The 55,081-nt window shown below is 41.8% G+C and overlaps 1 protein-coding gene across 7 annotated transcripts; it reads right to left on the reverse strand.

Moving 5' to 3' along the window:
- Window positions 1–1,860: 1,860 nt before the first annotated feature.
- On the reverse strand, window positions 1,861–52,521 carry C13H9orf153 (chromosome 13 C9orf153 homolog). Of its 7 annotated transcripts, XR_008504680.1 has the most exons (6): window positions 52,379–52,473; window positions 37,040–37,209; window positions 36,763–36,909; window positions 29,850–29,928; window positions 22,326–22,417; window positions 19,940–20,808 (listed from the first exon to the last, which is right to left on the reverse strand). XR_008504680.1 is itself a non-coding variant. In XM_054502463.1 (5 exons), exons 3-5 carry the CDS (start codon window positions 22,389–22,391, stop codon window positions 14,133–14,135), a joined length of 795 nt encoding a protein of 264 aa, XP_054358438.1. In that variant the 5' UTR covers window positions 22,392–22,417; window positions 29,850–29,928; window positions 52,379–52,519; the 3' UTR covers window positions 12,886–14,132. The 7 variants fall into 7 exon arrangements, 6 of the variants coding, with proteins under 6 accessions (XP_054358439.1, XP_054358438.1, XP_054358437.1 ...); XM_054502463.1 differs by lacking the exons at window positions 36,763–36,909; window positions 37,040–37,209 and adding an exon at window positions 12,886–14,371 and having other exon boundaries at window positions 20,319–20,808; window positions 52,379–52,519; XM_054502468.1 differs by lacking the exon at window positions 36,763–36,909 and having other exon boundaries at window positions 52,379–52,488.
- Window positions 52,522–55,081: the final 2,560 nt, after the last annotated feature.

Below are 55,081 nucleotides of genomic sequence, written 5' to 3' on the forward strand. Positions count from 1 at the left end.
ATTTAGGTTTAATTTTATTACCATTCTGGAAACAGATACAAATTAGAGGAAAATTAGAAACAAAATTGGCACAACAGTTTCTCAATTTCATGATGCATTAAATTTGGGGGCAATTTATCACAAGTGGAAAAAGTTTAGGTAGTGGCAATGATCACATAACCAAATGAGAGCTCTTGAAGAAATATTATTTTATCTTTAAGGCCTAGTACAAAGAAAACCCATCTATTCACCACCCTTAATAGAATTCAGTACACGAATCATTATATCTGTCACTAGGTCCAGATACTATCTGTGGGCACTTCAATAGCTGCAGAAATTTTACCTTCTCTGGCAAATTTCTGGGAAAATGAATATGAAGAGAGAAAATGTGTTACATCATGGAGGGAAAAACTGTAGTTCCACATGAATACTCCTGTTCACTCAGTAAATATCTATGATGATTCATTCCACAAATAATCATTGAGTATATGTTTCAAGGAGTGTCCTTGGCACTGGAGATACGATGACAAACAGAATGACAAGATTTCTATTGGGAAAGACAGACCAACTGATATTATATAGTGAACAAGAAAAAAATTATAGGGCTGGGCGCAGTGGCTCACGCCTGTAATCCCAGCACTTTGGGAGGCCGAGGCAGGTGGATCACAAGGTCAGGAGTTTGAGACTAGCCTGACCAACACGGGGAAACCCCGTCTATACTAAAAATACAAAAATTAGCCAGGTGTGGTGGTGCACACCTGTAATCCCAGCTATTTGGGAGGCTGAGGCAGGAAAATAGCTTGAACCCAGGAGGCAGAGGTTGCAGTGAGCCGAGATCGCGCCACTGCACTCCAGCCTGGGCAACAGAGGGAGACTCCATCTCAAAAAAAAAAAAAAAGACAGAAATGATATACCATCTGTATAATCATATATGATACTTGTATGATTACACAATCATATGTGTATAAAGTGGAGATTTAAAATAAGATGGTATTTTAGAGAGTAATTGAGTGGCCTCTTGAGACTAGCTGGCCAGGGAGTCTTCTGAGATGGGGCATTCGAATCTGAGAGGTAGAGACCACCAGAAACAGAAAGAAACAAATGCATTTCTGCAGTCGGGCACCTGCTGACTCCTGGATTCCATTAGGACAGAGTAAGCGCTTGTTCTCTGCCAACCTAGAATTCAGCCCTGTGGCTGCAGCGAAAAGAATCCCAGAAGAGGGACTCATGCTGAAGGCATTCTGGCTCCAGAGGCTTCCTCATTAAAATAATAATAATAAATTTTAAAATCCCAGGAGAGATTCAGGAATAAAAATGGAGAAAGTAAGACTTTAAAGTAAAATTATTAGAAATCCCCAGGAAGTAAAGAAGGAAAAAGAAACCAGAAAAAAAAGTCCTATCAGTTAATTAAGCCTTAGAGTGACAAAGAGATCTAGAGCTTCCAAAGATATGGAAATTTCTTGGCTTTGAATTGTTGAGGGAGAAGAATCATGAACAGTCTAAAGCAATTGCCCAGCGTCTCAAGTAGAAGGGCATGAAGAGGAGCTGGCAAGAATGTCTCCAGATGATGACATGTTTGCAGGGCTTTTTCTGGGCCACTCATGAGGCCACACAGAGGCCAACGAGCCACCCTGGCCCTGTCCTTATGGAGGGGCCCTGCACAGGATTTTGGGATTAGGATGGAAGGACAATGTCTTTTCAGGTTCTCCCTGTGCGGTTTTGGTCGTCCTTCTACCTTCTGAGTTCCAGCCCCAGGCCTGTGGCATCCCTGTTTCACATTGAGGGGTTGCTGTGGGCTCCTCCAGGCATGAGCTCCATGGAGGATCCTCAGGTACCCAGATGGGAAACCTGGAACAGGAACCCTCCATGGTAAGCCCCCTGCCTGTTTTGTTTTCCCCAGCAGCCAGCCCTCAAGCCCTCTGCAGCAGTGGTCCACCTCTCCTGATTCTGATCCAGATTGTGAACTTAGCAACAACTGGAACCTGGATCCCAATTCTGCCTGAAATCAAGAGAATAATATGTTCTGTACGTTGGTGCATGACTCTTCACCTAACCCAACACAATGAGAGTAAAATGTAAAATAAACAAAACATAAAAAGTAAAGAATCTGAGCTGTGAAGGGAGAGAAGGAAGCAGCCATATGGGAAAGGTCCCAAGCTTAGCAAGTTACAAGGAAGCTGGTGTGGCTGGATGGTGATGGTTGAGGGCACTGGGCATGGGGTGAAGCTAGTGGGTGTGGAGAGACTAGAAAACTAGGGTTTTGTGAACTTCTACTAAATACCGCATTGTTAAACAGGATTTGAGGAGTTTTGTTTGTTTGTTTTTTGTTTTTTGAGATGGAGTCTTGCCCTTGTTGCCCAGGCTGGAGTGCAATGGCATGATCTTGGTTCACTGCAACCTCCGCCTCCCGGGTTCAAGCAATTCTTCTGCCCCAGCCTCCCAAGTAGCTGAGATTACAGACATGTGCCACCATGCTGGGCTAATTTTTGTATTTTTAGTGGAGATGGGGTTTCACCATGTTGGCCAGGCTGGTCTTGAACACCTGACCTCGTGATCCCCCCCGCCCCAGCCTCCCAAAGTGCTGGGATTACAGGTGTGAGCCACCGCACCTGGCCAGAAGTTTTAAATGTACCCCTGTGTGGCAGATAGTGCTGGGTACCTCCCCTGTAACCATCCATTCCCATTTCTTCCCTTTCTCAAGAGCTCCAATTTAGTTTGGAGTTGCATAGTACCCAATTAAAAACACCTAATTCCAGGCCAGGCACGGTGGCTCATGGCTGTAATCCTAGCACTTTGGGAGGCCGAGGCAGGCGGATCACTTGTCAGGAGTTCAAGACAAGCCTGGCCAACATGGCAAAACCCCATCTCTACTAAAAATACAAAAATTAGCCAGGCGTGGTGGCACGTGCCTGTAGTCCCAGCTACATGGGAGGCTGAGGCAAGAGAATCGTTTCAACCCAGGACACAGAGGTTGCAGTGAGCCAAGATGGCGCCACTGCACTCTAGCCTGGGCAACGGGGCAAGACTCTGTCTCAAACAAACAAACAAAAACCCCTAATTCCAGAGTCCCTTACAGCTGGGGGTGGTCACACTACATGGTTCTGGATAGGATATGTATCCAGAATGCTGATGAGAAGGTCCTCCCTTCCGGAATAAAACAGGGAACTTCGAGAAGATGGCTTTTCAGGCTTTTTCATTCTTCCTGCCTGGCGCACTGATGCAATGTCTGTGGAGATAGCAGCCACCTTATAACTATGCCAATGAAAACCACAAATAAGAAAATGAGATGGGAGAAAGACAGGAGTCTGGGAGACTGGTGGTATTCTGAGCCCACTGCGCTGCACAGCCCTGCTGACCTCTGCACATTTTGCTGGACACAATAAACTAATGTGTGTTCTAGGTGCTGGCATCCATGCATTCTCATACTTGTAACCAAGCACCATGCTAAACCATACAGCACAGAATAGGAAAAAATAACTGTTTAAGGAACTGGGGAAAATATTGGTTAAAATAATCCAGGGATAATAGTAACCCAGAAGAAGGCAAAGGTAGTCTTATCTTTCTGAAATTTGGCCTCAAGGAGTATAGAAACCAAAACCAAGAGGAACTTTCTCAATGCAACTACTCGTACAACTATTAATTTTACTACTAATAATAAAGATAATAATACACACTAGCAGCAAAGCCAGCTCACATTTTTAAAGTGCTTACCATGTACCAGGGACTCTCCTAAGCGGTCCACATGTCTTAAATTATTGAATCCTAAGAGCAACCTTCACAATTATTATCTTTATTTCACAAATGAAGACATTGAGATAGAGAGAGCTTAAGTGATTTGTGAGGATCAAAGAGCCAAAATTTCAACCTAGGATGCCTGACTACAAGGCCTGCTGTGTGAACCAAATTTTATGAAATTCTCTTAATATGCGATATAATATCTCTTCATCTTTGGTAAAAATTCTGCTCAAATCTTCTATTTTAAAAAATTGGTTGATTATCATCTTAATATCAATTATCTATTTGCTTTTTACAGTTAAAACAGTAACAATGCTGCCAGGTGTGGTAGCTCATGCCTGTAATCCCAGCACTTTGGGAGGCTGAGGTTGGTGGATCATTTGAGGTCAGGAGTTCGAGACTAGCTTGGCCAGCATGGTGAAATCCCGTCACTACTAAAAATACAAAAATTAGCTGGGCATGGTGGCGGGTGCCTGTAATCCCAGCTACTCGGGGGGCTGAGGTAGGAGAATCACTTGAACCCGGGAGGTGGATGTTGCAGTGAGCAGAGATCCTGCCACTGCACTCCAACCTGGGCAACAGACTGAAAGACTGAGACTTCGTTTCAAACAAAACAAAACGAAACAAAACACAACCCAAAAAACAGTAACATTGCTGAACAGTCCAAAGAAACAAAGTGGAAGGAAGCAATGGCATGGCATCTTCAAAGAGCAGACAGAAAATAACTTCTAACCTAGAATTCCGGATCCAAGGAAAATATCCTTCACACATGAAAGTGATATACGAACTTTTTTTTTTTTTTTGAGAGGGAGTCTCACTCTGTTGGCCAGGCTGGAGTATGGTGGCACAACCTCTGCCTCCCAGGTTCAAGCAATTCTCTTGCCTCAGCCTCCTGAGTAGCTGGGACTACAGGCACGTGCCACCATGCCTGGCTAATTTTTTGCTGTTTTAGTAGAGATGGACTTTCACCGTGTTAGCCAGGATGGTCTTGATCTCCTGACTTTGTGATCCGCCTGCCTTGGCCACCCAAAGTGCTGGGATTACAGGTGTGAGCCACCGCACCCGGCCCAAACATTTTTGAATGAACAAAAAATTGAAAAATTCATTGCCAGGCTACCCACTCCAAAGGAAATATTAAAGATTGTCCTCCAGGCAGAGGGAAAATTAAGCCAGATAAAAACTTACTTAGAGATGTAGAAAGAAATTAAGAACAAAGCCAGGCGTGGTGGCTCACGCGTATAATCCTAGCATTTTGGGAGGCTGAGGTGGGCGGATCACCTGAGGTCAGGAGTTTGAAACTAGCCTGGCCAACATGGCGAAACCCCATCTCCACTAAAAATACAAAAAATTAGCCAGGCATGGTGGTGGGCGCCTGTAATCCCAGCTACTTGGGAGGCTGAAGCAGGAGAATTGCTTGAACCCAGGAGACAGATGTGGCAGTGAGCTGAGATCTCGCCACTGCAGTCCAGCCTGGGTGACAGAGAGAGACTCCATCAAAGAGAAGAAAGAAAGAAAGAAAAAGAAAGAAAGAAAGAAAGAATATGTAGGTAAATCTAAATGAATAGTAACTATATAAAACCTTAAAAACAGTGTAAATAATATCTTGTGGGGATACTTCTTCTTATATATTAGAAAATACGTATTCAGATACATACAGTCAGTATAGTTGCTTGTAGGGATATATAATATTATTACATATTAGCAAATATATATTATACATATAGTCATTAAGCTTAGACATTGGCAAGAGGTACTTTTCCCTGGGCCCTGAACTCTGGCCTTATTTCAGCCATGCCCTATCTTATAGGATGAGGAATCCAGGGGGCCCAGGGAACATGCCCACCTGGAGCCTTTATCACCCCATCTAGAGCACAGGTAGGTATCTGAGACCTCAGAATTTCCCACTCAAAATGATCTGATTATTCTTCCCGGCTTGTGTGGGCCCTTTCCCTGGCTCCTTCCTTCCAAGGGCAAACCACACTGCCAGTACCTAGCACCTAGGAGTGGACACGTGGAGGCTGTTTGTAGCCAGTGTCTGCAGAGTTGGGTTGTCCATACGCACATGCATGAGGCCCTCACAGTGTTAGAGCTGGAAGTGGGAAGAGAAGAAGGATGACTGAGCATCAGGTACCAGAGGCTATCTCTCTCATGCCATACCATTTTAGCACAGAACTACAGACAGCTCTAAATTAGAATTTAGAATTTGAATTTGGCCCTTCAAGTTGTCATGAAGGATTATTGGTAAATGTAGAAAATAGCACCCATTTTATTCAATAGTTTGTTAGCTTGGTTTATTCTTTAAACTATCTAGATATATGTTGTGTAGGTCTCCATCTGTACTCTTTGTCCGAGCCCCAAAATTGGTTAAGGGGCAGGTCTCTCTACATAGAATTAAAATATACAAAAACAGCCAGGCATAGTGGCTCACGCCTGTAATCCCAGCACTTTGGAAGGCTGAGGCGGATGGATCATGAGGTCAGGAGTTTGAGACCAGCCCGGCCAATATGGTGAAACTCCATCTCTACTAAAAATACAAAAATTAGCCAGGTGTGGTGGCACGCGCCTGTAGTCCTAGCTACTTGGGAGGCTGAGGCAGAAGAACAGCTTGAACCTGGGAGACGGAAGTTGCAGTGAGCCGAGATCGTGCCACGGCACTCCAGCATGAGCGACAGAGTGAGACTCCATCTCAAAAAAAAAAAAGATATATATATATATGTATATATGCGCGCGCGCACACACACACACACACACACACACACACACACACACACACAATAGTCCGTAATTTGGAATGGTGATAAATGGAGTTAAAGGGTCCTAAGGCAGTAGCATGTCTGAGATGAGGTAAAAGCACTAGTATACATTGTTTTTTTCTAAGTTAAAGATGTTTGAGGTTGGGCACGGTGGCTCACGCCTGTAATACCAACACACTGGGAGGCCGGTGGGGAGGATCACCTGAGGTCAGGAGTTCAAGACCAGCCTGACCAACATGGAGAAACCCTGTCTCTACTAAAAATACAAAATTAGCCGGACCTAGTGGCACATGCCTGTAATCCTAGCTACTTAGGAGGCTGAGACAGGAGATTCGCTTGAACCTGGGAGGTGGAGGTTGCAGTGAGCCAAGATTGCGCCATCACACTCCAACCTGGGCATCAACAGCGAAAAAAAAAAAAAGATGTTTGTTGTAATATCTAAGGTATCCACTAAAATAATAGGCCGATAATGTATAATTAACAAGCATTGAAGAGGGAAAATAAATTAAAAAGTAAACAAATCCAAAAACAGGCAAGAAAAATTGAGATAGTTAAGGCGAGAAAAACAGAAAGCAAGTAATAAGATGTTTAAATTGTGTATATAAATAACTAAATTAAGTGCAAATGGAATAAATGCCTCAGTTAAAAGCCAAAAATTGGCCAGGAGTGGTGGCTCACACCTGTAATCTCAGCATTTTGGAAGGCTGAGGGAGCAGGATTGCTTAAGGCCAGGAGTTTGAGACCAGCCTGGGCAACATAGTGAAACCTTATCTCTATGAAAAATTAAAAAAAATTAGCTGGGCACAGTGGCATGCACCTGTAGTCCCAGCTACTCAGGAAGTTGAGGCAGGAGGATCACTTGAGCCCAGGAGTTCAAGGCTGAGTGAGCTATGGTTGCGCCACTGCACTCCAGCCTGGGTGACAGAGTAGGACTCCATGTCTATCTTAAAAAAAAAAAAAAAAGCCACAGGTTCTAAGTCTGGATTAAAAAATCTCCAACAGGCTGGGCATGGTGGCTCATGCCTATAATCTCAGCACTTTGGGAGGCTGAGGGGGGTGCATAATGAGGTCAGGTGTTCGAGACCAGCCTGACCAACATGGTGAAACCCTGTCTCTACTAAAAATATAAAAATTAGCTGGGTGTGGTGGTGTGCTCCTGTGATCCCAGCTACTCAGGAGGCTGAGGCAGGAGAATCGCTTGAACCCGGGAGGAGGAGGTTGCAGTGAGCCAAGATCATGTCACTGCAATCCAGCCTGGGTGACAGAGTGAGACTCCATCTCAAAAAAAAAAAAAAAAAGGAGAAAAAAGAAAAGAAAAACAACAACATGCTGTTTACCAGAGACATTACCTAAATATAAGAATACAAAAAAGTTCAATGTAAAAGAATAGAAAAGGTACAGCATATAAACATTAACTAAGAGAAAGTTGATATGCCCGTATTAATATAAACAAAGTCAATGTTAAGAAGCATCATTAGAGGTAAAGATTATTTATTAATCATAAAAGTTTTCATTCATCCAGAAGCTATAACATTTCCAGAGTCTTATAAATGACACAATAAAATTAATAGAAGTGAAAGTAAAAGTAGAGACTCCTTGAATGAGAATGGGGGCTTTTTAACACACTCCTTGTCTGATAACTGATAAACAAAAATCAGTAGACCTGTTGAAGATTTGAACAACGTGATTAACAAATTTGACATAATTGATATAGATAAAAAAGCTATACTTATCTGGGCATGGTGACTCATGCCTGTAATCCCAGCACTTTGGAAGGCCGAGGCGGGCGGATCACCTGAGGTCAGGAGTTTGAGACCAGCCTGGCCAACATGGTGAAACCCCGTCTCTACTAAAAGTACAAAATTAGCCAGATGTGGTGGCACATGCCTGTAATCCCACCTACTCGGGTGGCTGAGGCAGGAGAATTACTTGAACCCGGGTGGTGGAGGTTGCAGTGAGCCGTGATAGTGTCATTGCACTCCAGCCTGGGCGACAAGAGTGAAACTCTCAAAACAAACAAACAAATAAACACCTATAATCAGTAATTGTGACATATACATTCTATTCAAGTACACTTGAAATTTTACCAAAATTAACTATATGTCAGACCATAAAGCATACTTCATCGTGTGGAAATTATACAAAATATGTTCCCTGACCACAGTGGAATTAAATTAGAAATCAATAACAAAAGGATTCAATAGAGCAAAAGCATTAAGGTAAGGATATGTATCACAGACAGTAGCAAGGGGCCCAGGGCACCAGGCCCAGGCTTTGACTGTTCTCTCCCTGTAAGGACTCTATTAGACACACGTTTCTTCTCCAGGAACAAAACATGGATGAATCTTACAAAAGAATCCATACTGTATGATTCCATTTGTATAAAAATAGGTAAAACTAATCTATGGTAAATATTGATTATCTTTGGAAGGGAGGGATGGAGTAATGATTAAGAGAGGGCCAGAGAGGGGCGTACTGGCAGCATTCTGATTCATGCCCGGGGTAGTGATTCCATAGGAGCGTTCAGCTTGTTATAATTCATCAAGCTTGTGATTTGCTGTATAACATTATACTTCAAAAAAGTTTTTTAAAAACAAAGCAAACACCTACAAGTTCACAATACTTTTTTTTTTCTTTTTTTGAGGCGAAGTCTCACTCTGTTGCTCAGGCTGGAGTGCAGTGATGCGATCTTAGCTCACTGCTAACTCTGCCTCCTGGGTTCAAGTGATTGGTCCTGCCTCAGCCTCTCGAGTAGCTGGGATTAATAGACAGCACACCACCACATCTGGCTAATTTTTTATTTTTATTTTTAGTTTTATTTTAGTAGAGACGGGGTTTCTGCCATGTGGGCCGGGCTGGTATTGAACTCCTGCCCTCAAGCAATCTACCTGCCTTGGCCTCCCAAAGTGCTGGGATTACAGGTGTGAGCCACCATGCCCAGCCACAGTGTTATTTTAAAAGAGAGAAAGAAAGAAATACTTATTTGGCAACCTTTTGAAGTAACTAGAACATCAACTCCTTAATTTAAAAATTGACAACTAACAGGAAAAACATAAGCAGTTAACCTGCTTTCTTGTAGATTGTATTTCAGTGTAAGTAAATAACTCTAGTTGATGAGGAAAAGTTTTTCTTTACAAATAATTTCCAACTAATAAATGTGGAATTAATGGCAGAATTAGATAACCACCACCGAGTAACCACTAATGAAATAATTCAGGCAAAGGTCATAGTATGAGTTATCTATTGCTGTGTAACAGATTACTTCAGAATGTTGCAGCTTAAAACAACAAACATTTATCATCTCACAGTTTCTGTGGGTTAGGAATCAGGGCATGGCTTAACATGGTGTCCTGGTTCAGTCTTTCAACACTACAACCAAATGTCAACGAGGGCTGCGGTCATCTCAAGACTTGAGTTGGGGAGAATTCACCTGTAAGATTACTCATGGGGTTGTTGGCAGATTTCAAGTTCTTGCTGGCTGTTAGCCAGAAACGGCAGGTACTTGCCACATGGGCTTCTCCATAGGGCATCTCCCAAGATGGCAGCTGGCTTCTCTAAGAGCTAGCAGTGAAGAAGAGAGGAAGAGAAGATGCCCAAGGTGGAATCCACAGTTTTTTGGTAGCTTATTATTGAAGTGACATCGCATCACCTCTGCTGCACTCTATTCCAGAAGTATTAAGTCCAGACTAGAGTCAAGATAAGGAGATTACACAGAAAGTCAATACCAGAAGGGGGCGATCACAGGGAAGCTCTTAGAGGCTGCTATAAAAGTTGATCATACAAATTGGATTGTTCTTGTCATACCGAACTAAATGAGAGTTGAGGGGTCAGGAGAAAAAGCACCAAGACACATAACATTGCTCCAAGAATGTCATTCTCTGCAAGCCTGGTGCTGAAACGACCTGCTCTAACCTAAAACCAGTTGTATCTCATGGCTACTGGAACAACCTGCTTAGACTCTAAGACTAGTTTTAACCACCATGGTCACTCACCAATTACAGCTTCCCAGTTCCCCAGAACTTTGCTAGTGCCAGTGAACTTTCTTTCAGAACAATATGTAACATTTCTTCTTTTTATAAAACCTGCAACCTTCTCTTTGTTCTTTGGACATACTGAAGACCACCTGGTGTGTGTGTGTATGACTCAAATTGCAATTCTTGCTTCCCAAATAAAATGTTTTAAATTTAGATATGTGTTTCTATATTTTATTTGACTTCAACATTGCCTACCATCATCATCAAAGGACGGAAGCTATTAGATGAAAAGTTGATGGGGACTTTATAAAACAGAGGCATCAGACTGTCATCACCTGAATCCTTTACTCAATCTTAAACTCACTAAAAGAACAATAGACATTATTTGCCTTGTACTGTGAAGCAATCTGAAGTACATAGCACCACCTAATGAGGTACTTTTTCCAAAAAGAGGTGAGCTCAAAACCAATCAAGTCTTTAACAGACATCCATTTTATATGAACTAAATCTATCAATTTATTTCTAAATAAATATATATGATAGAAGAACAAGTTAAAGGACACCATGAGGATACAAATCTAGAAGGTGGGACCTTCTACATGTCAATGGACCTATTTCTTCAGTAAGTCAATTGCATGAAAAAAATGAGGAACTGCTCTAGACTAAAACAGTCTTAAAAGACTTAACAATCAAATGCAATCTTTAGACCTTGCTTGGATACTGATTCAAACAAACCAATTAGAAGAAGATAATTTTATAATAAGGTGACTTTGAATATAGATACAAAGATGGTACTAAGGAATTATTATCTTTTAGTAAATAATGCATTGTAGTTATGAAAGAAAATGTCCATATTTTTCTGAGATGCAAACAAAAGTAACAACTGAGACATGGGGTCTAAGATTTGCTTTAAAGTACTTCGGCAGACACAACAAACACAACAAAAGGAACAGATAAAACAGATGTGGTAAAATCTTAATAACTGTTGAATCTAGATTATGGCTATATGCAAATTCATTGTAGAATCCTATTCATTTTTATGAGTGTTTAAACATTTTCATAAAAACAAGAAAAGATAGCAGGAGTGGATGGTTTTATACCTGAGTTCTAGATAGACTTCAATATTTCTAATATTGTTTAAATATCTGTGATCTTAAAAAAGATGAAAAACTCCCCAATTCATTTTATAAAGCTAGCATAACTTTTAATAAACTGTTTTTTGTTTTGTTTTGTTTTGTTTAAGAGACAGGGTCTCACTTTGTTGCCTAGATCGAAGTACAGTGGCATGATCATAGCTCATTGTAGCCTCAATCTTCTGGGCTCAAGAAATTCTCCTGCCTCAGCCTCTCAAGTAGCTGGGACTATACAGGTGCACACCACCATCCCCAACTAATTTTTTTAACTTTTTTTTCTTTTTTTTTGAGATGGAGTCTTTGCTCTGTTACCAGGCTGGAGTGCAGTGGCACGATCTCTGCTCACTGCAACCTCCACCTTCCAGGTTCAAGCAATCCTCCTGTCTCAGCCCCCCAAGTAGCTGGGACTACAGGCACACACCACCATGCCCGGCTAATTTTTTTTTTGTATTTTAGTAGAGATGGGGTTTCACCACGTTGGCCAGGCTGGTCTCGATCTCCTGACCTTGTGATCCACCCGCCTTGGCCTCCCAAAGCGCTGGGATTACAGGCGTGAGCCACCACACCCAGCCATAACATTATTTTTTTAGAGGCAGGGTCTCACCACATTGCTCAGGCTGTTCTTGAACTCCTGGTCTCAAGTGATCCTCTTGCCTTTGCCTCCTCAATAGCTGGGATTACAGGAGTGAATCACTGTGCTTGGCTCTAAAACCTTTTTTTTTTTTGAAATATAATATGCATGGAGAAAAATTAATAGTTGTGTGTAGCTTGAATAACTTTTGCATACTGAACACATCTGTGCAAAAAGATTAAAAACCAGAACACTGTGTGCACCCCAGATACCCACCCCATGCTCATTTTAGACAGTATCTTCTGCTGAAGATAGTCACTGTGCTGAAGCCAGCATAATTTTTTTTTTTTTTTTAGCTGGAGTCTCACTCTATTGCCAAGGCTGGAGTGCAATGTTATGATCTGGGCTCACTGCAACCTCTGCCTCTAGGGTTCAAGCGTTTCTCCTGCCTCAGCTTTCTGAGTAGCTGGGATTACAAGCAGATGCCACCACACCCAGCTAATTTTTGTATTTTTAGTAGAGATGGGGTTTCCCCATGTTGGTCAGGCTGGTCTCGAACTCCTGACCTCAAGTGATCTGCCTGCCTTGGCCTCCCAAAGTGCAGGGATTACATGTGTGAGCCACAGCATAAATTTAATACCAAAATCTGGTTTTAAAAAATAGTGCAAAAAGTGGAGACTACAGAATAATTTCATTTATATGGAGACAACTTTTTAAAATAGCATATTAGGAAACAGAATCCGGAAATATATTTTAATATCTACACAATCATACACACATATATTGTTAACAATTTGCTTGCCATTATTTCTTGCATTCCCTCTGGGTTCTTACTAAAATACATACTTTATTAGTAGTTTTTTTTAAGCACGGAATTATGGATAGTAAACATTTTTAGGCTCATGTATTTTTTAACATATTTATTTTACCCCTACTCCTCAGAGAGAGTTTGGCTGCTTATGGAATTACAGACAGCTATTTTCCTTCAGCATTGTAAGTATATGGCACTATTGTCCTCTGACCTCTATTGTTAATGAGCATTCTATTGTCAATTTGTCATTTCTTTGTATGTAATCCATCTCTCTTTCACAGATTATATTTTCCTTTACTGCTTAGTGGTCCATAGTTTTGCTACAGTATTTCTGAGTATAGATTTATTTTCAATATCTTGCTAATCAGTCTGAGAATTTTCATTTCAAGGTCTCATGTGTTTCTTGAGACTTTTCTGTCATTTTATTTTCACATATCACTTAATTTCCATTCTCCTATTTTTTTTCTGCTAATTCCATTGTATACATTTCCAAACTTCTCACTCTACCCTCCAATACTCTTCTTTTTCTGTCTTACAGTGCTATGATCTATAAGCTTTTCAATGCTGTCTTCCAACTTGTTAGCCCTCTCTCTTCAGATATATCCAGGCTACCACTGGGATAATTATCAAGGGTTATTATTATAATTTTCAATGACTATATCTTTCATTTCCAAGATTTCCAATTTGTTCTTTTTCAAATCTTTCTGTTCTTATTTCATGGATGCTGTTTCCTTCTTCGTCACTGGACAGTTAATACACTATATTTAAATCCTCATATTGATCTCTATATGCTCAAATGTTAATTTATTTGTTGAATTTACCAAATACTTTTATGATGATGAACTTCCTTGTGTGCTTAAAATTCCTTAAAAAGCTATGCTTGCTTGAGCGTTCTTCGGTTACACCTTTTCTTTTCATATGACCTATATTTGCTTTAGCCCTGGTCCAAATGGGTTGCATGGTCCAAATGGGTTGCACCATGCAAACCACTTCTCACGTTAGCAGATTAAATCGGGCCTTTTGCTCCGTATTAACAGCTTAATTTTACAATATACCTTCATGTGTGTTGTACACACTCACTTCAGATGTTCTATTGGGTACTTGGCTTCTTTACTTTTTGTGTATTAAATCAATGCTCTCAAAAGCAAAAATCTATGTCCAAAATATTTTAATACACTACATATTCCATTTAAGACAATAACTTCCTTCATTTTGATAATCAGTTTGAGGATAAATGACCAAAGACTTGCGAACTATAGGGGGGAAAATAATATCAGGCATGTCCTGGCTCTCTACAAATCTCTTCTCAGTGTTGTATTTTATGTCTCTGAATGAAATTGCAGTAGTGCGCCTCCACTTCGCAAGCCCCTTAAAATATCTCCATTCCAGATCCCTTAGATTCATGAATTGTTTTCCTGAAAAGAGTAATATTTTCAAAGAATCACATGGTGTTGTTACTCAGCCTTTCATTACTCAGAGATGCTTCATGGACAGGGTAAACCTTTGATGAACTCGAGTACCCTCTTTCTGGCAGAAAGCCATTTCTAAAGGTTTATTTTTAATTTTTATTTATTTATTTATTTTGAGACGGAGTTTTGCTCTTGTTGCCCAGGCTGGAGTGCAATGGCGCGATATCGGCTCACCGCAACCTCCGCCTCCCGGGTTCAAACGATTCTCCTGCCTCAGCATCCTGAGTAGCTGGGATGACAGGTGCCCGCCACCACACCCGGCTACTTTTTTTGTATTTTTAGTAGAGACGGGGTTTCACCATGTTGGCCAGGCTAGTCTCAAACTCCTGACTTCAGGTGATCCACCCGCCTCAGACTCCCAAAATACTGGGATTACAGGAGTGATCCACTGTATCCGGCCTAAAGCTTTATAAACTTAAGGGAGAACCTGTGATGTCAATTTCATGTAAAGCCTGCTCCTAAACAGCAATTGAGTGGGTCTGGCTAACTGGGCTTGAGTGGACTCTGCAGGGCCCCGGCAGGTGGAGGGAGTATCTCATTCTGTGCTTGGATCCTAACAGAATGTGCAAATGGAGAGCTCTGCAGAGCACCGAAAGCAGCAAGGAGGAGAAAAGGATCCTAAAACAGGGAGGAAGATGGGTTAGAAGTGCACAGATTGTTAGTGTCATTTCTTCCAAGATGCTAATGTAAGCCCTAAGTATAAAAGGGCAGTGGCTGAGCTAGAATCTGGCCATTCTCCATACTCATTCAGAAACCACAAGCTTGAGGTGTCATTAGCAGTTACAATTCCTTCAAGTAGCCAATGAGCCAAGGAGAAAGAATCAAGCGAAGACACAGCACATGTTCTCCCCACCAGCAGCAATTCCCCTTTCCCTTCCCTTCCACCCTTTTCATGGATAAATACATTGTAACGCTGAAAACAACAACAAATGGAGGCTGAAGGCAGGGGTTGGAGTGTAAAACCAGGAGCCAATGGGCCACGGGAACAAGTATAAGGAGAATTATGGTCACAGCAGACAAGCAGGATGACTGGTCTATTTCTGGTGGGTGACCTTACTGTCCCACATGTGGTGACATTTGAGCATGCCACCTATAGCCCAAAGACTGAGCCGGCACCACTCCACTCCAATCAGTCCTCCATCCCTGTACTGTGAGGGCCTGGGCCTGCCTGGTGGGAAGTCTTTATATAGACTTTGTACATGTCTGAAGTAGAAGACAGGTGCCAGAGACTCTTCGTTGGGCTCATACCTCCCCAAGTAGAACAGATACTGCCATGGTGTTCAGCAGTCCGTTCATAAGGCCAGTTGCCAAGTTTCAGGGAGTTTGACAAGATCTTTGGAGGCCTGGCATAGCAAGAAGTGGTGGCAAAAGGAAGGAAGGGAATCTTTAACAAGAGAAGGTCTTAGAGCTGATGATTTTGATGACTAAAGAGCCTCATGTCCCAAACTCCTGACCTCAGGTGACCCACCTGCCTCGGCCTCCCAAAGTGACCAGCCTGGCCAACATGGAGAAACCCCATCCTACTGAAAATACAAAAAATTAGCCGGGCTTGGTGGTGGGCGCCTGCCATCGCAACTACTCCGGAGGCTGATGCAGGAGAATCACTTGAACCTGGAAGGCGGAGGTTGCAGTGAGCCGAGATCGTGCTGCTGCACTCCAGCCTGGGTGACAGAGCAAGACTCTGTGAAAAAAAAATAATAATAAAAAAAAAAGCTTCATGTCATGATCTCTGACAGACACTTTAGGTTGGCTTACTCCACACGCATTGCAATCCTCTTCTGCCTTCCTCTGCTATAGAGGGGGGAGCTAAGAACTCTTATTCACCAGCCTTCCCTACGGAAGGGGTGATGATTGGACACAATTCTGGCCAAGAAGATGTAGAAAGAAATCATTTAAGGAGAGGTGTTCTGGAAAATCGTTGCTTCCCTATTAAAAAAGGACAGAAGTATCAATGTGGCTCTTCATCCTATCCCACCTTTTCCTGCCTGGAATGTGGCCACAGCCTCCGAGGGTGAAGGAGATGTCTTTTGGACAGGAAAACAAAAGCTACACACAAAAAAATGGCAGAGCCTGGGTCCTCGGAGACATTTGAAAGCATTGCTCCACAGAGAGTGGAATCACGGTCACCAGAGACAGAGTAGGGAGTGGGAGGGGAGGATGGAGAGAGATAAGTCAATGGGTTCAGAGTTATAATTAGAAGCCCTGCACAGTGGCATGCACCTGTAGTCCCAGCTACTGGGGATGCTGAAGGAGGAAGTTTCCTTGAGCTCGGGAGTTTGAGGCCAACCTGGGCAACATAGCAAGATACCATCTCAAAAAAAATGTAAAATGGGCCAGGAGCGGTGGCTCATGCCTGTAATCCCAGCACTTTGGGAGGCCAAGGCAGGCAGATCGCTTGAGCTCAGAAGTTCAAGACCAGCCTGGGCAATATGATGAAACCCCATCTCTACAAAAAATACAAAAAGTAGCCAGTTGTGGTGGCATGCACCTGAGGTCCCAGCTACTTGAGAGGCTGAGATAGGAGGATTGCTTGAGCCCAGAAGGTTGAGGCTGCAGTGAGCTGAGATTGTGCCACTGCACTCCAACCTGGGTGACAGAGTGTCTCAAAAAAAAAAAAAAAATTAAAATTAAAGTAAATAAATAATTGAGAACAAAGTTACAGTTAGATAAGAGGAATAAATTCTGGTGTTCTATTGCACAGTAAGGTGAGGATAGTTAACAATAAGATATGGTATCTTACAAAATAGCTAGAAGGAAGGCTTTTAAAAGTCATCACCACAAAGAAATGGTAAGTGCATGAGGTCAGGATAAATACACAGATTCGATCACTATATAACATATGTATCTATTGAAACATATATTGTACTCCATATATATGTACAATGACAATGTGTTCATTAAATAAATAGATTAAAGAGCATTGGGAGGCTGAGGCAGGCGGATCACGAGGTCAGGAGATTGAGACTATTCCTGGCTAACATGGTAAAACCCCGTCTCTACTAAAAATACAAAAAAAAAAAAAAAATTAGCTGGGCTTGGTGGTGGGCACCTGTAGTCCCAGCTACATGGGAGAGGCTGAGGCAGGAGAATTGCTTGAACCTGGGAGGCGGAGGTAGCAGTGAGCCAAGATCGCGCCACTGCACTCCAGCCTGGGCAACAGAGAGAGACTCGGTCTCAAAAACAAACAAACAAACAAACAAAAAAAACATTGTTCCGGCCCTTGTCTGCGTACCCCTAGACTTCTTCTAATTATGTAAGAAAAATAACCACTGCTTGGTTTTCTGTTATTTTTGGTTCCTAAGCTATATGATTCTATGGGATTTAGCCTGAACAAGAGGAGCTCGTAGGATAGAAGAGCAAAACGGCGACGCCCACTCTCTTTTCCTCCCCCGTGCTTGGTGCTAGTAGGAATACGTTCTTTAATATACTTTGGAATACCAGGATCCTAAAGTTCTTCTGGACTGAGTAGGAGAGTAGAAGATGAATTGTTGCAATATCAATTACCCCTAAGGGATTACTGGATACCCTTCATTTAGATTCCTGCCTGACTTCATGCATCTTTCTTTCTTTCTTTTCTTTCTTTCTTTCTTCTTTCTTTCTTTCTTTCCTTTCTTTCTTTCTTTCTTTCTTTCTTTCTTTCTTTCTTTCTTTCTTTCTTTCTTTCTTTCTTTCTTTCTTTCTTTCTTTCTTTCTTTCTTTCTTTCTTTCTTTCTCTTTCTTTTCTTTCTTTCTTTCTTTTCCTTCCTTCCTTCCTTCTTTCCTTTCTTTCTCTCTCTCTCTTTCTCTCTTTCTTTCTTTTTTGAGATGGAGTCTCACTCTGTCGCCCAGGCTGGAGTTTAGTGGCACGATCTTGGCTCACCGCAACCTCCGCCTCCCGGGTTCAAGCGATTCTCCTGCCTCAGCCTCCCAAGTAGCTGGGATTACAGGTGCCCGCCACAACACCCAGCTAATTTTTTTGTATTTTTAGTAGAGATGGGGTTTCACCATGTTGTCCAGACAGGGTTTCACCATGTTGTCCAGGCTGGTCTTGAACTCCTGACCTCAGGTGATCCACCCGCCTCGGCCTCCCAAAGTGCTGAGATTATAGGTGTGAGCCACCATGCCCAGCCAGCATATTTCTTGAATAGACATGACATGTACCAGAAATTTACCTCTGGGATCTCAGGAAATGAAGATACGGAGGCAGAGAAGAGACTCCAACACAGATTGTGAGACCACATCAGAGACCTCCAGAAGTTAGGTAACTAGCAGGTAATTCATGCATTAGGAAGAAAGAAAAACTTGGCCCCTATGCATAGCAAAGTCATAAATTTTCAAGACCTTATCAAACATCCAAAACCCTTCTTCAATAGGTTTTTGACTAGTTCTTCTTACTGAGTCTCAACACTTTTCATGATTTTTCCTCTCTGGTCCCAGACTTTACTTGTGTACTTTGCGAATTAGCTAGGCCAGTCCTATCATTGCTTTAATTGCACTGCTACCTAGGCTCCAGAGCCCACAAAGTAAGACTCTATGAAAGGATTTTGAAGCCTGCATTTGGCTCTGTTAAGATGTCAATGTAGGGAGATACAGCAAAAACTCTTCCAATTCTTTGGACCAAATATACTATTTGGTCAATAATAATCAATCTATTCCTTTAAATTTGCTCCTTCTGCCTCTCCCATTACTTTTTTTTTTCTTCTTTCAGACAGAGTTTTGCTCTGTTCCCCAGGCTGGAGTGCAGTGGGCACAATCTTGACTCACTGCAACCTCTGCCTCCTGGGTTCAAGCTATCCTCTCACCTCAGCCTCCCGAGTAGCTGGGACTACCGGTGCATGCTACCACACCTGGCTAATTTTTAAAATTTTTTTGTAGAGCTGGGGTTTTGCCATATTGCCCCGTCCCACTACTTTTAATATAAAAATGGTGATGTCAAAATATTTGCTGTGAAAACGGTCTTATCCTGAATCAAGAAACTGCTTCAGAGGGTTATCACAAATTGATGTAATCTATTAACAAAATGACAAAATATTACCTCTCTCAAATTATATAAGATGGAGACTTAAAGTGTAAGACACTCCCTTCTCATTAAAATTCAGCATCATAAGCTTCATGGGTTTTTTTTTTGTTGTTGTTTGTTTGTTTTTTGAGACAGAGTTTTGTGCTCGTTGCCCAGGCTGGAGCACAATGGTATGATCTCGGCTCACTGCAATCTCCACCTCCTGGGTTCAAGCAATTCTCCTGCCTCAGCCTCCCAAGTAGCTGGGATTATAGGTTCCCGCCGCCACACCCAGCTAATTTTTTGTATTTTTAGTAGAGGCCGGGTTTCACCATGTTGGCCAGGCTGGTCCCGAACTCCTGACCTCAGGTGATCTGCCCACCTCAGTCTCCCAAAGTGCTGGGATTACAGGTGTTAGCCACCATGCCTGGCCCAACAATATATCTTTTTAAGAGTGAATCTGAGACTTGATCCTGGAATTCTGGATTCTCTGTTCTGCATTTTAATTTATTTTTATTTTTACTTACTCATTTTTTAGAGACAGGGTCTTGCTCTGTTGCCGAGGCTGAAATGCAGTGGTGTGATCATAGTTCACTGCCACCTCGAGCACATGTGCTCAAGTGATCCTCCCACCTAAACCTCTCGGGTAGCCGAGATTACAGGCACATGCCACCAAGCTCAGCTAATTTTTATTTATTTATTTATTTATTTATTTTTTGAGATGGGGTCTTTCTATGTTTTCCAGGCTTGTTCTGCATTTTATTGACACTGTATAAAGCAAACATATTAATAGCAGCCATGAACCTCAGAACTACAAAATTGCTGTAGGTCAGTATTGGACTATTTCTGCTCTAGTAAATTTGCAATGAGATTTCCATTCCTTTTCTCCCACATGGCCTCATCTGTTTAAATTACCTGGGTCAAGTAAGAAGTATCTACGAAGTTTATCTTCAGAAATGAACTTTTCCGGGGTGGCACTGGAAATGCCTAAGCTGCGTAAGATTTTGTCGCTTGGAACCTTCTTTTGTACGGTAACTTGGGCCAAGACATTCGAGTGATCGGTGAGAATTTCATAAGGAAAAGTGTGCTTGGGAGGGGAGATCCCACACTGTGACAGCCTCTGCTGGGACCTGGAAAGCCTCTCCACGGGAGAGAGTGAGCTTGCCAGTAAGCTGCGGTGGAGGAGCTCAGTCATGGATGCTTGCTTCTCTTTTTTAACCACTGTGCACCTGATAACAGGTTGGAGATCTCTTCTCACATCAGTGCCCCTGGTGAACGACATGACATTCAGGTTTTTAGCAAGTACTTCCTGTGCTTCGTTAAGTGAAATACGATGCATTTTTAGAAGATTTGATTTCTTGCTCTCCTTATTAAAATTCTCAATACATGCATATAATTCTGGAAGCTGTGGACAAAAAAAAAAAAAGTGGTAAGTCACGAGACTGACAAAAATGTAATATTCTGGCAGACCCATAAACCCTAGAAAAAATAACAAATAACCATAGGACAATAAATAACCATAAAGACAAAGGCATTTTTATCTTTGGAAGATATCTTTGCCCAACTAAACCAAGTCAATTGTGGCAACGTGGAATAGAGAACAGAGAGGTCAAATCTCCGATTCACCCCCCTAAGGATGTATTATTTAGACACGTCTTATAAATGCTTGTTATAAAATTAGGCAGTTAAAATTGAACTAAGAAGTCTTGAAAATCTTTCCAACTCTGAAATTCTATGAGTGACCACGGAGAGAAATAGCCATGGGAGACTGGCCTTTGCTTGTTTTGAACAATGCTATTATGTCTTTGAAGGAAGAAAGGGAGCCAGATCACTTAGATATCAAAGCTTCATCCTGGTGTCCAAAGAGCCCATAATGTTCAGGAATCCAGTGCTGAGGAGGCGATAATAGTCATTGCTCACGGGGATATTTGACTGAGCAAATGATGACTTATACTGAGTATCTGGGAATAGTTATTGGCAGAAAAAAACAGTAAGAGATCCCTGAGAGGACCTGTCCCCATCTAAAATCCTATACTTCCTACAAATCCTATCACTTCTAAGAGGTTTCTTAGGCCATTACACTGGAAGGCCAAAGAGGCCATAGTCCTCAGGTTAGGGCCAAAATTTAGGTCGTTCAGCCCAGTGCAGAGTTTTCTTTCAATTCTAGTCAATTTTATTGCAAGGGCAACAAATAGAAAGTGAGCTAACGCGTGGGAAAGTAGAAGGGATTTTGGACGTCTTCCAGAATGTCAAGAGTCTGCAGCTACAGAGGCTACACAAGTGGTCCAGACCCTGGAACCAGTATGAGCTCTGCTACAAGGTGGTGCAGGAATATATGGATGCATTCTCAGTTATGCCAACTTCAAGTAAGAGGTGACAAGGGCCCGTGGACCAGGAGGATTGCTTTTAATATTTTATAATAGTCTGTTTTGTTAGTTTACCCCAAATTGTGTATCTGTCTTATAACTGTTTTAGAAATTGGTACATAGGTGGAGATTTTATATATAAATTGTGTTAGCACTGATAGTCTTTTTTTCCAGTGTTTTTTTGGGGAGTTAAATAGTGTGATGTTTGGACTGATATCATGAAATCTGTAGCCTGGAAATTGGGCTGGATTGTTCTCTGGTTAATATAACTTTTCCTAAAGAAAAAAAAAAAAGAAAGTGTGCTAACATTGGTGAATGGCTCTTTATAACGAATTATATAACCACACTATCATGAAAACAGCTCAGCACTTCTGCCCACCTGCCCTGGGAAGAGCTACACTTCTCTGTGACTAAGAATGTTAAGTCATTAAAGTGACATTCTGGAGTTTCCCATGGCTCCCAAGTGTGTCACTGTCTGTTCAATAGTTTGAATGTTTATGATTCTTGAATGTAAAGCTCCCCGTGTAAAGCTCTTTGTACAATGTTAAGTACATACTGAACATTGAGGAAGGGCGGCTTCTCTATTGTCCTCAGCTGGACTGGTGTCTCCAATGAGAAACATCGTGCTGGGATTTTATTCTCTAATTCCTAAAAAAAGCAATATGAGAAAAGACAAAAATCAAAGATTAAAAATCAGATAGAATACAAAGGGGGAGGTGAGACTTCTCAAATCTTAAGAAATTTGTGAGTGGGACATTTTGAAAATTTTATACCTGTATTAGTCCATTCTTGAATTGCTCTAAAGAACTATCTGAAACTGGGTAATTTATAAGAAAATAGGTTTAATTGGCTCATGGTTCTGCACGCAGTCCAGGAAGCATGGTTGGGGAAGCCTCGGGAAACTTACAATTATTAGGGGAAGGCAAAGGAGAAGCAGGGCACGTCTTACATGGCCAGGACAGGAGAAAGAAAGAGCAAAGGGGGAAGTGCTACACACTTTTAAACAACCGGGTCTCATGAGAACTCACAATAATGAGAACAGCAAGGGGGAAATCCTCCCCGGTGATCCAGTCACCTCCCACCAGGCCCCACCTCCAACACTGGGGATAACAATTTGATGTGAGATTTGGGTGGGGACACAAATCCAAAGCATATCAATACAATTTAAATTTTTCATTTGCTTTTTCGTAGTTTAGATCTGCCAAATTTGTCACGCTTCAACTGAGCATTTTGCTGAAATACCCAAATTCTTCTACAACATGTGTATTTAGTTTTAATACTAGTGTAACAAATCCTATATGGATGGTTTTATTTTTTATTTTATGTATTTATTTTTTGAGATGGAGTTTCACTCTTGTTGCCCATGCTGGAGTGCAATGGCACGATCTCAGCTCACTGCAACCTCTGCATCCCGGGTTCAAGCAATTCTCCTGCCTTAGCCTCCCAAGTAGCTGGGATTACAGGCATGTGCCACCACGCCTGGCTGATTTTGTATTTTTAGTAGAGACAGGGTTTCACCATGTTGGCCAGGCTGGTCTTGAACTCCTGACCTCAGGTGATCCACCTGCCTCGGCCTCCCAAAGTGCAGGGATTACAGGTGTGGGCCACCACGCCCAGTTGGATGGTTTTATTTTCTTGTCTTACATATTCTGATCAACTTTCAGTTCATCTAAAGAAAAACTCACCCACCTCCTTACACTCAAAAAGTGTTTTTTATTCAGGAGGAAAAGGCTCATAGGTAATGATAATAATAAAAACAATAAACATTTTGAAAATAATTTGCTGTGTCAGATACACTATAAGGCATTTTGCAGATGGAATTGTGTTTAATTTTTCTGCAAGAGGTTAAAAATGGCCGTGGAATCTCCACAATTCATCTCATTGATAAGTGGCAGTTAAGTTCTCTCCCACATTTGACTGGGCTGGCCTATGCTTGGCTTTGATCAATAGCTTGTGGCATTGTGTCAGTGACAGAGTGTGAGTGCCAGAACCCAGACCTTAAGAGGCTTTGTGGCTTTCCCACACATTCCCACACATTCTTGGGAGCCTGAGCCGCCATGTAAAGAGAGATCTGGCTGCCTATGTGGAGAGACCATGCAGACTCCGCAGCCAGTATTGACCACTAGACATGTAGATAAAGCCATCTCGGTTCACCCAGCCCCAGACGAGCCTCCAGATGACTACAGCAGCATAAGCAACCTCAGCCAATCCCAGATGGAGAAGAACTACCTTCCAGCTGAGCAAGGCAACTCTAAAATTTTGACAGAGAGTAAATTATTATTGTTTCAAACCACTAAGCTTTGCATGAACTGTTATATAGCAATAAATACAGATAAACCCCATAAAACTTCACATTCTTGGCTTAATTTATTCCAGTGAAACCCTTATTGGTAGGTAAGAGAATGTATGGATGGAAAATATATTTCTAGGTACAGGGTACCACTGTATCATGACGGGCAGCTGTGGTCACTGGGATGAGAGTCTGAGATAAACCAAAAACACTCACTTGGTACTTGGGATGAAGTGAAAACAGTTATGTTTCTCCTCCTTCCTGAGCAAAGTAGAAAAACCCAGAATGGATACACATACACACACAAACACACACACACATACACACATGGATATATATATACACATGTATGGATATGCATATATACATATATATAAAATCTCAAATACATTTTTGTCACTATTTGTCACTACTGAGGTCACTATATTGATATAAAGGACTAGAAAAGCAATACAGTGCAGCATGCCTGCCACAGACCTGTTTATCTCTAGGCAATTAAAATGAGACTTGATTGTGCTTTCCTCCTGCAAAGGAAGGAAATTTATTCTGCAAAGGAAAATCTTTCTCTAATGTGCTTTACCTAAAACCTGTCAATGTCTTCCAGTCAACCATTGCTATTGTCTTTCAGGCAGCTTCAGAGTTGTCCACCATAGGAAGGCTGCCTTCTCCCATCACCAAGGGTTAATACATATTCTCCTCCCTTCCCTCAGAGGAGGGAAAGATGTAACCTCTCGCCTCTCTCTCCTCTTCTCTCTCTCTCCCTGCCACCTCCTAATTTTAATCAGCAGTGCCAATATCCAACTTCAATGGCCAATCTTGCAACTCTCAATAAATGGAGTCAAAGCAACAGCTAAGAAATATGTCCTCGTGTTATTACAATAGTATTGATGATGACAAGGAATGGAGCACAAATAAGTTTAGATTCTTGCTCATTCTCTTTGCTAAACTACTGTTGGGTGCATTTCCCTCTCACTGAAGTGTCAGGATTCCGAATGCTGAACAGATCACTAGCCAAAAATGCTTTTATACACTTAAAGGTTGACTTGACTAGCAAACTTTTAACCTCAGTCTTTGCTTGATCCAAGTCAATGCCTAAATCTAGATCAGCCCTTTGGCCCAATCTCTCATGGAGAGTGTTCCTGGTGAAGTCATGGAAATATGGCCAATGGCCTGTTTACAGATTTGTGTGAGTAAAGTGAAGCTTTTACAGGGGACCGTGGCACTTCTCTTCATCGTTACTCCCACAGATTCCTACAGTAAATTTTCCTTGTACTGTGAAGAGCAAGGGCGTCTCACAGAAACTCCCGGGGGTGGTATCCTCTTCTCCATTTGCACTCACCCCCAACTTTTCACCCTTTCCTCCAAATCAGAAGGAAAAAAGTTCTCTCTGCTCATCTAATGTTAGTTTTTTCTCTCTCCCACCCAGGGTGATATATTTTATCCTCCTCATAATTCTTTTTCTTTTTTTTTTTTTTTGAGATGGAGTCTCACTCTGTCACCCAGGCTGGAGTACAGTGGCACAGTCTCAGCTCACTGCAACCCCCAGTTCCCAGGTTCAAGCCATTCTCTTGCCTCAGCCTCCCAAGCAGCTGGGACTACAGGCAAGCACCACCACACCCGGCTAATTTTTTTATTTTTAGTAGAGACAGGGTTTTGCCATGTTGCCCAGGCTGGTCTCAAACTCCTGACCTCAAGTGATCCGCCCACCTCAGCCTCCCAAAGTGCTGGGATTACAAGCTTGCACCATTGCGCCAGGCCCCTCCTCATAACTCTTGTGGAATATTTCCCCTCAGTTATCCTCCCTTCCCTTCCAACAACAACTCCTCTTTTCTTCCTTCTTGCTTCCTATCATTCTCTTATCTTCAGTCTCATGTTCCCCAATGGCTCCTTCCTTTCTTTGCAAATATGTAAAATTTTTTCCACTTGGGGTAATAATGCAACTTCTCTTGATTGGGATCCTACCACTAACCCTGGACCCTTGTCTCTTCTTTACCTCTGAACTTACTATATTTATATTTTCATCATGTAATCTTCAGTATAATGACATTTAGCTTCCACCTGGCTGATGAACTAAAATTGAATTCTTAAAAACAATAGTGACTTCTTAATTATCAATTCTAGTGTAGTTTTTACAGTCCTCACTTTTCTTTTTTCTTTTTTGAGACAGAGTCTGGTTCTGTCACCCAGGATGGAGTGCAGTGGCGCAGTCTCGGCTCACTGCAACCTCCGTCTCCTGGGTTCAAGCAATTCTCCTGCCTCAGCCTCCTGAGTAGCTGGGATTACAGGGATGTGCCACCATGTCTGGATAATTTTTGTATTTTTGGTAGAGACAGGATTTTGCCATGTTGGCCAGGCTGGTCTCAAACTCCTGACCTCAGGTGATCCACCTGCCCTGGCCTCCTAAAGTGCTGGGATTACAGGCGTGAGCCACTGTGCCCGTCCAATTTATAAATTTCTTGACCAGACTTACAGAGACTATTCACAATCTGCTTCTGACACTTTTCTATCATTTAAAAATATCATATTTCGGCCGGGTGTGGTGACTCGCGCCTGTAATCCTAGCACTTTGGGGGGCTGAGGCGGGTAGATTACAAGGTCAAGAGATCAAGACCATCCTGGCCAACTTGGTGAAACCCCATCTTTACTAAAAATATAAAAATTAGCTGGGCGTGGTGGTGCATCTCTGTAGTCCCAGCTACTCGGGAGGCTGAGGCGGGAGAACCGCTTGAACCCGGGAGGCAGAAGTTGCAGTGAGCTGAGATCAAGCCACTGCACTCCAGCCTGGCGAAAGAGTGAGACTCTGTCTCAAAAAAAAAATAATAATAATAACCATATTTCAATGCTACCGCAATGCCATAAATGTTCTCTATATACTTTAGCCAGCTGGGCTCATTTTTTTCTGAAACAATCTGCGCTTCTGTGCATTCTTTCTTTGAGCCTGTGCTCACTCTGATTTCCCATTTAGTCAGACAGAGTGTCCTTCCTTCTCTTTTATGACAATCTAAATAAAAACATAGTAGAACTGAAGCTGAAATGGAGAGAATCACAATGTTGAATAGCTATTGTGTCATATAAAAGGGAAACATAAATAACAGGAAATGAAATAAAGGCTAAAAATTATTTAAAGAGAACCCAATTATGGTGAATCGATTTTCTGACAAAGTTGCCATAATAATTCAATGGAGGAAAATAGTCTTTTCAATAAATGGTGCTGGGACAATTAAATATCCACACATAGAAGAATGATGTTAGACCCCTACCTCTATCCTTACACAAAATGAACCTAAAATGGATTACAGAACTAAGTATGAGAGCTGAAACTATAAAACTCCTAGAATAAAACATAAGGGTAAATTTTTGTGACTCTGGGTTAAACAATGGTTTCTTGGGTATAACACGAAAGCATAAGCTACAGAAGAAGAGAATAAATAAGTTGGACTTCATCACAATTAAAAACTTTTGTGCTTTAGTGAAAATAGTGAAAAGACCAATCACAGAATGAGAGAAAATATTTACAAATCATACGTCTGACAAGGAACTTGTATACAGATGTACAAAGAACACTTAGAAATCAACAATTAAAAGACAACCCAGCTGAAATATGGGCAACGGGACTTCTAGTGTGGATTCTCCTCTGGCATGCAAGCAGCTTGGAAGTACCAGCAACTGTTCTTAGATCTGGCAGAGAAGTAAGGTCACAGGGCAAATTGCTGACCTAAAATTGAAGAAACAGACAGGCAAATATAGGGAATTGCAGCTTACTGAAGTAGGAAGCTCCTCGAGAACAGGGCAGAAACCTCCAGAAGAGCCAGTACAGGAATCATGTTCGGCTTTCAACAAAAGATTATAAGGCAAAAAATAGAGTCTGAAGAGACAGGGCAAGCATCAGAACTAGATTCAGATGTGGCAGGGATGCTGGAATTACCAGACTGTGAATGTAAAACAACCATGATTAATGTACTAAGGACTCTCATGGGAAACGTAGACAGCATGCAAGAATAGACAGGTAATATAAGCAGAAGATGAGAATTCTAAGAAAGAATCAAAAAGAAATGCTAAAGGTCAGAAACACTGTCAGAGAAATGCAGAATGTCATTAATGGGCTCATTAGTAGACTGGCTATGGCTGAGGACAGAATGTCTGAGCTTGAGGATATCTCAACAGAACATTCCAAACCTGAAAAGTCAAGAGAAAAAAGTCTGGGTGCGGTGGCTCATGCCTGTAATACCAGCACTTTGGGAGGCCGAGGCGGGTGGATCACGAGGTCAGGAGTTCAAGACCAGCCTGACCAACATGGTGAAACCCCAGCTCTACTAAAAATACAAAAATTAGCCAGGCGTGGTGGCATGTGCTACTCGGGAGGCTGAGGCAGGAGAATTGCTTGAACCCGGGAGGCGGAGGTTGCACTGAGCCAAGATCGCGCCACTGCACTCTAGCCTGGGTGACAGAGCAAGACTCCATCTCAAAAAAAAAAAAAAAAAAAGAGAGAGAGAGAGAAAAACACTGGAAAATAAATGGTAACAGAATATCCAAGAATTGTGGGACAATTACAAAAGGTATAACATATACATAATGAGAATACCAGCAGAAGAAAGAAACAGAAGCAATATTTGAAGCAATAATGATTTAAAATTTCCCCAAATTAATGTTGTACACCAAGCCACAGATCCAAGAAGCTCAGAGATCATCAAATAGGTTAAATGCATAAACCCCCCCAAAACAAAAAACTTCACATAGGTATATCATATTCATACTGCAGAAAACCAAAGATAAAGAAAAGAAATCTTGAAAGAAGCCACAGGAAGATTAAAAGTAATTATTTGCTATACATAGCAAAGATAAGAATTACCTCTTCCTTCTCCTCAAAAAGCATGCAAAGAAGCAGAGAATGGAATGAAATGGTTAAAGTGTTGAGAGAAAAAAACCCACCAACCTAGAATTCTGTATTCTGTGAAATTATCCTTCAAAAGCAAAAGAGAGAGAGGGCCAGGAGTGGTGTCTCACGCCTGTAATCCCAGCATTTTGAGAGGCTGAGGTGGGCGGATCACGAGGTCAGGAGTTCGAGACCAGCCTGGTCAACATGGTGAAACCGTGTCTCAACTAAAAATACAAAAAGTTAGCCAGCTTAGTGGCGTGCATCTGTAATCCCAGCTACTCAGGTGGCTGAGGCAGGAGAATCGCTTGAACCCAGGAGGCGGAGGTTGCAGTGAGCTGATATCACGCCATTGCACTCCAGCCTGGGTGACAGGGCGAGACTCCATCTCAAAAAAAAAAAAAAAAGAAAAAAGAAAAATGGAGGTACTTTTTCAGGCAAACAAACATTTAGGGAATGTGTTGCCAGTAGACCTGTCTTGCAAGAAATGTTAAAGAAGTTCTTCAGAGAGAAGGATAATTATGTAGGTAAGAAACTCAGATCTAAATAAGGAAAAGTATTAGAGAAGGAGTAAATGAAGATTAAAATAAAAATGTTTATTTTTCTTATTCTTAATTGATGAAAAGATAACAGTTTGTTCAAAATAATAATAGCAGGCTGGACTAGGTGGCTCATGCCTGTAATCCCAGCACTTTGGGAGGCTGAGGCAGGAGGATCATTTGAACCTAGGAGTTTGAGGCCAGCCTGGGCAACATTGGGAGACCCTGTCTCCAAATAAAAAACAAAACAAAACAAAATATAATGGCAAGAATGTATTCAAACAATTATAGCTTATTATAAAATGAAACAAATGACAACAATGACACAGAGAACAAGAGGAAATAATTAGGAGTATTTTGTTATCATAAGGTACTCACACTGCCTGCAAGGTGTAGTGTAATTTGAAAGTGGTCTTGGGTTAGTTGTAAACATATACTGCAAACTCTAGGGCAACCACTAAAAAGTAAAAAAAAAATATAATTGATATGCTAAGAAAGGAGAAAAATTGAATCATATAAAATGGTCAATTAAAACTACAAGAGGCAGAAAGTGTGGAAGACAAAAACAGAAACAAGGAACAAGGGCAACAAATAAAAAAACAGTAAAACATTTGGTAAATATTAATACAAACTCATCACGATCACTTTTAATGTCAATGGTCTAAATACACTAATTAGAAACAGAGAGTGTCAGAGTGGACCAAAAAGAAGACCCAATTAATTATATGTTGTCTACAAGAAACACACTGTTATTTACTTTTTTAAATGAGATGGGGTCTATGTTGCCCAGGCTGGTTTCAAACTCCTAGGCTTAAGCAATGCTCCTGCCTCAGCCTCCCAGGTAGGTGGGACTACATGTGTGTGCCACTGTACCTGGCCAGAAACACACTTTAAGTATAAGAACTGTCATAGATCAAAAGTAAAGAGATAGAGAAAGAGATATTATCCTCAAAAGAATACAGGAGCTATATTGATTTCAGACAGAGCAGACTTCAGAGCAAGGAAATTTATCAGAGATGAGGAGGGGCTTTACATAATGATAAAGGGGTCAATACATAACAATTTGTAACATGTATGCACCTAACAACAAAGTGTCAAAACATGTGAGGCAAGCCAGGCATGGTGGCTCGTGCCTGTAATCCCAGTATTTTGGGAGGCCGAGGCGGGCAGATCACCTGAGGTCAGGAGTTCGAGAGCAGCCTGGCCAACATGGTGAAACCCCGTCTCTACTAAAAACATAAAAAAATTAGCCAGGTGTGGTGGCAGGCACCTGTAGTTAGTCCCAGCTACTCGGGAGGCTGAGGCAGGAGAATAGCTTGAACCCTGGAGGCAGAGGTTGCAGTGAGTGGAGATCACACCACTGCACTCCAAACTGGGTGACAGAGAGAGACTCTGACCAAAAACCAAAAAACAAAACAAAACAAAAAACCCAAAACAAACCATGGGAGGCAAAAACTGATAGAAGTACAAGAAGAAAATAGATGGATCCACTATTATAGTTGGAGACTTTAATACCCCTCTATCGAAAATGGACAGATCCAGCAGGCAGAATATCAGTAAGGACACAATTGAACTGAACGGTCCCATCAATCAACTGGATATAATTGACATCTATAGACTACTACTTCATCCAGCAATGGCAGATTACACATTCTTCTCAAGATCAAGTCCACATGGGACATTCACCAGACTCCGGGCCATAAAACACACATGAATTAATTTAAAGGAATAGAAAATCATACAACGTCTGTTTTCATACTACAGTGGAGTTAAGTTAGATACCAATAACAGAAAGCTGGAAATTTTCAAAATACCTGGAATATGATCTTGTTTTTGTTTAAAATACATCTATAGTGAAGGCTTATATATTCATTTTAAAATAGAGAATGACATACCCCAAGAGTGGGACTGCCCAAACAGTAGTCCCTAAGAGTTTGGGTTACAGTGGAACTTTTACTTTCCTTGTATCTTTAAATTTTTCTTTCATGAATTAGCATAGTAAGTAAAGAAGTAATTCCAAGTTGAATGAGAGAAGTTAGTATAACAAATGGCAGAGATGCGTGCTGAAATAGATCTCCAGAGATGTGAAGAAGGTATTATGTATAATAGAAAAAAATAAGAAAAAATGTCCAATGATGAGCTCATAATTGAACAAATTTAGAGAAATTACAAAACTGTACAGAAATGTTTAATGACAGGAAATTTTTAAAATAATATTTATACTAAACAAAAACAGATTATAAGAAGGTATCTATAATATAATTCTATTTCTGTAAAAAAAAAAATCATATATGGGCTGGGTGGCTCATGCCTGTAATCCCACCACTTTGGGAGGCCGAGGAGGGCTGATCTCGAGGTCAGGAGATTGAGACCATCCTGGCTAACATGGTGAAACCCCATCTCTACTAAAATACAAAAAATTAGCCAGGCGTGGCGGCGCATGCCTGTAGTCCCAGCTACTCAGGAGGCTGAGACAAAGGAATCACTTGAACCCGGGAGGCGGAGGTTGCGGTAAACTGAGATTGCGCCACTGCACTCCAGCCTGGCGACAGAATGAGACTCTGTTAAAAAAAAAAAAAAAAAATCATACATGATTCACTTAAAAATGTTAACAGTTCCATCTAGCGGTAAGATTATGAGAAATTTGTGTTTTCTTTCTTACAATTCTTTGCACTTTTATGTATTTTACAATGAAGATTTATTACTTTTGCAATTAAAAAAGACACATTTTCCAATCAGCAGCAAGAAAAAAAAGAAATGGATGAAGGCAGCTGTCTGTAGAAATTACACATCATAGGAGATTGTTTATAATGTTTCACTGAGGAGTTATAGTTTAGAGGAGTCCAAATAAGGTGGCTTATTGCACTCCCTGAAGGGCCTGGATGGCTGGACTGGGACTCAGCAGCAAACCCTTACAACCTGCCTGGGGCTGGAGGGGTAACGGGAAGTGAGTGCCAATGGGCACCAAGCTTCTTTTGGGGCTGACAGAAAAGTTCTGAAGTTAGATTGTTGGTTGAACAACTCTGTGAATTTACTAAAAATCACTGAATTGTATGCTAAAAAGAGTGAGATTTATCTTATGTAAATTATACCTAAATAAAGCTGTTTTTAAAAGGAAACAAAAATCTAGTCAGTTCCATTGTGATCTACTTGAAGGAAAACTGTGTTAACAGAAGGGCCTTCCTGGTATGTATAAAAGGGAATCTGGGCTGTTAGAATTTTCCAGGATGCACCCAGCACCACTCAGGGTAAGACACCCCGATGGTGGAGCAGTTCAGTGCCCTGAGCATTATGTGTCTTATAGATAATGAAGGCACCGATGCACACAAACTCGATGATACTGACCATTACTAAGAGCTATGAATACTAGCTGATATTCTGTGAATATTTACTATATGCCTTTATAATCATATGGTTCTAAGAACTTAAATATATTATCTCATTTGATCCACTCAACAACTTTGTGACACATGTACAATTATAATCCCCAATTTACATTTGAAGAAACTGAAACACAGACAGGGTAAGCACACCTTTCCTAGCATAAAAGAGCTTATAAGTGGCGAATCTGAGATGAAACCGGTAGTTTGACATCAGAACCCACAGTTTTATATATTATGCTATAGTGGATAAATATGATCTTGTCACACATGCATTTTTCAGTGCAATTTAATTTGCTTTCTTCTTTTCCTTTTTTTTTTTTTTTTTTTTTTTTGGCAACAGAGTCTTGCTCTGTCACCCAGGCTGGAGTGCAGTGGCGCTATCTCGGCTCACTGTAACCTCTGCCCTCCTGGGTTCAAGCGATTCTCCCACCTCAGCCTCTCACGTAGCTGGGACTACAGGTACACACTACCATGCCTGGCTAATGTTTGTATTTTTAGTAGAGATGGGGTTTCACCATGTTGGCCAGGCTGGTCTTAAACTCCTGACCTCAAGTGATCCACCCGCCTCAGCCTCCCAAAGTGCTGGGATTACATGTGTGAGCCACCGCACCCACACTAATTTGCTTTTCTTTTCTTTTTCTTTCTTTTTTTCTCCTTTTTTTTTTTTTTTTTTTTTTTTTTAGAGATGGAGTCTCCCTCTGTTGCCCAGGCTAAAGTGCAGTGGTGTGACCTCGGCTCACTGCAACCTCCACCTCCCGGGTTCAAGCGATTCTTCTACCTCAGCCTCCCAAGTAGCTAGGACTGTAGATGCACGCTGCCACTCCTGGCTAATTTTTGTGTTTTTAATAGAGATGGGGTTTCATCATATTGGCCAGGCTGGTCTTGAGCTCCTGACCTCATGATGCGCCCGCCTCAGCCTCCCAAAGTGCTGGGATCACAGGCGTGAGCCACCGTGCCCGGCCCTAATTTGCTTTTCTTTTGTGCCCCTACCCCCTCTCCTCTGCCTTCTCATATTAATGCTTTCATCAGGTAACCTATATATTGAGCTTATTTTTTCTATGCTTATAGAGACAGCCCCCTCTCTGCTTTTCTTACTAATGATGGAAAATCCACCAACTTACCTAGTATATATACCTCTGTTCATCATGAGTGCTGCCTTATACTATTTTTACAAGAACGTGTTCCAATTTCCACTTCAGCCCTGTCATTTAGCACACCCTAGGCCCTTCTGCCTGGGCATGAGCAAGAGATGCCAGGAGAGAACTGGGGCTGCATGTTCCAGGTGCTGCCCGGAGCTGGCCTGCCTGGTAGATACTCATCTTCTTTTCTCCAGGTGGGAGATCCCCATCTATTTTAGGGTGCTAAGAATAGCTTCGGTTGTGGGAGGGAGATTGTTATCAAACTGAACTTGGGTCTGTGCCGAGCACAGCAAAGCCAAACACTGAAATCATGATTGTAGCAAGAGAAAGTGAGGCATGTATTACAGGATGTCAAGCAAGGAGACTTGGGCGATTCTCATGCTTAAGAACCAAACTCCCTGATGGCTTACATAGACAAATTTTTATAGGAAAAGTCTCACATTTCTTTTCTTTTTTCTGGAGATGGAGTCTCGCTCTGTTGTCCAGGCTGGAATACAGCAGCAAGATCTCGGCTCATGCAACCTCCACCTCCTGGGTTCAAGCGATGTTCCTGCCTCAGCCTCCCAAGCAGCTGGGATTACAGGTGCCCACGACCAGGTCTGGCTAATTTTTCTATTTTTAGTAGAGACAGGACTTCACCATGTTGGTCAGGCTGGTCTTGAACTCCTGGCCTCAAGTGATCCTCCCCTCTTGGCCTCCCAAAGTCCTGGGATTACAGGCGTGAGCCACCATGCCCGGCCTCTTGTGGAGTTTACAGGCTAGCAAGGGGGAACTTAAAGAACATCATACATAAGATAAGTGAATTCGTAAGTTTGAAAGCCATTAAGTGCAATGAAGGTTATCAGAGAGATTAGGGTAAAGGGGATTGTGAGTGTGGTGATTGAGGGCTGCAACTTTAAATAGGGTGGTTGTGTTGACCTCACTGGGAACGTAACATTTGAGCCAAAGCCTGTAGAGGTGACACTGAGCCCTGAGAAAAACAGGAAGAATCTTCCAGGCAGAAGGACCAGCCGGGGCAAAGGCCATGTGCTGGAGGAAGAGCAGCTTGCAAGAGAAACAGGAAAGAGGGAGAGAGGAGGGGAAAGGAAGAGAGCCCTGTCTTCTTAGAGCCTTGCAGAGAGGGAACTGAGGAGGCTTCACAGGCTCAAAGGAAGACAGGATCTGGCTTACACTCTTTTTTTTTTTTTCTGCTGCCACAAGACTTTGTGCATCAGGCTGAGCTGAGTAGTTGGCACAGCTTTGTTTTGTTTTGTTTTTCTAACTTACATTTATTCTTAAAGCAGCACTCTGGCTGCCATGTATAGCTTATAATTTATCAATTAGAAACTTATTAATTAAAAATGCTGAACATGTACTAACAGTAATTGTACAGTATGAGTCCACTATATAAAAAATGAGGCCAAATATGTATTTTATGTAGGAGAGAAAATATGTTTGTCTGTCAAGTGAGAATTTATGCATAGTTGTGAATTCACAGAGCATCCTCTGGAAGGACGCACGCCACTTTTTTTAGATGGAGTCTCACTTTGTTGCCCAGGCTGGATTGCAGTGGTGCAATCTTGGCTCACTGCAACTTCCACCTCCCAGGTTCAAGTGATTCTCCTGCCTGAGTCTCCTGAGTAGCTGGGATTACAAGTACCCACCACCATGCCCAGCTAATTTTTGTATTTTTAGTAGAGACAGGGTTTCACCATGTTGTCCAGGCTGGTCTCGAATTCCTGACCTCAGGTGATCCACCCAGCTCAGCCTCCCAAAGTGTTGGGATTACAGGCGTGAACCACCATGCCCAGCCCCACAGGCCACATCTTAATAGAAGGGAGTTAGTGGGAAGGCATGAAAGGGGGGCTTTGGTACTTTACTATTTTGAATGTTTTCCACTATTTGGATTTGTTTTTTACAGAAAGCATGTGTTCCTTTGGTGATGTGTTACAGACCAGGCAGCCTTCCTGTTTGGAGGAGAAATTAGTCTCTATGGAAAGTGTCTATTGAGTTACTATTGTACTCAGTCCCATGACAGGCCCTTTGGGAATGTGAAACAATATTTGAAGCAATTCCTACTCTCAAGAATATTTTTCAAGATAGGAAAGTGGGCATAGGGGATTTTCTCTCTCCTTCCTGAATTCAACGTGATGATAGAGAATAAATTAGATGTTCAAGTATAAACCTTTCACTACAACAGAAACAACTGTGGTGTAATTTGAAATATATTTGGTCTCTGTCCCCAGTTCTGACCATAGAGCACCTAAAACCCCTGAATTTTTTTTCTTTTTCTTTTTCTTTTCTTCTTTTTTTTTTTTTGAGATGGAGTTTCACTCTTGATGCCCAGGCTGGAGTGCAATGGTGCGATCTCAGCTCACCGCAACCTCTGCCTCCCAGATTCAAGCGATTCTCCTGCCTCAGCCTCTCAGACCCTTAACTGTGATCCACCAGGCTCTAGCCATCTAACAGGTGACAAAACTGCATTTAGCAAGCCACATCGCCTGAATCTAACATTCAGAGTCCAGATTCACTTTCTTGCAGGCTTCCAGCACCATCTGGCTACATCGTTCTTAGGCTTTTCTAATAACAACTGGTCCCCATGCTCACAGACAGTTGCTTTGCAACTACCATATTGCATCAATTTCACATTTTCACATTTCTGAAAAGCAGGCTGCATCTCACAATCAATTGGTCTCACAGTTGATGTTGGCCCAGTGACCTCAAGACTAGTTCCTATGGCCTAGATCTGCATGAAGTTGGACATAGCTGTTCATAAGGCCATCCATTCACCTTATATATACACACATTATGGAGTATACAAGTTGAGTTTAACTGCTGTTTCAAGTGCTTTCTAGATCTGTACCATCCAATATGGTAGCCACCAGCCAAATGTGGTTACTGAGAGCTTGCAGTGTGAGTAGTCCAAATTGAGAGGTGCTGAAGTATGAAAACAGAATGAAAAGTATCTCATTAGGGATTTTCATATCAATTACATAAAGATAATATTTTAGATACATTGAGTTAAATAAAATATAGCGTTAAAATTAATTTTGCCTGTATCTTTCACCTTTTCTCTTTTAAAATATTTTTTTTTGTAGAGACAGGGTCTTGCTATGTTGCCCGACTGGTCTCCAACTCTTGGCCTCATGTGATCCTCCCACCTCAGTCTCTTATAGCGCTGGGATTACAGATGTGAGCCATTATGCTGGCCTCTTTCACCTTTTCTAATGTGGCTGCCTGGAAGATTTAAAATCACATCAATGACTTGCATTCTATTTCTATTGGACAAGGCTGATCTCAAAGATAACACTGATTTAGTAGTGGTCATGGCAGGCACTGAATACGGCAGCAGATGTGTGATAAAAACCAATGCCTAAATAGATCTAAAAGAGCTCTTCTTCTCTAAAACAAAGTAGATATAAAATAAAAATTATAAGTGATTATAGAGCTTGTCAGAGTTTAAATGGGAATGTTTTCTTTCTTGGCGAATGAATAATTATGAAGATCTGTGCACCCCAAACCCAGATGAAGAATATCGGGAACACCACTGAAGCCTTCTGTCTCCATCCTCAGTTCCATCTTTCTCCCTCCCTAATCCCAGGGATAACCACCCTCCTGAATTTTGTGTTTAGCATTCTCCTCCTTTTTTATTTCTATTTTTCACATGTGCATGTATCCCTGATAACATACTCTATTGTCATTTCTGCATGTGTTTGAACCTTACATAAACAAAAGCATCCTATAGATATCTCCTGCAAACTTACACCTCTCTTTTTTTGAGATGGAGTTTCACTCTTGTCGCCCAGGCTGGAGTGCAGTGGCACAATATCAGCTCACTGCAACCTCCGCCTCCCAGATTCAAGGGATTTTCCTGCCTCAGTCTCCTGAGTAGCTGGGATTACAGGCACCTGCCACCACAACCAACTAATTTTTGTGTGTTTAGTAGAGACGGAGTCTCACCATGTTGGGCAGGCTGGTCTTGAACTCTTGACCTCAGGTGATCCACCCACCTCGGCCTCCCAAAGTGCTGGGATTACAGGCGTGAGTCAACATGCCCGGTCACATCTCCCTTTTAAACATTTTATTTTTAATTGTGGTAAAAACATATAACAAAATTTACCATCATAACCATTTGTAAGTGTAGTATTCAGTAGTGTTAACTGCATGCGCATCATTGTGTAACACATCTCCAGAAGCCTTTCATCTTGTAAAACTGAAACCCTATACCCACTGAAAAACTCCCACTTCTCCCTTCCCCCAAACCCTGGCAGCCACCATTCTGCGTTCTGTCTCTGAGCGTGACTACTCTAGGACCCTCATATTAGTGGAATCATACAGTATTGGTTTCTTGAGGACTGTCTTATTTCACTTAGTAGTATGATGTCCTCCGGGTTCATCCACGTTATAGAGTAATACTCCACTGTGGGTTGCACGCTTCAGTTTGTTTATCCATTCATCTGTGGAGAGACGATTGAGTAGCTTCCACCTCTTTGCAATTGTGAATAAAGCTGCTCTGAAGGTGTATGCTTCCTATTTTTAGTGTCTCCTGGAATGAGGTTTTTTTTACTTGCCTGCAAATCACTCTAATTGACCTATTCAGGGCATCAGCACAGAATTCTAATAAATAGAATAGAACTCCAACAAATAAAAAGAAAAGATTTATCACAATTCTCAAAGTAAAAGCACGACTTTAAAAATGATTGTTTCCTGTGAGTGAGAGGAGATGCTCACATTCCTGTTTTCCCCTAAAGAATCCTGATGATACTTGGGCACTGGGTCAGTTTGTCAGTTTCCACATCCCACAGCTTTCTTTTCACCTTATTTCTATTAATTTACAAAACCTCAGCTCTCAGTTATAAGTCTCCTGCAATGACAGCCAGTGTTTGGTGGCCCTGCCAGGTGGCTTACAATTTACTCATGTAACAAACATGTCACTGAGTTCTCTACAAAAGCAAACATGATGGGGTGATTTCCCTCTGAAGTCTCCTCTCAGCTGCTGAGCAGTTGATCGTCTCAGCTGAGGACAGCTTGGCAAAAAGATAATAAATCCATGCTTGGTTGTATTTGCCTTAGAAAGATGTTTTCAGATTCTCTTGCAGCATGTGAATGTAATTTTAAAGGACACTCAATCGCATGCCATTGATTTCTGTCACTGAGGGGTGAAGGAGTTTACTAAAGATTTGGGAAAAGTGAAACCTTCTGCAGTGCAGCCATTGTACTACAGCTTGGACTTCCTAAGCCAGTCTGACACGGTATCTTCCACGTTAATAGTGCAGACTTTTCAGTCCTGACAAGCAGAGCAGGCTATATAAGGTCATGATTACTTGGTGAAGACCCTTGGGGCCGCAAGCAGCCACTTAAAGCAGCCAAACTGGACTCGTGGATTAACACATGAAATAATTTTTTAAAAATCTCATTTGCATTTCAAAAACCTTAACAAGTACTACTTTTCTCTCAACATCTAATTGTCTTGAGCATGAAAACAGGGTGTAAAATGTATATGTGTTATTTAAAGAATAAAAAGACAAGGAGCAAAGACTAAAAATGCACTCACCACTGGGTTAAAAAACAGTATCATGAGACCTCTGGATGGCCGTCTCCACATGAATCCCTTCCCTCCAACCACAGTCTACCCCATTCTCAGTTCTGTGGACGTCACTGTGTTGTTATTCTCTACAGTTTTGCTATTGATTTACATGTCCCTAACATGACAGTATTTACTTTTGAAAACGGAGTAGCAAGCCATGGATGAAAGGGAAAGCAATGTTTCCCAAGCTAGAGGCAGGCTCCCAGGGGACTGTGATCTGCACAGAGGCAGGTCCCTGTCTGGCTTCCACTTCCTGCGAGTTCACACGCGTCTCTTTGGGGAAGCCAAAGGGCAAAGTTTTGACTGAGTCTGGGATAACAGCGCCACTGTCGGGACATCTGGTAGGACCACACAGTGGGTCAGAGATGGCAATCCAGCCAAAACGCAGTCAGGGAACGGCACTGCTCTATATTTTTTGTATTTTCTGTAATTTTTGCTCCCTATGGCCAAGTATCAAATCTCAGGAGTGGATCAAAGCAGAACTCTATGGGGTACAGTGAATGCTGTCTGTCTTTTTGCTCTCTCTCTCTCTCGTTTTTCACCAGGCTGCCAGGCTGTCTTTTTCATCTTTTTATTGTGCACATTCGTCTACTTTATCTTCTAACCTTTCTATTTTGTTTTCATTCACTTAGCTTATAAGAGCTGTTTTTAGGCTGAGCGTGGTGGCTCACATCTGTAATCCCAACACTTTAGGAGGCTGAAGCGAGTGGATTGCTTGAGCCCTGGATTTTGAGACCAGCCTGGGTAACACGGCAAAAACCTATCTCTATAAAAAATACAAAACTTAGCCAGGCATAGTGGTGCACCTGTAGTCCCAGCTACATGTGAGGCTAAGGTGAGAGGATCCACTGAGCCCTGGAGACTGAGGCTGTAGTGAGCCATGATCATGCCTCTCCATGCCAGCCTGGACAACAGAGTGAGACCCTTTCTAAATAAATAAATAAGAAGAAGATTTAAAAAGAGCTATTTTTATCTGAAGTGTTCCTTTTCATGTGATTCATTCTTGTTTCATGGTGCAAAATTATCTTCTCTTATCCCTCAAAGATACACTGATTGTTCTTTTGAAGTTTTCTTCTGCCAACATAGTCTCTCTCTCTTTTTTGTCCCTGTTTGTTTTGGCCCCTACCTTCCATTATAAAGGCAGTCCTCTGATGGTCTGGAGATCATTGGTCATCTGCTCAGTAAGAGTGAAGTGCTAAAAAGCTGGCAGGAGGCTCTGCACGCGTTGGTGGGACTCACAGACTTTGGGTGAACCCTTTGTGGGAAGGTCCCTTGATGTGATGAGCATGTTTAGGTTTTTCCTGAGCTGGTAGGATTCCCCAGAGATTTCCATTTGTCTGCACTGATGGTAGAGGTTGCACTTTATTTATTTATTTTTTCTACTTTTTTTTGTTTGTTTTTGTTTTTTTTGAGACTGAGTATCACTCTGTTGCCCAGGCTGGAGTGCAGTGGTGTGATCTCAGCTCACTGCAACCTCCATCTCTTGGGTTCAAGCGATTCTCCTGCCTCAGCCTCCAGAGTAGCTGGGATTACAGGCGCCTGCCACCACCCCCGGCTAATTTTTGTACTTTTAGTAGAGACTGGGTTTCACCATGTTGGCCAGGCTGGTCTCAAACTCCTGACCTCAGGTGATCTGCCTGTCTCGGCCTCCCAAAGTGCTGGGATTACAGGCGTGAGCCGCCGTGCCCAGCCTGTTTTTTCTACTTTTATTTTAGCTTCAGAGAGTACGCGCGCAGGTTTGTTACTTGAGTTAATTGCATGTCACTGAGTTTTCTAAAGTGAGACCATTCGTACACAAAGGGTCTCATTTTTAGAGAATGTTGAATGCTGAGTTAGGGGCCTTGCATCTAGCACTTACACATTCACACAATTCCTTGTTTGTCTGTGGGTTTATTTATTGTTTTTTGGTATGATATTTACACCCCCTGCTGGGCCTGGCACTCCTCCAGTTGGGTGACCTGACCCTGTTTTAGTTTCTCTGTAGAAAAAAAAACCTTTAGATTTCCACCAGGTGGAAGCAGGGACATTTACCTAGAGTCATGAAATGTGGGCGGGCACTAGGTCCACCTTCTTATCAAGGACCTTCTCTTAGCCCACCTTCCCCATCACCCCAGTTCCAGTGGCTCCTCGTGTTGCCTGTAGCAGAGTTGTTGGAAGATTCTGAGGTGCAATCTCATCTGGTTCCCAGCTTTCTCAAGTCTGCCATGCCAGTAATGCCACAGCCATCTGCCTGCCAGCTTCCAAAATGTTATTGCTGTTAGCATCTTTATTTTATGTGACGTCTTTAAAAAGCAAATTCTGGTGTCGAAGTTTGGTCCAGGTTTCAATAAGTATAAAATTATTTACAGATTTCAATCCATCATCTTAACTTACAAATTCATTAGCCTCATTCTTTACTCCTTTCTGTCTGTGGCAGGATGGAAATGCAGGGTCCACATTTGATTGTGTGTTCAGTTTTCACAGTGTCTTCTAAAACTAAATCACAACGAAGAAAGGGCTCCCTGGGAGTAAGACAGAGTGTGGACAGCCATTCAGAGACTGTTCCTTTCTTTTCAGAGCAGGAGCCTTCCTTCCTGTTCCCTTCCAGATGTTCCTTTGGTAGGAGAATTTGGGCATCTGTTTCAGCCTACAAACCATCTCCCACAGTAACTGGTGACAAAGAGAACAAAGCATTGTTGTGTCTTTCTTCTTCGTGTGTATATACAATATGCATCAAAAGCAGTAAACTAGCTCACATTTGCTATTGTAGATGCTTTGTCACATTGTATATTGTCAAACGGTAGAGGCCAAAGGAAAACGTCTCCCGTCTTTTTTTTTTTTTTTTTTTTTTTTTTTGAGACAGGGTCTTAATCTGTCACCCAGGTTGGAGGGCAGTGGCGCGATTTTGGCTCACTGCAACCTCCATCTCCCGAGTTCAAGCAATTCTTCTGCCTTAGCCTCCTGAGTAGCTGGGATTACAAGTGTGCACCACCACACTCGACTTATTTTTCTTTATAGTAAAGATAGGGTTTCACTGTGTTGGCCAGGCTGGTCTTGAACTCCTGACTTCAAGCAATCTGCCTGCCTCAGCTTCCCACAGTGCTGGGATTACAGGCATGAGCCACTGCACTTGGCCAACTTCCCCTTTGCTCTCTGAAGTTAAGCTGAAAAATCAACTGACAAAAGGCAGATTGATAGGAGAAATGGCATAGAAATTTACTAGAGTACATAGGGGGAAAATCACAGTGATTACCCTACCACTCAATGGGGTACAGATGGTTATATGTTCGTCTTCTTGGGGGCAAGGGTGATGGAGCAGTGTGGATTATTTTATGGGGACAGTAAAAGATTTGAGAGGGCAGAATTCTATGGGCTTGAAGAATGTACAATGGCCTGGGACAGAGTCTGTTGGACACACAGAGCAGACAATGGTTTCTGACAAAAGTCTAAGTGTGTTGACAGACTTTAATGTTTTTTTCTTTTTAAACTTTGTTTTTCTTTTGCTCTTGAGAGACAGTCTTTCTTCATGTGACATGAGTTCAGTTAATGAAAACTCAGGGACAGGATTTGGAGGTAATTGTTTTCTTTGGCAAATCTGGACTCCAGGCAGGTAAGGGAACTTCAGAGAACAACTTTAGCCTGTGCTTTGGGGGTCATACAGAATTGAGAGACAGCACATGGGAAAGGTCACAGAAGCCTTGAGATTTCTTCCATTCAGCATGTCAAAGGGCCATATTTTGGGGTATTGGTTTCTGAGCCCCAACAGTACCATGTTTATACAATAAGATCTTTGATAAAGCTGTTTGGCCAATAGCTCATTGTATTTTTCTCTAAGTAGAACATACATGATTAACTCTGTAGCCAGGTTTATGATTCTTTACAGTAATGTAATATTCATCTGTTTGTGTTTCAATAAGTAAGACATTTGAATAATGTGTTGGACATTTTTATCTTTATTTTATTTAGCAATGAAATCAGTTTTGTCCTAGAAGGTAATTCTTTGTTGTTTTTGTTACGGAGAAACTCTGCTGGTTTATTAGAATGTTACTGTGTTTGTTTATTTAATCAATCAGAAGTTTCAGTGGTATTGTAGGAACAAAGGGAAAGCTTCTCCTTTACCCTCAGAAGGGTAGTTGAAAACGAATTGTGAAAAAGGCATACAAATTTTTAATCTTCCTTTTTTATTAAAAGACAGAGTCTTGCTATTTTGCCCAGGGTGGAGTGAAGTGGCTATTCACAGAAGCAGTCATAGCTCATAGCAGCCTCAAACTCCTGGGCTCAGGCAATCCTCCTGCCTCACCCTACCAAATAGCTGAGACTACAGGTGTGAGCCACTGCAGCTGGCCAAATGTTTAATAATAATTGTTTTTTAGAACATGTTTACTTGGAAAAGTTTTCTCAAACCTTTTTGGTAATAAAAACTCCTAGAGTTTTGCTAAGCTAAATTAAATAATGGATATTCATTAACTATCTAGATGATATCCAAATATGATATAATGCCGAGACATTAATGATTAAATATGAGTTTAATCTCCTATACTTTTGGCTTCCTATTTTAGAGAAATAAAACTTATTTAGATCTGTTAGTAAATATGTCCTGTTTCACAATGAAAAACTGTTTCATTAGAAAGTCTATGTTTCTAAAAATAATAAAATGTGTATCATAAATTGTAGTATGTGACTAACAGTTAAAATTGCTTACTTTCTAGGATTTTCACTGAAAATTAGGGTTTCTAAGAGTTAACTTTGTAATTAATATATATATAAACTAAAACCACCAAGTATAAGATAAACAATTTTGTATGCAAAGTGTAATAAGAAAAGTAGAATGTGGTTTTGGGAAAAAATTATACAACATCACGAGAATATGGTTTTTGTTATAGGGAATATAATTTTGTCAGTTTAGAGGTTTTGAAAGTTTTTTTTTAATTTAAGGAGTAAAAAATAGATAAACCTAAATGGAAATAAAAAATTGGAGAAAGAAAGAATAAAAAAATTGTAAGAGGTTATAAAAAGTTTATGGAAACCTTATCACGTGTGGTCAAAACTGATTACAATTGAATGGATCTGTTTATCAGGTTTTATTAAAGTTAGTTTTAGCATTAATAATACACTGATGCAAAGGTAAAATTCGTTTTCCTCTTTTAAACAAGATTTCCAGGTAGTATTAACAAGAGATAGTAAAAGGTTTTTCTTTAGCTTTTGGGTAAACTACACACACACACGAGACAGAGAGAGAGAGAGAGAGAAGAGGGGGAGAAGAGAGAAGACGAGACAGATTCTTAGACAGATTCTGTTGGTCTCATGCTGTCGTTATTTGGTCTTTTTTGTTGTTTTGTTTTGAGATGGAGTCTCACTCTGTTGCCCAGGCTGTGGTGCAGTGGCACCACCTTGGCTCACTGCAACCTCTGCCTCCTGGGTTCAAGTGATCCTCCTGCCTCAGCTTTCCAAGTAGCTGGGATTACAAGTGTGTGCCACCACAACCAGCTAATTTTTGTATTTTTGGTAGAGATGGGGTTTCACCATGTTGGCCAGCTGGTCTCAAACTCCTGACCTCAAATGATCTGCCGGCCTCAGCCTCCCAAATTGCTGGGATTACAAGTGTGAGCCCCCACACCTGGCCCTTTATTTGGCCTTTTGATTGTTTGGAAAATTGAGTCTCTTCTCCACCAAAAAGTAAAGATTTTTGCTTTTTGAAATCTTTAAATTATCACTTTGGCTAGACAAATGACTTATTTTACAGTGACCTGTTATCCTATTCTGATCAAGTGTTTTAAACCTTTGATATTTGACAAACTTCCCTAAAACAAATTTTAAATTCTAAACTCAATCTTCTTGACCTCAAATGAACTTTTTTACTATTGGGGCCCCTGGAAGTCCAAGATTGATATATTAGGCTTAATTGGTGTGTAAAAATCATTCAGGAAGCATTATCAAATAAGAAATGGTGTTTAACAGTTTTTAGTTATGTTTGTATAAATGTGTTGTTACTAATATTTGTCCCCAAATTGTATGAGATGCCTAAAATTCAGATATGTGTTGGTAAGTACTCTTGAGTACAGGTTCCTGATAACTTTAGAGATCCTACCATTGGATTCGGTAAAAACTTCCAGAATTCTAAATACAAATCTTACAGATTCATGAAGATTTCTAACCCAACATCAAGCAAAATAAAAGTTAATTACCTGGAGCTGAACTGATAGACAACTGAAATGCTTTTCTATGACTTTTTGTTTGAAACATTGCTGATGCTTTTTAGGTTTTGTTTTCCAGAGTTAAGAAAACTTTTTTTTTTTTTAAGCTATTGGGTAAAGTACACTTTTGTGAGAAAAACTGAAACATTTACCTTTCTCTCCACCTGATTTCTTCAAAATTTGGAAACTATTTGTGAGTATCCTTAATTTATGGCATTACAGTTATTTGCAAAAATTCAATAAGAACCCATTTTCTTTTGTAATGGACATAATTGAATACACTGGTTATTTTACCAAGACTTTCACTGGAATGACGTAGTTTTGGATATGAGCAGACTGCTTTGAGGAATCAAGGTTGAATTTATGTAGCTGATAAAAAGCCCTTTGGAAAGACTGGCCTGGTATCTTGTCTACAGTTTCTTTACAAGGTTCCTGAACTTGCAATAAGTAAAGAATGTTACTTTCTGACAGGTCCAAGAAACTCAAAATATTTTGGGGACTTCTAGAAGAGAGGAATTAACCCAAATCATACAGGTATTACAGGCACAGTTTGATGGTGAATCACTGGCTAAGGTTCCTAGTTTCAAGAGGCTTTTAAAAGACTAATTTGAAATTCTTTATGAAAAAGCCCCAGAAAAGCCAACTTTAAAAGAGCCCATATAACCAACCAACCAATCATTATTCTTGCTACACTTTTTTGTTTTTTAAAGACATGGGATCCTGCTCTGTGTCACTCTGCCTGGAGTGCAGTGGCACGATCATGGCTCACTGAAGCCTTAAACTCTTGTGCTCAAGAGATCTTCCCACTTCAGCCTCTCAAGTAATTGGGATTATAGTACCAAGCCACAGTGCCCAGCTCTTGCTTCACTTTATGCAATAAATCAGCAAGTATAATAAGACTACAATTTGGCCAGGTGTGGTGGCTCATGCCTGTAATCCCAGCCCTTTGGGGGGCCAAGGCGGGTAGATCATGAGGTTAGGAGATAAAGACCATCCTGTCTAACATGATGAAACCCTGTCTTTACTAAAAATACAAAAAGTTAGCTGGGCATAACGGCATGTGTCTGTAGTCCCAGCTACTCGTGAGGCTGAGGCAGGAGAAAGGCGTGAACCTGGGAGGAGGAGGTTGCAGTGAGCCGAGATAGTGCCATTGCACTCCAGCCTGGGAGGCAGAGCGAGACTCCATTTCGAAAAAAAAAAAAAAGACTGCAACTTATTTTGCAAATAAATTGGTCCTATTATATTTTAACCTTGGTAGAAATGGGGAACTGCAGAGAGAAAAATTATGTTTCAGAAGAAAACTGTAGTATACTTGTTAGATTCTTACCTTGTCCATTGTTTTTGCATTTTGATTATTTGCCTCCGGTTTGGACTGAATGCTGAATTCTTTGCTGGCAACAAGTCTCCAAAGTAATATTTTCAGATTTTTATCTCATTTTGCTGACTTGGAATTATTAGAAATTAAAACTCTGCTCTTCTTAGAGCTCTGCAAACTTATGCTAAACAATCTGGTATAAACTTTGAGAAAAATCACCACAGCAACTTATATATAAACAGTCTTCATGTCTGCTGCTGTGTAAACTACTCAGAAAGTTTGCTTGAACACCTGACTTGAACTATAAACCAGAAAAATCTGTCAGATTGCTACTGCAATCTGATGATACTTGAGAAACTCTAGAACAACTAGTTTATAGATAGACCACTCCAGACATTAATCTTTGTTTTTCTTCTGTTTCCATAGAAATGCCTCTTATTAAAGATCTGTTTACCTGCATTGTATAGAGAGGCCTAGCCCATCTGCAATGCCGTCTTCTGAAATGGGAGAAAATGGTTTAACTGAACTGATCTATTCTCAGAACTAAGAGACTTGACCAGGCACAGTGGCTCACACCTGTAATCCTAGCATCCTAGCACTTTGGAAGGCCAACATGGGTGGATCATCTGAGGCCAGGAGTTTGAGACCAGCCAGCCAGCCTGGCAAACATGGTGAAACCCCGTCTCTTCCAAAAATACAAAAATTAGCTGGGTGTGGTGATGCATGCCTGTAGTCCCAGCTACTGAGGAGGCTTAGGTGGGAGGATGGCTTGAACCCAGGAGGTGGAGGTTGCAGTGAGCCAAGATCACACCACTGCACTCCAGCCTGACAGAGTGAGACGCTGTCTCAGAAAAAAAAAAAAAGAAAACAAAAAAGAAATGAGACTAATTCAAGAATATATGGACAATATATTTAAATTTGCTCTTTTGCTTGTCCCAAATTTTTCCCACTCCTTTGCCTATCTCTATCTAACAACTTCTAACCCAAATCTCTCCAAAGCCATCATAACACGGATTTTAATATGTGAAAGTTTTTTAAAGTTTCAAAGTAGGACTGACAGAAATAAAAATATTTTACCCCCAAAATATCCTTCTTTGATATATTTTGAGGTGTCTGTTCAGAGAGCCAGCAAACAGAAGTAGCCCTGCAAAGTTGTCTTTCGTGGGGAGATTTGCATCATACAGAATCTGCCTTGATGCAGCCTGGCTTCTTCTGAGCCTTCCCTTGTTTGATGTAGGAAAGATTAACTGAGAGTTTGACACCTTTGAAGGTGGGAAACATTTACCATCTATTCTTTCTGAAGGCTGCTACCTGTGAGGTTTCATCTACATAGCAAGACCACCTTTGCTAGCCAGGCCTCCTCTTCTCTCCCTGCCATAACCTGTCATGCACCATAACCTCATTTACCACCATAATTTGTTTTGGGCCATTCGCTGAGCTCCCATTCTCTTGGTAACCTCAAGATGGTATGTAAGCTTCTGTACCCCACTGGGCATTTGGAGCAATCATTCTGTGGTTCTTTCCTATGTGCACATACATAAATTCGTATGCCTTTTCTCCAATGAATCTGCCTTTTGTGAGTTATTTTTTTCAGCAAGCCTTCTGAGGGCAAAAAGGCCATTTTTCCCTTGGCTCCTACAGGGGTGTTGTTTTCTGAGCCATAATAAGCTCATCTGGCCAGGTCTTATACTTTGCTCAGGGGACTTGGGGAAGGAGAACTTTGATTCAATCTAACACGTTTTTCAGATGTTCATTGTGGCATTTCTTACTCACTTTCACTTTTCAGCTGCCTCTGTAAAATCATCACAAGTGCAGCTTTGCTTGACGCAGTGAGTCCTGGTTGCCATTCTACATCATTCTAGAATCATGAGTGCAATATGCATTCATAGATGATTCTGATGCATGAAATATCCACTACTGTCTTCTCACTTCTTACTTTCACTCTTCAGCTGCTTATGTAAGATCATCATACCTGCAGATTTGCTTGACCCAGTGAGTCCTGGTTGCCATCCTACATCATTCTGGAATCGTGAGCACTATGTGTGTTCACAGATGATTCTGATGTGTGGAATATCCACTACTGTCGCCATCATTATTTTAGGTTTCAATGAATACCTTTGAGCCACTGATTCAATCTAATATAACCCAATAGCAATGATAAAGATTGTAGACTTACTAAACAGAAATAAGCAAATGTTGTGAAAAATATATTAACCAGAATGAACTATATCCTGCTAATTGAATGTTATTTAAGAACATTTGATTAATGTCATCTTCGTGGAAAATGCTCAACATTTAAATATGCAGGAGCTATTAGGAACAAAATGAGATTTCTGGGAAATCATTACTATGTTATTTTCAATTTATGAAGTGTGACTACAACTGTTTCATTTGGGAAAGGAAAGTAGCTCAGAGCAGTCGGAAGAATCTGAGGAATGCAAAATTTATCAGAGAGACAGGAGAGTCTCATTAACCCTATGTCCACGGTTAATTGTTTAAAGGCATTTTGTATTTTTCTTCTATTGCCTGTAGTTTCCAGACTAGCTGATACATTACCTAAAATGCTATGAGTTGCACAATGTGACCCTCACCCATATCTTCATTTTTTTGGAATTTGTGATCCAAAGAACAACGCATAGCCAGTCAATAGCTTATACTATTTTGAGTGAGTCACTGTGGCATGCACCTGTAATCCCAGCTACACGGGAGGCTGAGGTGATAGATCACTTGAGTACAGGAGTTCAAGACCAGCCTGGGCAACACAGGGGGAAACCTTGTCTCAAGAAGAAGAAGAAGAAAAAAGAAGCTTACGGTATTTTAATGAACCAACGTAAATACTTGGTAAACAACTTTAGAACTACCCCCTTTTTCCCTTTAAAAACCCACTTACAATTGCTGATTGGAGCATATATTCTGGGCAACTTGAATCAATGTCCCCAGGGTTGCAGTCCTCAAACTTGGCTCAAATAAGCTCTCTACTTATATTGATTTTGCCTCTGCTTCTTCCTTTAGGCCAACAGATTGCTTTTTCTTCTGAAACCCCAAAGCACCTGTGGCTCACTGCAGCGATTACTGGGTTCCATGCTTTGGGAGTGCTAGTCTAAGTGAGAAGACTCCTTGGGAAGGAGACGAGAGCCCATAGGAACCTGAAGATTCCCCTGCAGAACAGCAGGCCTTTTAAACTCCTCCCTCCTGGCTTTCACTTGTAATCAGCTGGAGGCTCCATCAAGCCAAACAAGACAACATCTGCCCCTTTTTCAGTTCTCTCAGCTGTCACTTTTCATCTAGACTTCATTAGCTCCTGCCTGGTCTTTCCCCAAAATGCCTAATGGACTTTCCTGGCTGATTTCCTTGATCCTTTACCCGTGAGTCTGTCTGTCTTCCCAGGGGAGCTGCTTGTCTGGCATGGCAGCTGGCACAGAGTAGGCACTCAGTAATTTTAGGCCTTCTGCTTTAGTTGTCAGAGGGTGAATTGACAACACGATTGATTGACAGGGAATACAATTTGCTACTGCTGATATAACCATCAGAACTGAAAATATGACAATCAGACTTAGCTCCTCAAAGAGAGGGGAAGTCTGTGGTCTTGGCCAGGAACAGATCAGTTGAGTGAATTTATATACCAACACAATGGATGACAAAGGTGACAGTGTCCAGTCACGATGGCTTCAGGGAATGAGTGGTGTGGGCAGCTCAAACAACCCATCTGGTGCTAACGTGGAGTGGGAGAGAGCTCATCAATCTTGAGCAGATATTAGACGCGGAGGCCAGATTGCTTTCTTGTGTGGGTTTTACAGCTGTGCACACTCAACTATTAAGGACAATCTTTATTACTAAAATTTTTGTAGGATGGGTGCGGTGGCTCACACCCATAATCCCAGCACTTTGGGAGGCCAAGGGGAGCAGATCATGGGGTCAGGAGATCAAGACCATCCTGGCTAACACGGTGAAACCCTGTCTCTACTAACAATACAAAAATTAGCTGGGCATGGTGGTGGGCGCCGGTAGTCCCAGCTACTCGGGAGGCTGAGGCAGGAGAATCACTTGAACCCGGGAGGCGGAGGTTGCAGTGAGCCGAGATTGCGCCATTGCACTCCAGCCTGGGTGACAGAGTGAGACTTTGTCTCAAAAAAAAAAAAAAGGAAAAATTAATTTGTCATAGAGGATGAAACTCTTAATCCTTCCTTTGAAGTAATTACTTTTAGAGAGCTTGTTTGGAGGTTCTAGCAGGGGAGTGCAGCTACTCATATACCCTTGACCAAAGAACGGCCCTCCTCTGTTGGGGAAGGTCGTCCGCAGCGTCTGGAAGGACGCATGTGGAGTGATGAGGGAGGAAGGAGAAGCCCACCTAGCCAGCCAAATCAGACAAATTAACCCTGGCCATCAGTGGGGTGACAGATGTTGCAGCCAGATCACCCTCACATCAGGAAATAATTGCTTTTAAAACGCAATATTTGAAAACCTGAATTTTCTTGGGTAAGCAACTATTATATTGCTAATTTAACGAAAGACTTTTTAAAAAAATTAATATACTTAAACTTTAGAGCTATTTTAGAATTGGTTAGAAAGTACAATATTCCCACAACCCCCCTTCCCTGCACCATACACACAGCTTCCCCTTTTTTTTTTCACTACTTATGTTTGTGTGGTATGTTTGTTACACTTGATGAGCCGATATCAATGCATGGTTACTAACTAAAGCCCATACTCCACAGTTTACATTATGGTCCATTCTTGGTGTTGTGCATTCTATGAGATTTCACAATGTGCAATCACATATATCCACTTTGATAGTATCATACAGAGCAGCGATTTTTTTTTTTTTCTTTGAGATAGGCTCTCACTCTGTCACCCCAGCTGGAGTGCAGTGGTGTGAACACAGGTCACTGCAGCCTCAACCTCCCAGGCTCAGGTGATCCTCCCATCAGCCTCCCAAGTGGCAGAGGAAAAAGAAAGGACACTGGGTGTGAGGGAAGGGTGCAAAGTCAGGACCAAGCATCCATGGGAACACGGGGGAGGATGAAGGCACTGAGGCTGGGGAGAGAGGGCAGGGCTATCAGTGTTGAAGGCTGGAAGGGATGAGGGAGTCTACAGGCTTGGCACGATCAACTGGTTCCAGCTTCTGTGACCTGCCTGGAGGAAGATGAAACAGGCTCCTCATCCTTATTGGTAAAGATAAACCCAAATCCCATCTCACCTCCCAGCTCTGATCTTCCCGCCCTAGCCACTGCCCACCTCACTCTGTCTCTCCTTGCCAAGCCTAGACTGGCTTAGCTTTCACTGCTCTGCGGTCTCACAGTGCCCCGTGGCTATGGCTGTAGCTGCACTTACCACTTGTTTTACAGTTGTCTCTTCACATGGTCATATCTGTCTTGAGTCTCTGCACTCCCAGGGCAGAGGCTGAGTCTCATTCATCCAGCAGCCCCAAGGCCCAGCCCCACTCCTAGCATGTGTCATTGCTTAGTGTTAAGTGACTGTCCATTGTGACATGTGCACATCCTCAAGGTCACATAAACAGCTATATGATTTCAAGTGATGGGGAATTATCTTGTTGCTTGGTGGGGGGGTGGGAGACGATGGAGGATGATGGAAAAGCATTTTTAAAGAGTGAACATTGAGTAGCTGAGTGGCTACTTTTTTTTCTGCCTCAGCTTGTGGCTGGGACCCCAGGCACACGCCGGGCTAATTTATGTATTTTTCTGTAGAGATGGGGTTTTGCCATGTTGCCCAGGCTGGCGTGAATATAATTTTTTTTTTTTTTTTTTTTTTGAGACGGAGTCTCGCTCTGTTGCCCAGGCTGGAGTGCAGTGGCGCGATCTCAGCTCACTGCAAGCTCTGCCTCCCGGGTTCACGCCATTCTCCTGCTTCAGCCTCTTGAGTAGCTGGGACTACAGGCGCCGTGAATGTAATTTCTAATCAGTCAAGTTTTTCCTTCTATAGACATGGGTAAAGTGCAAATAAGAAATTGAGAGAGATAATAGGAGGTAGAGCTATGCTCTTTGCACCTGGCCAGATACGGGGAGAAGTGGACCGGGGGCTACCTGGCTGTGCAAATTCTCTCCATGAGCCATGCAGCTGTGCTCCAGACTCCGTCCCCACCCATGGGAGGTCCTTGTGGCAATCACTGAAAATTTTCCTGAAACAGCCATTTCCCCAGAATGCAATCTACTGGGTATTTAAATAGTCTGATTGAGTTAATAACTCGTGAACACTGTGGCAACATATCCATAACATGAAGCTTACTGTGTTAACCCGTTTTAGGTACACAGTTCCGTGGCATTCAGTACATTCACATTGTTGTGCCACCTGCACTGCCTTCCATCTCCAGAGCTTTTTCATCTTTTCCAACTGACTCTGTGTCCATGAAATTAATTTCTCACCCCCTGTCCCCTCCCTGTCAATGGACACCTGGGTTGTTCCTACCTTTTGGCTATTGTGAATAATGCTGTTATGAACATGGATGTACAAGAAAGTTAATAATTTTAAGCAGAATTTAATAAATACAGAAGATTCTTCCAATGAGAAAATATTTCAAAAGCCTGCCATTCAAAGGTGGTCTGCAGAGCTACAGCACTGGCTTCACTTGGGCCTTTGCTACGAATGCAGAATCTCAGGCTCTGCCCTGGACCTTTGTTATAGAATCTACTTTTTTTTTTTTTTTTTTTGAGACAGAGTTTTACTCCGTCACTCAGGCTGGAATGCAGTGGCGCCATCTCATGTCACTGCAACCTCCCCACCTCCCAGGTTCAAGTGATTCTCCTGCCTCAGCCTCCTGCATAGCTGGGACTACAGGCGCCCACCACCATGCCTGGCTAATTTTTGTGTATTTTTAGTAGAGACGGGGTTTCACCATATTGGCCAGGCTGGTCTAGAACTCCTGACCTCAAGTGATCCACTCGCCTTAGCCTCCCAAAGTGCTGGATTACAGGCGTGAGCTACCTACTGCGCCCGACCAAGAATCTGCTTTTTAATAAGACCCCCGGGTGACTTATTTGTACCTTAAAGTTTGAGGACTGCTTCAAGACATAGAATCCATGGAGAACAATAAACGAGTACTTCATTTTTTATTCTTTTTTTTGAGACAGGGTCTCGCTCTGTCATCCAGGCTGGAGTGCAGTAGTACAATCTTGGCTCACTGCAACCTCTACCTCCTGGGCTCAAGTGATCCTCTCACCTCGGTCTCCTCAGTAACTGGGACTACAACCATGTACCACCACGACCAGCTAATTTTTGTATTTTTTGTAGAGACGGCATTTTGCCACATTGCCTAGGCTGGTCTTGAACTCCAGGGCTCAGGTGATCTGCCCACTTTTGCCTCCCAAAGTGCTGGGATTACAGGCTTGAGCCAACACACCTGGCCCAATAAATGGGCACTTCATCATGAAAAGTTTGGTAATCACTAGCTGGTGGAAGTAAAAGCAGTAACCCACCAAGGCTGTCAAAGTAGGCTAGTTTTAAGCTGAGTACCGCTGGTACAGAGCCCTTGCCCCGCTCAAGGTTGGCGTGAAATGAAGCCTTCCCTGAACACTGCACAGCAGCAAGGGAGGAAGGGGGTCCACAGTGATGTAACCACCACATGGCTCTGTATTTCAATAGAGGCTGAGGCTAGGGTGCACCTCCCTCTCTCCTACCTCTCTTGTCTGACGAGACCCACCTGGGACCAGGAGACTGAGTTCCTACTGGGAAATAAGCTTTTCAAAACAGCTCCTCGATTAAGGCAGGTTTCTCTATAGTTAATCAGCTACTAAGAGAATGAAATTTCTCTGAATGTTTATATTTGAAATTAATTTATAGTTCTTTTCAAAGAAGTTACTGTGGTCATTTATTGGAAGGAAATACAGCAAATTTCCCCCAGATTTGAATATGGGACAATAACTCCCTAATTGTGTTGAAACCCTTTCCCTAAGCTCTTGCTTTGATTGATAATCCATGAACATATTATCCCTTTTTGCACAAGAAAATGGCTAAAAGGGACGAGAACTACAACGTATGAAACGTCTACCCTTAGCAGGATGCCATTTATGTGTAGTTAGC

Source organism: Pongo pygmaeus, chromosome 13 (genome assembly GCF_028885625.2).
Source record: "Pongo pygmaeus isolate AG05252 chromosome 13, NHGRI_mPonPyg2-v2.0_pri, whole genome shotgun sequence".
In the NCBI taxonomy this organism is placed as follows: domain Eukaryota; kingdom Metazoa; phylum Chordata; class Mammalia; order Primates; family Hominidae; genus Pongo; species Pongo pygmaeus.

Excerpts from the sequence above, each read along its gene's own strand:
- C13H9orf153 (XM_054502463.1), bottom strand. The coding sequence starts at position 22,391 with ATGTTTCTCATTGGAGACACCAGTCCAGCTGAGGACAATAGAGAAGCC. Across the intron at positions 20,809-22,325 it reads CCGCCCTTCCTCAATGTTCA|CTTCCAGAATTATATGCATG; the intron begins GTATGTACTTAA and ends TTTTGTCCACAG. Across the intron at positions 14,372-20,318 it reads ATACTTCTTACTTGACCCAG|GAAAACAATTCATGAATCTA; the intron begins GTAATTTAAACA and ends TACTCTTTTCAG.